Genomic DNA, 72089 nt, shown 5'->3' with positions numbered 1-72089 from the left:
TCAGTTAAGATTAAAAAAAAAGGTCTTGATCAAATCAAAGTTGCATTTTTCAAATACTTTTCAGTTTGCTTATGGGAAAAATTCAGAGGAGCTTCTGGAATGCAGAAAGGATTGTTTAACAAATTAATAGACAAGTTAATACCAGTCCTTTGTAAGAAAATCTCAATCAATGCCTGCTAAAAAAGAATGCTTTTTTGGTTTTCTCTTAATTGAAAAAAAACCCAGAACCTCCTCGTAATATTATAGGGCTTACAAGCCAAAGGAACTTCTCATCTAACTCTGCCCACCAGCATCTCTTGCCTCTTCTGCACCGTGAAGAGGCAAGAACAGATTTCCATGAAAAGAATTTTTAAGAACTCAGGCTTAGGTATGCAAAGATTCACAGCTGATAAGTAGTGCAGTTTTTCTGAACACTGGACACCTTCTAGAACATTTGAAGGTAATTTGATTTAGTAATCAAGTAATTGGCAAGGAACTTTAATTTAAGTTCTGTTCAGGCATTTCCAAAAGGGACGCTCACTAATACAAACTCATGCAGTGATTACCAGCTTTAATCTGCTGTTCCCCCAAAGGTGGTTTACACCCCTGTGCTGGAGCATGAAGGGAAGGGAACATCAGTCAAACCAAAGTCAAATCAAAGTCAATCTGTGCATCAGCAATGCTCTCTGCAGCTGCTCCTTATTCAGCTGCTGCTGCAGCACTTCACTCCTCACTGGGCAGTTAAGAGCTCCTCTCCTGACTGAGCTAAGAGCTCAATACCTTCCATGTTAGCCCAAAGGCTGGCAGTTTACGTGGGTAAGAAAAAGGATTAGGTACTGCATTTTTAAACTTCCATGGCTCCCATAATTTAATTGAAGCTTCATGGCACTAAGTGATGTTCCCCCTGCCCTTTTCTTTCAAACATTAGATCTCAGATTTACAAGAATTTTCATCTTTCATTATCCTAAAATGATGTTTTACTTCTGATTTATTTAAAATTTTGGATTGGTAGTGTAAAAGAGTTGTTACAATCCACTACTTGCTAGAATACTGTTGTCCTTGTTTTATCCTCTAAAAATAAAGTCAAAATAAATGCTACTAAAGAAGAGTTATTATTTGGTGCTGCTGGTTGTCTTGATAAAGTTACATACTTACACAGAGGAAGAACAGAGTAGCTCAGCAGGATATGACTGAATTGCTCTTAGATTAAATTTATTTAATTTAGTCATCAGGAAGCTCTTGAGCCTGAACCTTTGTGTTTTTATGAAAAAGATGAGATATTCTGTCTTCTTCTTGAGTGCCACGTGATAGAAACACAAAGGAATAAAAAGATTTCTGGTAAACAAAGGGAGGAAAGAAATCAATCCACTTTGGGCAGATTTTCAGCCTCATTACTGCTAAATCGTCGAATATTTCTTATATCTTCAACCTAGATAATGTTAACATCTGGTAACTTTTGCATTACTTATTCCTGGTTTTCAAAATAGCTGCAGCAAGTGAAAACAATTTTAAGGCGTCTGTAAACTCAGGAATCCAGTCTGGCATAGAGATACAGAGAGATTAGGAAAGCTGAAGCCACCTAGTTTCCACTATTTTTAAATTGCATTAATTGCTCCTTAGAGCAGAGAGAAGGGCTTGGATCTGCATTCTAAAGGAAAAGAAAACAGAGTGAAAGAGGAGAGTCAATCTTGGCGTGACTCTATCAGCCCATAAAGTGATATGAAACAGGATAATATGCCAATATAGCTTTGAAGTACAAGCAAAAAAAAAGCAATCCAAATATTTAGCTATTCATACAGTAAGGGGGAGGAGGAGGAGGCAGGAAAGACATTCTGCTCATAGGAGAAAGACTATGAAGAGATCTATGCTTTTGAGAAACAGCTGTGTGGTCTGATTTCATCTCTTATTCAAAGTAGAAATGGAAGTTTTCCTAAGTACGTGGAGAAAAAGTCATCCAGAGAACTATGTTTTATGGCATCCCAAAATGAGCTAGCACATTACATGCTACAGAAACACTCAATGACTTGTCATGGAATCCTCTGCTCCTTTGAAGTAACTACATGAATTGCTCTTTACTCTGTGGACAGTTTTGCAGTTGTCCTTTATTACTTAATATTAAAAATGTGATGGAAAACAATATTTGCAGCTGAGGGAAGCCCTTTTCAATGAAGTTCTGCTCTGCTCTTCTTTTTTGAGGGTATCTCTATGTGAAACACAGTTGGTTGCCCTCTCCTGTTGCTGGTATTGGGAGATTCATCTGCTAGGAGCATAAAACCTGCTGACAATCACTACGCAGCCTGAGCCACATGAGTTTCTCATTCACATCTGCCTCATGCCTCAGAGCCTGTATCAAAGCAGTGAAACATATAAAACAAAAAGATTCCCTGGATGAGATCTGTGAGCCAAAAGAAACTTCTGGGCAAAACTGAATCTGTGCTTGGAAAAAGTAAAAGACAAGGCTGCCTGAAGCTAGAGTTATTAAATTTGAGCAAATCTTGGCATTGCCATCACTAGTTTAACCTTTTAACAAGGAAAAAACCCAAACAAACCAACAAAACAAACAAGCAAACTAGCAAAAATAGTCTGGCCAGTTAAGAGCATAGCTTCTTTTACCAGTTAATGCAGAGAAAAGTATTTCAGGTGACTGGAAACTCTTCAAATGATTGCCCAGGTTGTGGCAATAGCAAAAAGAAAACCAAACTTTGGTGGAAAGGAGTGGATCTGTGGAATAGCAAATCAAGCAGGGCTGGGAGTAGTTCTCACAAGCACATGCTGAGTCTCTAGAGAGCCTCCCTGGGGTATGGTGGGCAGAGCTTCAGAGCCCCTTTTCTCCCAGTGCAATGTATTTTATGTCTTTTACATTTCAGATTTATGTCCAAGACACTTTACATTACTTCTTATTAACTACTTGAGTAGTAAATAGCCCAGAAAGAGGATGCAGATTCCACTGTCCTTAACAGATACTCAGGATGGGGGTAGTTGTAGCTCTGATTAGATGGAGAGGTGTTTGTTTCTAGCATCCTGAATGAATACATATAAATCTACTCAAGGTGTTCTTTGTATATAAAATGACTGGGGAAAAAAAAATCATAAAATAGTTCTGCAGTACTTTTATTTCTGGTTGAATTAAACCAGTTTTACAGTGTTTATTCATGCTTTTGTCACCAAACAGAGGTATCAGCTACTCATAGTCCTTGTTTTTTCTGATAGTTTTACTATAATTGCTGAACTTAAAAGAAGAGCTTTTCTCTTTGTAAGACCATACCTTGTGCATGAAAGATTCTGCCTTTAGTTACTTATCTGTCAGCAGCCTACATCAATTATGACTGCCAAGCCTGGAGTGAACAATGCTTAAATGTTTTCACTTGGCTACAGGTATCAGAAATGTTGTTCAATTAGTTAAACTGAGGGATTGCTTTAAAATATTTTTAAATAAAAATATTTATTTATTTATTTACTTTAGTAAAAGACAACCCATGTTTTAAAGACTGTTGTTCTGTACTGGGGGCTTAGATTTTGAGGAAGGTTTGGAATCTGACTATTTGTGAAACCCACAGCTCTTAAAAACTCATTTGCCACAAGGTGGCAAACTATGTCTGCAGGTCCAAATTGAAAACAGCGAGTAGAGGTGTCAAGACAACTCAGAAAATCTTTTATTTTTTGTGCTTGAGTAGCTAACAGTATCATATCAATACCTGGTGTATTGGTACCATGAGTGAGGAGGAGGAAATTTTGCTCTTAAGAAGCAAGACAGCATGCAGGGAGGGAAAGAGGCTTCACCATGCTGATGCTTTTAACTCACCACTTAACTCACAGAATAGGCATTTAAACCTTCCAGGTCTTCCTGAGACAGTACTCTAAATTTCATCAGGAAAAAAAATGAGTCCATGGAAGCAGCTGCTATTCCAATGAGTAAAAATTAACATAGTTATAGGGCTTGGCTTGGTGGAACTACGTTCTACACAGGGATCAAAATTTTTTATATCTAATGGGCATTTTGAATGATTTTCCATGGGGACTGGACTTGCATGACATACAAAAGCACAGAAGGAATATTTGTTGAAATCTCTTTTAAAAGAAATAAATAAACAAAAAGAGAATTCCATAGCTAAATGATCCTAAATATGCACGTTGCAAAGGTAAGTCTGAAGTTAAAAATTAATTTTATTTTTGTATGTGCATTAAATAGAATAGGTAGGAGGTAGTTGGTACTATTATTAGAGTATCAAGGAGAAAAAAAGCCCAAACAAAGGAACAATAAAATCAAACTTTTTTGTCCTTAACAAAAGGCTTTTGTAATAATAATGAATGTGTCATAAATGTAGAGTTTCTTCTGGAGAAATCTATAAGAAGGGGCAGATTTAATTTATGACTTTTTTTGCTTCATTGCAGCTGCATTAAGTATTTGTCTAGTGCTTGATGAGTTTCTGATTGTAACCATTTAGATTAACTCATGCAATTGCAAATAGCAATGCAGAGGAGCCACTGTTCTGAAACAAAGAGCAAATACAGTTTGAAGAAGTGTTTTTGATATTTTATCAAGGTAGAACTAAAATTCCTGAAGTGACCTGTTGGGTCTTTAAAGAGAACAAGCCAAAGCAAAAGGAAAAAAAAGAAAGAAAAAGGCGACAAATTTTCAGTGTATGGAAAGGAAAAAAAAATGTCCCTTTGAGCCCAAGTTGTAGGTGAGGGTTTTACAGTACTTCTTAAGTGGTGCTGAAGGAAAAGACTGAGATGATTATTCCTTCCCCTCCTGAGATTCTGCATTTTTTCCTATCAGGTCCAGTCATATAGTGAGCAAATGCTTTTCGGGCAATCCAGAATGAACACTTAGGGGACCAAGCCCTGAGCTAGCAGGAATTTGGTTGGGCTGCCCTCTCAATATGGAGTTAAGTGACAGACCTGTTCTAATGGCTCTACAAATGATCCATGCAGAAGGAGTCTTTAAATAGTTGCTGACAGTTAGTGGATCTTTCCTTCTCATTTTTGAGAATGCTAATGGGAAAAACAGAAGAAGGAAAAAAATGCTCATCTGTATCATTCCAGAGAGACTTTCTTTATCTGCCATGTCAAAGCTCCATAAAATGTACAGAACCTCACTGGCACTAAGGAGTTAATGTCTAGGCTTAAATCCAACTTTGGGTCTCCCAGACTTTTCTCTTAAAAGAAGATTGAAAACTTTAAAATAGTGAGCTCAGCAGTGGATTAGTGTCATCATGCTTTGATAAAAGTTCCCAGTCCTCCATGGAAAGACAAGCTGGATTTACCATATAAATGTATTTTTTGCAAGAAAGACTTTACCCTGTGACACATTTTCAGACTGAAATACCTAAAACTTTCACCTCGGCATCTGGAGTTTGGTGGCTAAAGGCAAAAGTTGTGTCCTAGTAGCTGACAGGTTCTGAGTTACTGCTCTGAGCAGCTGTGAGACACATCTGCACATGAGGACAGCTGAGTGCAGAAATCCTGCCCTGCTGGTGAGCAGCTCAGTGGTGGCAGCAGGCACAGATTGCTGAGACTGAGTGTAATTACAGTAAAGTTGATAAAGTCTGATAAAGGATGGAAACTCTACTCCGAGAGATCAGTGAGGCATCAACGCAGAGCATGGAGCACATGGCTGGAATGTGATTTCACCTGTAAATGTGAATTGCAGAGATCAAGCTGTCAGGTAGCACATAGGGGTGTTACAGGGAATGCAAAGTCCTGGTCAACTGCAGACTGAGGCTTTCCACTTGAATGGGCCTTGGATTTACACATCCAATGGTGTGACCTGGCTCTACATTCAGGAGGTTTACCTTGTGATCCACGTGCAGCAAGCAATGAGCAGCAGCTGTTGCCATTAACCTGTGAGAGAGCACACAGTGCAACAAATTCTGAATAATAAGGAGGTGGAAACAAAGAAGTGGGATTGTTCTGTTAGCAATGAGTTGCCAATCAATTTTTCAGAAGAGAAACACCAGCAGGGAAAGGTATAAAATCTGAGGAAAAGAGGTAGATTCAGATGATCATCAGCAATGCTGAGGATCAGTTGGTTTCAATGAACAGCAGAACTTAACATTTCTGTACTTTCTTGGTGCCAATATGACCAGCAGACACTCATCAGGTGACTGTACTGCTGTGTGTGAATATATTTTATATCCTGCCACATACCATCACCTATCCCAAGGCAAGCCATAGTTTTCCTCACAACAAACTTGTTCTAGCCTAAGCCTATATGCAGTAGTTAGTAAATAATTGTACTGTATCTCTGTGCCTGACTCTGCCCTCAAGCCTCCACACTTTACAAAAGAAGCCAAAATGAAAGTGATCCAAAGATTGGGATCTCTAAAAGTGATTTGTAAGCCCAGACATACATGAAAAATGGCAGTGATCTTGATTGAATTAAGCAGACAGATGTTTTGAGCCCTTGCTTCTTCTAAATCTTCAGGTTTACTTTTATTTTATTTCAGCTACTCTCTATTTGTTTCTTTTTGCTGCATATGTATATTTTGATAGGTATAAAATGACACATTTTCAATTTTATTTCTCCCTGATTGTCAGAGAGATTTTCTTGGACAGCCTGTGGAGTTTGTCTTTTTTGTACAAATATGAATGAATGTTTGAATATACCACTGCTGAATGCATTGTTTTCATGAAATCTGTTTAATTAAGAACTGCACCTCCCAGTCACACCACATTCATTAGTTTACTCTAGATTTACCCAATCAAGGGATAAGGGCTAATATGGACCAACATCACTGACAGTGAGGTTCAAACTGCAGTTATAAAATCCTTGGTGTTCCACCTTGTTCCAACTGGTTTTGTCATCTTCAGTTGTTATTGTTACCAAAAGGCATTAAGCTGAGGCTTCAAAATTTTTACAAGTTATTCTTTCATTTCAGCTGTCTTATGCCAAATAACTGTCCCAGAGCAAGCACATGTTGAAAGAGGAGAATGTGTGCTGGGAGGAAGATCTGCCTCATGTTAGGTTCATTGTGGGCAGAGACCCATCAATCAAACACAGCCCTTGAAAACCCCTTCAAAACAGATAAACTAAGTACCAGACACACCCAAGACCTGCACTTCCAGCTAAAAAATTATTTTCCTACATAGTATGAAATAATGTACATATCTGTAAAAAAAAAAGTTTGGAGTTGAATGTTAAGATTGAAACATTGAGAGAAATGAGAGATGTGATTTTGATCTTGTGTTGATTTGTAAGCAAGAATTTCCTATGGAACATTGCTAAATTCAAGTGCAAAGGTCAAACAGTGGAATGAATTCATATTTTCTGTTTATAACTGCAATTTAGCCAAGAAATACATTTATTAGAGCATATACTCTATAATTTCTAGCATAAAGAGGTCCATCTGACCCCAGTTACTAGAATACTTTTTTCTGTTTCTATTGTTTGTTTTTCTGTACAGTAATTTTCCCTGTGTATCTATAACATGGATGTGCTCTAAGTTGTGCTTCCATAGTAATAATAATATCCTGTTCTCACAGACAGTTTTCCCTTCTTAAAGCTACCCAGAGGAACTTAAAGAAGGCACCACTGTTGATATCCTTTTTGCATGGATGAAGAACTTTGCCTTTATGTATCTAGAAATATTTTTTCAGAAATATATCTTACACATATGAGCTGATTTTTTTTCTCTGCTCTTCACAATTGGTCTGCCAGTCCACTGATCAAAAGAATGTAACACCTTCTATTACAGCAACTCGTCCAGCTGGGCAGAAAATAGTCAATAGTTCAGAGAAATCTTTCTTTAGGTTGAATAAACCTGATGTTTGTGCAGACGAGTTTGTTTTGCATTTAGCAGAATTAATATACAAGAGTATAATTTATTGTAAATTCCTATACACAACTTCAGAAAGAATCAAAGCCTGGAGTGAAGTGTAAGTCAGTGCACAAGTAGACAACTTCTAAAATATCTTCAGATCTTTGGCTCCTGAATAACATTTAATGTCTGTGAAATATGGGTACCCAAGTCTCATTTTCAGAGCAGGCTGAGATCACTTAGGTTATTTTGCTGGGTAATATGTAGTAAAACTTGGAGTTACTTCCATATGCTCCAAGTCTGAATTTGATCCTTCACCTCAAAACTACTTGAAAATTCTTTCTTGGGGATGATTTTTAGGGAATAAGTGATTAATAAATCAAGATGTTAAGTACTACCAGCTCCTACAAAGGTTAGAAGTGCCTCAGTTCTGTACCTCCTAACCAAGAGTGTCAATTATTTCACGTCTAAGCTTCTGCTTTATTTCTGTGTTTTAAACAATACTGGACTTTTATTGCTTTTGGCGAGCACTGAACATGTCTTTGATATAACACAGTCCATAATTTTGCACACAAAAGGGATTTTGACACAAAAATTGTAATAGCTTTGGATCAGTCTTCAGGAAAACCAGAGGAGTATTAGGCTTTTATTTTTTGTTTTCTCTACCAATTATATATCTAAATTCTTCCATGAAGAATGTCTTGACAGGCGAGATAAGAAAGATTCATTCTCCCCACAGTGGTAGAAGATTATAAAATACCTTAGTAACAGAGTTTAAAACCACAGAAATATTTCCTTTGTTAACAGTTGATCCCCTTGTTTTCCCTTTCATTCACGAACTGATGATCTTCAAGAAACAGACATTTTTGAGAAATGCGGAAGAAAAATTAAGTCCTCTTGAAAATTCTGCAGAGCCAGCTGCTAACAAAGTTCAAGCATTGCAGGGTAGCCCATTCTGAGCTGTGGCCCAAGATTCACTGTTCTGTGGTCTGGAGGTCATGAACCAATTAGTGTTTAGGAGCTTTTTAAATAGTATTTTCAGTTAAGGGACCAGATAAGATAATGTGATGATGCATGGGAAAAAAAAACTTTGATTGAAAATCCATTGATTTAACATTTGGTTAACTGATCTATTCAAGCATGTCTAGATTACAAGAGCTTTATTTTATTACAACAGGGACTCTAGTAATTCCACTGCTCTGGAGTTAGTCTTATAAATAAGATCAAAAACCTATTCTGTTTATTATGATATAATTAAAATAAATAAAGAGAACTCTTATCCTAAAAAGTTTGAAATAGGAGATTAAAAAATATTATGGAGCAATATTGAAAAATATGTGTTTTGATGTTCAGATAAACCATGCACAACTAACTTGCATTTATTGAGGTCTGAGGTTGTATTCATGATTGGGCAGTGCACCCAGTAATCTTTTATGTGTCCTCATCAGGGAGCACTGGTTGGTGGCTGTAGTTAGGGACATATCTGTCCTTCAGCATATTTGTGATTCCAAATGAAACCAAAGGATATTATTGTGTAGATAGGAATTGTGAACCATTTAATATGTTCAGAAAATGTTGTTTCTATCCACTGCCCCAAACTAGGTGAGTGAAATAAGAGCAAAGGGGAAAACTAAACTGCAGAAAAAGCTGGCCTGCTTCTGAGGAAAGAAACAGGTCATCCCTCAGCAGAAGTGCTGGAGAGAGTGTTTTTGGAACTAATCTCATGTTGATCCTTGCTGTTATTGCTGCATCCTTCCCTTAAGCAAAGCTGAGGGTGCCCAAAAGCTGCTCACCAAAGAAGGGACTGATCAGCTGAGGACAGACAGGTCACAGATGGAATAGAGACATGGGGAAGGGTTGTATGAGGTTCCTCCTCCCCCAGGCAGCCTGAAGATATGTTCTGTTAGGTCTGTCACTTGTTCAAACATCCTGGGTAGCAGAAAAATGGTCAGATATTCTATCAGGTCAGAATTCCAGTGGGGGTGGAAATGTGTACCCACAGGGATCAGAGAGGTGTAGCTGGGCAGAGAGAGAAAGGATTTAAACCTGAAATGGGGTCAGCATGGAACAGCTGTCAAAAGAATGAACATATGTTCCAAAATTATTCCTGTTTCACTTATGCATGTTTAAAACAGAAATAAATATATTTTACAATATTTTATCTCAAGTGGTTTGCAGAGGGAAGTGGGAGAAAGGGCAGCCAATATTTTGTCCTTCAGATTCATATCAGATACATCAATTTAGGGATAAGAAGTCACATACTTTTATTGGTTTCATAACCTGTTGAAGCATGTGTCTAGTGACTTCCCTGCTTGAAGGACTTAGACACTTGTTTTGAGGTCACACAATCATTTACATCTTCTTTATGATTCGAGCCTGCAAATATTATGTTGCCATGGATGCTGGCCTTGATACTCCAGGAGCATTTCAGTACAATTTAAAAAAAAGTCATGAAAGATAAGTGTTTCTTTTATTTATTTTTTTTTTCTAAAAGTGGAGTCTGTGGCAGGTACAGACCGGGTCACTCAGCTGTATTCTCCAGCAACAGGAGCAGTGCTGTACTGCTGATACGAGGTGTAAATTCCATGGAGGTGTCACTCAGGACTAACATCTGGTTTTCAAAAGCTCAGGTCAGTAAAGGGAAACAAATTAACTATGCTAAGCCTCTGTTTAAAGGATTTAATATATCAGTAAAACAATAACAGAAAAAGATGCTGGAAAGAGAAACAGCAAACCACCTAGCTTTGTGTAAACAGAGGTATAAGGCTTAGATGCTGAAAAGACATTCAGAGCCACAGAGGACTTTTCAAAATCTTCATCTATATTTCAAAGATAGAAAAAGGTGAAGGGCCATATCCAAATTCCACTGAGGTCATTGGAAAGTCTTGTGTTTACTTTGATGAGGTTGGATCTAGCCTTAAAAATCAAGCTGGTTTCCTCATATTACATGACAAATGTTGCTCAAGAGAAAGGAAAAACACAGATAGACTGTGAGGTGTGTAGGCTGTGCTTGGCCAGCTGGCACAGAATACATTGCTGAGGATCATCCTGTGCAAACAGTTCATCTGGATGTCTGAAAATTATTGGATTTCCACTAGTCCACAAAAAATCAAAAGATATCTGAGGTACAGTTTGGGGCCAGTCAGGCTGATGCTCCTGGATCACTGTGATTCTTGTCCAAGGCATTAGAGAATTTGTCTTTTGAAATATTCTGGAAAATAAAGGCCTGTTCCTCCAGAGAGCATCCAAAACAAGAGTGATCTTTCTAACCTTCTGCATTTTCCCCAGAAGAATTCTGACCTAGAGCACATCCTCTGGCTCAGGGCTTAGCTAAGATGCTGAGATAGACTTCTGGAAAGCACTTATGGCTCCTCTGCCTACATTGATTATACAAGCATCCCAAAAAGTTATCCTTGGGTTCTGGAGGCTTCATATGCCAGCTGTTGCTGATGTTTGGCCCTCTTAAGTCTGGTATGACCTGGCTCTCCCTCTGCTGGGGAACTGCTTCCCCTCTCATCCCAGTTACTTATTCAGCTCCACCCGCTTCTGCACAACCTTTCCTTTTCCATGAGCCAAGCAATCCACTTCTCACTTCTGTTGAACATTACAGTCAATTTGCCACAGCAATTAGAGATTGCTTTTTGAGAAGAAAAAAGGAAAAACAATTTAAACCTATCTGCCCAGTATATTTAATAATAGTAATAGTAATAGTAATAGTAATAGTAATAGTAATAGTAATAGTAATAATAATAAATAACAACAATAATAACGACAATAACAATAATAATAATATTACATAACATCTTTCTTATTGCTGAGCCAACAATGAAAAAAGCCTGAAATTCTTTCACAGATGAAAGATGTAATGAAAAGTACATAATTTTCTCTTTTTTTAGGGTTGGGTTTTCCCTAGGTAATCTCCAGTTCATGGAAAATGGGTGTTTCTGTTTTCTAACACAAGCAGTTTGATGAGCAGAAGGACCATTACCATGGTTAGGAATAATGCACAGAAAAGCAGATTTTTGAAAAGGTTATAAAATGGATGAAGAGTCTCTGGTTAATAAGCAGGAGGAGTTCTAGCAGAGGAAATGGAGAAAATTTAATGAACAATGAATAGAGGAATAGTTAAAAATATGTTTAAGAGCTGAAAAGAAGGGTGGGGTTGGGTGAACTGGTGAGAGAAAAATCTTATGTTATCAGCCAACAAGAAAACTTTGAAGTTACCTTCAAAAGCTGTTTTCAATATTTCCTTTTTCTTATTATCAGCAAGTCTTGGTGGAAAAGAAACATGAACTTTTTAATTGGGAGAGAGTAAAACAGATAGCCTGATATCATTTGTACAAAGGATGACTGCAGTGCAATACTCTTACAGGCAACAGCAAGGCTAATGTCTTTAGGGCAGCTAAATCATGAAATGTTTATCTAACTTACAAGACCCCCACAACTATCATCATTTCTTTTTGTGATTTCTCTCTTACCATTCCTTTTCCTTAGATGTCCTGTTGATGTTTCAGGGTTGACTTTAATGTCCTCCCAAAGGAAATGGCTGAAAGGTCCAATATGGTTTCTTCCTTAGAAGCCAAGAATGTTTTAGCTCTTTCAACATTTTTTTGCATGGAAATAGGAATAAATGACACATGGAGACTGCTTCATATCACTGTTAACAATTTGACATTACTTTCCTGAAATACTTTATTTATATAAGAATGAAGTTTTAAATAAAGATACATCTCTTATAAAGGGTATTTATATGTGATATTCACTATTTGCCAACAGCTGTAGATTGTGAACCATGGAAAATATTTAGATCATTCTACTACAGCCATAGGTATTATTTGGTTTCTCTAAGCTTGCTTTGCATCTGATTGGCAAATTTCCAATGTTTCTGTTTTTAAAAGCAGAAGCCTAATAAAAAAATGTAAAGAACACTGGTTTAACTGCACTTCTTTCTGATGTTCTAGGGGCAGTTACACACTCTGGTGTTAAGACACAGCGGAGCAGATACACAAGAGAATGTTGGTGACAAAACAGGTAAGAAATTTGCTTTCCTGATCAATCCCTCAGCAGTCAGTAATACACCCAGGGGACAGGTTCACTACATGTGAATTTGATCAAGCTGCTGTTAAAGTTGGATCCTGGACAAACTGAACTGCCTGTTGAGTGAGCTGCTCGACATCAAAGAGGAGCTTGCACATTACCCTGTTTTCTCTGCTCTACCCAAACTCTTTGTTCTGAGCCACGGCCTTATTTACATGTATTCAAAACCAAATGGAAAATAAAGTTGCCAGCAACAAAACTGATGTGTCTTTCCACATTAAAATGTATAAAAATAGCTGCTTTATTTCTTTTCTGAAATCTTCTGCCCATGGTATTACATCTAAAAGTGCTAATTTCTTTTTACTTTTTTATTGTTTTTTTCTTTCCCTCTCATTTTGCCAGCAGAACATTGCATTGCTTGGACTTGGATAAAGACCATTCCAAGACAGCCTAGATCCCTGTCATGGTGCCACATTTTGCTAATAACTAGTTACTAATATTAACAGATGTGCTGGTCAGAGCACAGCATGCTGCAAATTACCTTCCAGAAGCAGAGCAAATCACTGCAACCTGAGTTTCATATATGTAAAAGTAAACATTTGCAAAGGTCTGAGATGGTTATTTTAGTCATGTTGCTCTCACTGTGGTGCTTCTAAAGAAGATCTGTTCTGAAAGGCCAGTGTTTTTACTGGCATTACAAAGAACCATCTTTCTAGAGCCCTAGTGTTGAGGTTCCTTGTGTTGTAGTAAATTTACCCTTTGCTTGACTTTTTGTCAAATTTGGGGACAACTTGTGATTTAGGAACTGGGGGGAGGCATGAGATGCTTTCACTAATTAACTGCTCCAGCCCTTCTCTTTGCTTGCCATGTCCTGAATGTGCACAAAACCATGTTCAGGTTTCAGAGCCAGTGAAGGCAGCAGCAATCTGCTTTTGTCTCTCCAAACCCTCAAGGTTGTGTTAAGCTGGTTCTGACCCTTTAACTGTCTGTGAGTGAAAGGAATTCTGTCTGTGGATAGGAAAGCTGGATTTTTATAATAACATTGAAATTAACTCTGAATGGCGTTCCTTTATATAGTTTTTGTGGTGATTTGTTAAGCTAAGGGCTCTTTTCTGATGGGAAATGTGCTTCATGGTCTGCTCTAAAATGTTGTGGTTATTTTAGTTATGCAGCACCACAGCCCACTCTTATAACACACTTCTAAATTTTAACAGTGGCTGTGCTGATGCCTAACAGCTTTGTATTTTTCATCCAGATCACTGTTGTTGGAGATTGCATAAGAACTAGAGAAAAGAATGTAAATATAAGGTAGAAACCTTTTGGAACGTTGCATTGGAATGACTTCTTGCACCTCAGGTACTCAAAATAATTTTCATTTATAAACACACCTTCATGGTACCCCACTACAGCCATCACCTTTTGTGTTTTGGGGGGATCAAAACTCAGTGACCTGGGAGTGGAATGATCAGAAGCAAAATGAAGAGTCAGGCTCAGCTGTGAGAAAAGGTAGAAGAATGTAAGACTGCCACTCAGCACACTGAAAGAACTTGGGTTCTTTAATTAATTTCTGTTCCTCCCTTTTCAGGGGATCAAAAAGCAATAGAAGTGTATGAGAAATATACAGGCAGACGATTTTACTTTAAGGATTGTTTCCTTGAGAATTCAGGTATGGATTATTGAAGGCATTCAACTGAATAATGAAAAATTATATTGTTTTTATACACATATATTTGTTTTTGAAATCTCTCTGGATGATTGGTCACACAAATGTATTTGGAAATTCAGTGAGTTCTTAATAGGTGAGTCCAAGTTTACAAGGGACTAAAGCTTGTAAGAAATGTAAAATTTGAAACTTTCTTTTTTATCTCTTGAGGGCACTTTTTTTCCTTTCTTTTTTTCTGTCGGAACTACATATAACTGCACAAAAATTAATTAGCTAAAAGGAATGCAATAATGTACTTTAATTTGAAATTCTCTTGCTTATTAATTGGAAAATTATTAAAAATCCCATGTACAGTCCTAGAGTAGTAATTAGATTTCAAAATTAGAAGACCAGTAGTTAAGTTAATAAAACCTAGCTAAATTAATAAATCCCTCTACTTATATCATGATGATCCTTGAACTCTTTTTGTATATGCATTTTCAGGACAACCTGCCATAGGGTGATTGTAGCTCCCTGTTTGCATCTTTGAAATGGCTGTGTCTGACTTACTGTGTACTTTAATGCTCTTAGAAATCAACCAGCACATGATGAAGTAGTTACTGTCACAGCCTGAAAATTAAATAGAGACAGAAATCAAGGAAATAGCCTTGCTTAAGCTGTAGGCTTTTAATATAATTGAGCTTTCTGGTATTCACAAGATATTTTATTATCTTGCAATATATTGGGTTATTACTGGCAAGCCACCAGTGCTCAGTCCTTCATTTGGACATGTTGAACATCAAATCCTTAATTGACTCAATCCAAAGACTGGATTTATAGCTGAAGTGAAAATGACTTCCTAAGTTTCCTGAGGCTAAATTCAGAGCAGCCAGATTTTGGTGCTTAGCAGCTGGTGCAGTGTGAGCAGCTCTGGGCTCCTCCAGTATATAAGAGAGAAATGCCTGGAGGCTTAGCACAGATCTTGGGTGAGCTGTTTCAAGGCTCAGGTCTGGACAAAGATCCCAACAGGACCACACACCTAAGAAAATAAGTCAAAAGAAACTGATTCTTTTCCACTGTTACTTTTAAGTAAATCCTTCAGGAGTTTTTCAGTGCAGTTTTAAATAGTTCAGGTCATTGTCCATCCAGCACGTTCCTTCAGATGGCTTTTTACAGTTGGATCAGGATTTTCCTAGATGTGGAAATAGCTGCTAGAAACAGTTTTCTGTGTACATTCTCTTTTATAGAGAGGTGTCAATAACCATACGTCACCATTCACTTCACATGGTTTATTCCACATGTAGAAATGTGTATACAGGAACCACTGTTTGGTCTCAGATAGAACAGCTTGAAGACAACTTCTACAGTTTCAGATTAGTATTCCCTTTGAGCAGGTTTTATTGTTCATGCCTGTACATGTGCATAAATACACACACACATATATTCATGTATAGACAGAATAAACTGTGGAATCCCTGATTTCTCTATGTTTTCTCTACATTGTACAGCTTCAGCCTTAGAATTCAGTTCAGCAACTGTTTATGAGAGTCCTGTGATTATACAAAGCAGTGGAAACATGCACTGAACTGTTTTTAAGGAAAAATAACTGAATTGTTCATAATGAGATGGAAAGAGAAATTAAACTTAAAAATTCCAGCTTGCTGAGATGTACTTGATGTTGTCTGAAGAGCTTATATTGAAATTATATATTCCTGTAGCTAATTAAAACTGTAGATGGGACTTCTGTTATATTTAGTAATACAGAAGGCTTCATTTTTTTATGCTTGCACGCTGGAATTTGGCTAAATAAGTGAAATGGCAGGATGACTAACTTAGGCTACAAGTCTGTGTGGCAGAAGAAATGGTGGCTGAATAGGTTCAGTTTAACAACTTAAAAGCTTTGGCCTCCATCTGGCATCTTTCCATTCTCAGAGCTATGTGTTGGCCTCTTACAATGTTTAGGTATAAAGCCAAATTGCTTTCCACCTGGGCTTTGGCAAGGTTACATCTTCACCTGGTGCTAAAGATGAAGTCCATGAAAAACACAAATCCATTTTCAAGTTCAGGATTCAAATCAGGGTAAAATACAAAGTTATTAAAAGTACAAAAATTAAAGTATTTTATGGACAATGAAATAATAGATTTTGCCCAAAGACCATGTACTCCCAGGATGGCAGGACTTGCTGGCTGTTTGTATTTTATTAATCATCAGTCTTATCATCAATGCATGTGTTTTCAATTCAATTTCAATCCAAGTCATTGATTCTCCTTGTCTTATTTAGGGTAAACTTTGCTCTTTCAAGTTTACTGATCAATCTGGATAAAAAATGCAGGTTTTTGTAAGTACATTCAAACAAATATTTTTCTCACTCAATGTTCTACACTTAGAAATAGTTTACATGACAATAATTGAAATAAAATAGAAGTCCTTGGTTGTTTTATGTTGCTTATTTCAAGATTGTTTGAATTGGATCTTCCATATGTGGCAGATTCTTTCATACATTGTGTGATTCAATTACATTTAATGGGAAAGTGGCACCATTTTAGGCACTGCAGGACAATTTGCTAATCTGCATGTGCTGCTCCAGAAGGCTACATATCTGTCAAAAGTTCTGTTCTATATCTGTTTTTCCTGTGGAAAGAAATATCTCCAGTACCATGGGATACTCCACTGGGTGTCTGGTAGCTGAATGGAGAATCCATTGCTCCAGATTAATTAATTCACTGATTAATTCATCTTGTGTGTTTTGTCCACGAAAAAGATCAGAGGCACTCAGAATAAGAATGTAGAGACATTTTTCTTAAGCCCAAAATATGATTTAAGAAGTCCAGCTTTGGCAAAAAAAAGGATTTTCCTCAATTGCTCTGCTTATATCTTCCTGCCCTCCTATGACAGTTTTTTAGAGAGGCCTTCCTCTGTCTACAAATAAATCAGCATAAAGACTTTCAGCAGATCCATTTAGGGGAATAAATAGAAGCTAGGTGCAGTTAAATTACCTGAATATGCCCCAAACAGAAGGAAGAGCATTTGACCCTGGTTTGTCAGTATTTCCTGTCCACAGTGGGTGTAGGGAAAGCTGTTTCCTTCAAATGACCAAACTGCTATCTGGATCCTGAACACTGTGTGTTACATCTTGGTACTTCAGTGTCCACAGCTAAAGTCTTTAGACTCCCTAAAGATTTTTGCTGAGCATATCCTCAGTATGAGGTTTTTGCCTCTAATTGAGGTCCTGCCATGACTCAAAGAGAGGCGGTGGAACACAATTACCCTGTTCTCTGCCTGCAGTGAGGTTTCTCCTCAGAGCACACTCAGCCTCTTTTTCCTCTCCCCTACCTGCACACCTGACATGGGTGAGGAAGAGGAGCTTTGCTTTTCCTCAGGAGCCTTGCACTGAAGCACACCCTGCTTGGCTTCAAAGACCTTCACTGCCCTGTATTTACCACATTCCAAAAAAGTGCCAGAATTTTCTGGGCTGGAAGCCCTCTAAATCCTTCTTGTGCTGGCTTTCATGTTTTTACATAAAGTGATTAAACATGCATTGGAGCAGAGCCTGGAGTCAGAGTTTTGGTCTTGTTTTACCTGTGTTCTTCAGAATCCTTGGCATGTTCTTCTCAGACTTTCTCTATTGTTCTCTCTTTCTTCTCCTTCATACAAAATCAGGCTGTGCAAAGTGGGTGATCTTTCATAGGAGAAACTGTAAAATTTATATTTTCGAACTAGGATCCTATTAAACATGTGGACTCAAGTCCCTGAAAAAAGATAGCTCTGAACAGACATTGGAAGAATCAGTTGCCCTTATGTTAAAATGAACCACAAAAAGCTTTCTGAAACTATGGGAGGCCACAATATCTGGATAATAGAAAGTTGGGATAATATAATTTTAAAGAACATATGAGGCATAAACCCAGAGGAAGACATAGCTGAAATGTGGGAAATCAAGTGCAGACATCTGCATGGTTTGGAAAGAGTTGCTGGAGTAAAGTTGGGCTTATTTATACTCAATACCATTGGGTGACTTCTTCCAGAGCCAAGAAGCTTCTGCACTGTCCTTAATATGCTTTAGGAGAGCTGAGGTTCCCTCACATGTCCTATTTGTGCTTTACAGTCCTTTTAACTCAGACCCAGCACAAGTCATTCTCTTGTGTGCTGAGGCTGGTCAGCAGTTTCTGGAGCAGAATAGTTACTGTGGGGAAGTTGTCCATGAAGTAATAAAGCTTATTTTATCTAATCTGGCTTTACATTGAGACAGCCTCTCTCTGCATCCAGGCCATGATTAATCCACCCACCCAGGCAGACTACACAGAACTGAAAGTTGATTGAAGCTGAGAAATAACAGAGAGTAAAGGGATGGTGTGGTTCACTTGAGAGAAATGTTTGTATGTGAAGAGTGGTGGACAGGATGGTGATGTTCACATTCTGGAGTCTGGGCTCTTGTGAAATGCTACATAAAATTATAGCTGTAGATTTTATCACTACTTATTTAGGATTCAATCTGCCTGTTCAAAAGGCAGATTCCCTGAAACATTGAACAATGTGACAATGAACAGTGAGCAGACTTCACTTCATGAGAGAATGCGCTGGAGACAAAGGAGCCATTCTATCTACCTCTAATTTTGGGAGGCAATGTGAAACAAAGAAAATGAGTTCTAAATCCTGCCCTAAATCCCAGCTCTCTCTTTGTTGAGTTGTGCTGTCATGCTTTGCATACTAAGGTTTTGTTTGGTGCAACCAAGTCAAGTCTTTTGTCTGATTATTCTTTCTTTTTTTTTCCAGGGCAAGAAAATAACTGTGGACATTAAGACAGTGGGCTTGTTGTGAAGCAGCAATTTTGCAGTAATGTATAAATTTTAAAAAGCTAATTCCTTCTCAGTAATTTCCAGCTCAGGATGTGTGTGGCAGTACTCCCAGGCACAAAGTTCATCTGTGGTTTCCTTAATAAAAATATGAACTGCTGTTTACGAAGAGAAACTTGAGGGAACTCCTAGGTTGTGAGGCTGCAAGAACCCAAACCTCTTTGAAATGCAGGGGGGGTGGGTGCCTAAATCCCTCAGGGTCTCTTGGTCTAAGAGGCACCCATATCCCAAGGATTAATCCCCTCTCCACATCCTGGCAGTGCAGACCCTGCCTGAGCAGAGTGGGATGGCCACATATCCCTGCTTGAAAGAGCATTTATTGCAGCCAGATAAGGAATATTCCTTTGGCCCTGGTTCAGATGGAATTGAAAATATGATTTTTCTTGGAAGAAAACTGAATCCCTTAACTGTTTTCTCCTGCCACCACAGCACAGCTACTGATTTACAGCAGCATGAGGTCTACTTTTCCATCTACATAATATTTGGAGAAAGCTTATGGCAACATAACGTGTAAATGAGTATAAGCAGAGTGTGTTTGCTTTTCCTTCCTGCTTGTCTGTACAAAGATGATCTTGACAGTATCTGTTTTGTGTTGAATGCTGCACACTAGGGGTTCTTTACACTGGTGTTTGCACTGCAGGTGACAGCTCCTATTTGCCTACTGGGAATAAAGATTACAGTTTGCACCATCTGGGAACAAGAAAACAGCAAATCCCATCTCCCCTGGAGTAAAGCAGGCACAAGAATTGGTGCCATCAGCACACTGGATGTTTACCAGGGAAACCAACTTTAAAACCTGAATGAATCTCCTGAAAAATAGTGCTGGGGAGATGCTGTGAATCAATGTGCTTGGGTAATTTAACCTTACCTCTTTCCTAGCTGGCACAGGATTTTTTTTCCTGGGCTGCTCTAAAGATTTGTCTGTGTTCCAGTAATGGCTTCCCAGAGCAAGGTGTGGGTCAGTATCTTGTCAAGCCAATTCTCTGATTTTGTATTTTCCCCAATCTACTGCTCATTTCGGTAATTACATGTGTTGCCCTGGGTGTCAGAGATAAGGGATACAGCAACACCAACAACAGAAAAAAATATTAATGAGCTTCAATATTAATGACTGTTCATTTATTCTGTTGTGAGGTTAGATTGATTGGTTGTTTTTCTCCCCAAAGCTCTGCTACCTTTCTGGTATTTACCCATTTATTTCCTTTCCATGCCAGTGGCCAGGGACTGACAACATGCTCTGCTGATCAGAGCAAACAGGTTCTGAATTTTTACATGTTTCCAATTTGAAGCATTCCTAACTTTGACAGGGCAAGAATTACAAGGGAGCCTTTCAACTACTTGTAATTTATTACTGCTTTTGTGAAAGAATTAAATGCATTAGCTACAAGCCCAGTCTTGCATTCAGTATAGCCCCAAACTTCTATCAGTTGTAATGTGCATTTTTGCAAACATTCTTTTCATGCAGTGTATCATAGAATCACAGAATACTTCTAGTGTGAAAGGATCCATAAGTATCATCAATTCTGACTCTTAACCCTGCACAGGACACCCCAAGAGTCACACCCTGTGCCTGAGAGCATTGTCCAAATGCTCCTTGAGATCTGCCAGGCTCAGTGCTGTGACCACTGCCCTGGGGAGCTTCTCCCAGTGCCCAGCCACCCTCTGGATGAAAGAACCTTTCCCTGATATCCAACCTAAACCTCCCCTGACAGAACACAATGTAATTTTATGTGTCCTTGGAACACCACTTAGATATTTCACCAGAATTCAATTTAATCATACACTTAGAGAATAAAACATGGCCATACACCAGAATGTTGTTATTCTTCACAGATACATTGAAATCTGGTGCAGCATATGTTTGTCTCCAGTGAAAGCCCTTCTGAAAGAAGCAAAAGCATGCAGGGATTTGGTACTAACATTATAGGTATTAAACCCTTTACCTCAACAAATCATGTCATTACATAAGCACATATCATTAATTAAGTGTATTTTACTGATGGAGAAGATTATTATTATTTTAGACTGTATCTAGATAATTTCTCCCACTCTCGCATGGTAAGATTTTTCTGCATGGAGTCTGTGTTCCCTCAGTATCCACTCATCTGTACATAACTTTGTTTGCTAGATTAAAAGACAAAATAAAACAAAACAAAAAAAAAACTAAGCAAACAAACAAAACCAAAATGAAATAATCAAAACCAACCAAACAAAAAGCCCCAACAAACCCAAACCACAGCACACAAACAAATAACTCCCATAAAATTATAATCACATTTCTCGGCTTTTTCTGTGTTTCAGTCTGCAGACGATTTTTGTTTCCTCAGACAAGGGAAGTCCCTTTTGCAGTTAGATTGTCATTCTCAGTCATATTTCTCATATTTCAACTTTCAATTACATTTCTGAATTTTTTCTGAGCTATTTTTAGTTTAAGATTTCTTCTTAGAGCAGAGACGCTCTAACAAGACACAATAACCCCAGAGCAGCAAGCATGACAAATAGAGAGGTAATGCAAGCTTTCCACTCACTTTCCTTGGTTTTTATTGTACTCTTTTTTGATAGGCATGAATCAGATTAAAATCATGATCAGCTATATATCTACAGTGCCAACTCTCCATTTTCGTGATCACTGCAGCCCAGGAAGCATTCAAATATTTAAAGTTCATTGCCGGCAGTTTTATTATTGGGTATGTACATTTTTATTGTTGGTAATAAAGACCTTGCTAATCAGTTTTCTTCATTACTCTTCATTTCCAATGATTTACTGTGTGAAGGTATTTAGGAGCTGGGTGTTTTCAAGACTATTGATAAAAATATTGGATAGCAATTTAGTCTGAACCATAAAAAATTATCTAGAAACACACCCACATGATAAACTCTCATTAAGAATGTGGAAACTGAACCACTAGCAAGGTTTTAATCCTCATAATATGTCATATGTTGATTTTATAATGTGCCTTTTTCATAGAATGTTGTGTGATAATGGTCAAATACCCTGTACAATGTATATTGCATCATTTACCTTTATCAGCAGGAATTTGTAATCTCACTGAAAGATACTTTGACAAGAATTGTTTTCATAAACTCACATTGTCTGACTTAAATGGCATTACCCTCCTTTAGATTCTGAGTAGTAAAGCCCTATATCAACTATGCTATTATTTTTCCCTGTGTTAATGTCAAGTTGTCAGGAATATAATTACCAGATTGTCCCACCCACCCATTTAAAATATTGGCACAACATTAACTTTTTCCAGTTCTTTGGAATACACCAATATGCCAAGACTCATGCAATCAAAATACTGTTATTGTTGTTAAAAGCAAAATAAACACCATTACCCAGAGAATTCCTAACTTTGGTCTTATAAAACTCTGAAACTTTATTTTAACCTAGCTACAAAATTCACCCTCCCAAACTGCCCTCTGTCTGCTGGTGTTGTCAGACTGGAAAGTGTGGTTTATACTACTTTTACCGATTTACACAGTTATTAAGAGTTTTTTAATGAACTATGTAATTAATTCTGCCAATTCACACCCAAGGCAAGTAGTCTTATATAGAGCTTTGCCCATAAAAACTATCACCACTTTTCTATGTTCATAAAAAATAATCTCAGATATTCCTAAAAATACTTTTAACATACCAGTTGGATCTAAGATGTATATTAGATACAACAAGTCTCACCACCCCCATCATTTTTCAACTAGATTATCTAAAGCCACTGGAAAAGCTATTCCCTTCTTGTCTGTGGAAAAATATGTTACCTTTCACAGAAAACCCTGCTTGACTTAAGAGAAGTGATGCACACTCAATTCTCATCAAAGAGCATGAAGCTGGCACATGATTATTGTGTGTAACTGGGAAAGCCTCATTAGTTTCCTTGACTAATGAGATAAAAAAGCAACAAAAAAAATAGGCTTTAGGTCTTATGTGGTACCAAGCACAAGACTTCAGTGGGCTGTAGCATTCCTCCAGGCTCTGTAGAAATGCAGTGTGCATGCAGCCCTGCCTGAGCTCATTGCCAGTGGCAGGGAGAAGTTATCTCACTGTAGTCAGCCTGTACCATGTTGGTGGGATGAGCTGCACCCCAGAACACTTGGAGCTCTCTCCTTGGGTGAACAGGAGCTTCTCTGTGCTGCACAAACACCTTGGGGATGGCTAGAGTTAGTTTGTAGGGGATTCCAGCATGGGTGGTTGTCCTGGTTTAGGGCAAATTTGGGAGAAAACTTCCAAAGGGGGCCCATCCAGGAAGCAAACCCACACGGCCCCTCCCCTCAGCTGGTTTGGGAAGGATTCCTCAGAGAGAAGTGGAAAGAACCTGTTTATTTAACAGGCACAGCACACCCAGCACACAAAATGTACAATACCGGATGACACCACTCTGTCACTGCTCTGAAAAAGATGACAAATTCAGAAAGTCTCTCTTGGGGGTGCTCGCTCTGTTCTCAGTCCCTCCAGGGCTGGGGCAGCTGCTGCCCAGAGTAGGCCCCGCTAGGCCACAGGGTGCAAACTCTCCGTGTTCCCAGGTCCCAGTCCAGAGCAGGCTGGAGTGGTTCAAAAACAGGGAAAGGAAAAACAGTCCAGGAAGAAATTTGGATTGTTTAGCTAAACTAGCTAATGAGCAGAAGCAAGAGCAAGAGCAAAGCGAAAAGCAAAGCAAAAAGCAAAAGCAGTACCATGTCTGTGTGTCCCACCAGCTGTGGGGGAGCAGCGGATAAGAAACTAAAACAAAACTTTCACTCTTCAGAGCCAGTCTTGAAGGCACAGAACATAATATCCAGCATAAACAGCACACACAAATAGGGATATAAGCATCATAACGTCACCCTAGGACAGGTGCCCAATTCCAACATCGTCAGACACTTCTTGGGTGAGCAGTGATCAGTGTATGATGCTTGTGATATAAAACAGGGATGTTGGCACTGTTACCACCAAATTTTTGTTTAGGAACAATGGTCCTATTCAGAACTTGCAAGGAATGCATTAAAGTACCTGTCCATTAATAACTTCCCAAATCAGACTACATTGAGGTTGTTTCTTTCTGTGGCTTCAGCAAAATTTCCTGAGAGGAAGAAGAAGCCACACAAATGAACTCAGAAACTCCAGTGCTTACATTTTCTGTGTGCTTACTTCAGAATTACCTCCATTCCCTTTTCTAAGGTTTGCATCACTCTCTGAGGGCTGTTCATGTGCAGTATACAACAATATCCTCTGGATTTTACGCTCATATTTAACAGCAGAGCAGTCAAAAATTAAATGCAGTTATGCACCAATAGGTATCTAATTTAGATTTGCCCCATATTCTTAAAAGTAGAATAGAATAACTTTGATGTACCAAATCAATTCTCAGAATAAATTTTTTATCATTTAGGGTTTTGTTGTTTTATTCAAAACCTTTTAAGACATGTAATGAACTTGAGACAGCTTTATTTCCTGAAGTGATACTGTGAAAATTAAGGTTTGCAAATACTTTCAGCCTCCTTGTTTCTTAAATGACATCAGTCTTACTTTAAAAAGAAACACGACTGCAAATGATCTCAAGTGGAAAATGAAATCAATGATTAAACTTTTCAAGTGAGTCTTATTCATTCAAAAAATATTTGGACAGTCTTTACTCACAAGCTTGCTTTGTTATTTTTTAAGCTATCTAAAAATCATGTTTGATTCCTGGTATGTTTATTCAATATAACAGACATATTTCTAGCCTCACCTGCCGACACTGGGTTTTTCTTTCTATTCACTTCAGATTTTGCTGTGAAAAAAAAGCTAATGACTTGTCTGTCTTCATTCATTTAAGGAATTTCTGTTAGTCAGCTCTGCTGAGGAAGGAAGTGTTTTCTAGTAATTGAGGACCGGATCTAAATCTAGCTGAAATGAAGAGTAGAGTTAGTTCAGGAATTTTTCAGTGGAATGTTTTCATCAGGAAATTCCAATTCATTAATGCTTTTCAAAGGACCGTGCTGGTTTTGATAAAAACTTCATTAGGAAAATCTTCTCATATGCAGTGCACAATTTTTGGTCAAAACCAGAAACAGACATGCTTGAATCCAAGCTACCAAGATGCCAGTGGCAAGAGCAAACACTCCTTTGCTAGAAACAGATTCAGATTCTTCTTTTGCAGTGGACAGGGCAGACATTTAAGCTTGAATTTCTCTCATCCTTCAGGAAGGCACAGGGGTCAGTGTCTCCTTGCTGCTCCTTACTTTCCTTCTAGTGTGAAGAGGATTACAGCCAACATCTCCAGCCTCTGTTAAGACAGAACCATGCTTTTTCCTTGCTCCAGAAGAGATAGTTTTTCCTCTGTATATGGCTCACATTTCAGTTTTGGTTCTCATTAGCAAATCCATGCTCTACCAGGTCTAGGTTTTGTCTAAATCTAGAGCTACTGCTGTGATTTTGCGTACTTGTATTTGGAAATATTTTTAATTTCATAATTTTCGGTATGTAGAATTGCATCAAAAAGAAAGAGCTTCCTTTAAAAGATTCTCTCTAGTGCATTGTCCTTTGGTGTATCCATCAATAGCTCATCATTTTTACACAGAGGTTTTAAGGATGAGACTTTGGAAAAACACCAAACAGAAGTTCACAGAGAGCAACTCAGCAATGGAAAAGCAATAGTTCATAGGAAGGAAATGTGAGAGAAACATCAAGAGTGGGAGGAAAAGAGCACAAAAAAGGAATATTCACATCAGAACTTATAGGTGAGTGTGTTAACAGGAGCATTTGCACTGTATAGGAAACAAATCTGAACATTATGAAATGTGCCAGAACAGGCAGGGATTTTCATGGCGTAAAAGTAGATTATTTTTCTGTTATTATCCTCATAAAAGTTTTACTTTCTAAATAAATTAGGAAATCAAACAAGTCAATTTCTAGTAAAGATTTCATGGTGCCATTCCTCCGTCCTTCTCTAGCTCCCTCTTACAGGATTGTCTTCACCCTGTAAATTTTCAGGCTTAGAAGTCATGTTTAAACATGCTCTCCACCACTTCACAAGTCTGCCTGTCAAAGGCTCCATTTTGCAGTTGACATCTGCCAGAAACTTCAGGTGTCCCCTGTGACTGATTTTATGGAAGTGCAGATGAGGGGGATTTGCTCACAAAGACTGGACACAAACCTTGGCATAGCTCAGAGCTCACTGGGAACACTGGGGCTTTGTTCAGAAGTTAAGCCTTACCCCTTTAAAACAGGGCTGTTGACTTTTCCTTTTCTTACATACATCTTTTCTGAAGTTCCTTCAAAGCAGCACAGAGACAGGAATTTGTATTTCTTTTTGTATTTTCTTCAAAGATCTCATTAACCTTATGAAGTTACAATGTTGAGTCTGCAACATAATGGTGAGATGCCTTGTAATTCTGCCTTACAATTAAGCCCTCACTCAACAGATTCTCCCAGCCCCCAAGGGCTGTGCTCAGGGAAATCTTAACAATCAGGAGAGTGAAGCAGGTCTCTGTGTGACATTAAAGTGGAGTGAAGGAGCTTAACATAAAGCCAAGGTAAAGCAAATAGATGAGAGGCTGGCAGCTGAATGAAGGGCTGAACCACTGGTTTTGGAGACCCTTAGGGCTTTCTTAGTTTGTTTTGAATCTCTGCTGATCAACTTTTTTCTGGCTTCTGTCTTTTCTGCTGTCTGATAAATGGCAGACAGTTTCAGATGAGCCAAGTCCACAGTGTTTAAGGTCAGGTTTAAATTCAATGTATTTACACCAAATTGTATCAGTCCAGCACAACAGCCCTACTGAACTTTCAGAAAGCAAATCCAAAATGTAGATAAAGCACTCAAACTTGCCAATTCTTTTACATTGAAGTTAAAATATGGTTTTCCTATTAGCAGAAATACCAATTTGTATGTTTGCAGGTGTAATTGCTTTTTAAACATACACAAAGATGCTTATAAAATTACTGGGCCTTGTAAATGCAACTATCCTTTTTTTTAAAAAAACCCTCCCTTTTAGGAGCTGCAGGCTTCCATGTTATCCAATATTATCTACTAAAAATTTAGAAGTTCTTTGTGTGCTTTTCATTTACAGTCCCACTGTAGTAAATGGAGGGGATTGTTCATCTCTACAGAGCAGTTGTTCACATTTCTGTATTGGTGGGATAAGTGTTTCTAAATGTGCCAATACTACTCTACTAACTTTTGCCAATTAACTTAAACAAAGTCTTAAGATGAATTCTGGTGAAACTGTGTCCTTATATACTGTGACCAATACAAGCAAATACTTTTACAGTATGAGCATCCCAAGAACCAGAGTTAAAGGCAGTTGGAGATGCTCCAAATTCTGTTACCTGAGCAAGTCTGAGCTTCCCCATTTTTATAATAATAGTACCATTGTTAACCCACAATTTCAATGTTACTGGAAATATGTATAAAACATTCACCAGTAACAAAAAATATACATGTGGGCTTAATATTTTACATACTTGTCTTACTGTAAGGTACAGTATATAAATATATAAATATATAAATGTCTGCAAAGACCACAGAAAATTTGAAATAGTAGCTCTGACTAGACTGCTTAAAGTAAAGAATCATGCCAAATCCAATGCAAAACATAAACTTAGAGTATCCCACCAAGGAAGAACCACCATGGTAAGAGTAATCATAGGCCCTTGGAATATCATGTTGATCTGTAAAAAACACATGAAGATGAAATAACACAATTTCCACTGCCTTATAATTAAAACCACTGATGCAGTCACCCCATCCAAATTTTGGGAAACATGAGAGGAGTTTTCTGGCTAAACTGTACCATTTTAATGCATTAATTTATCATCTCACATCCAGATTTTGCTGTAGTGATGCACATCAGGTAGTGTTGGATTAGCAGTGCTCTTTACACAGTTCCTATACCTGGCATAGGTAACAGGGAGCCTTTCCAAAAGATAATATGTCAAGACAAATTTGCCAGTTAAATTATCTGAAAAGGAAATGTACAGTCAGTAGCACTTGGCCTTTCTCATGCTAAATCCTTGACATAATCCCAAACACAATAAAACTGTCAGAATATTTCTTCTACTCACTTCTAATAGGACATTTATTAATTAAAACAAGCAATGTGTAATAGGATGCAGAACTTGCTCAAGTGTGCTCATGTATTGAATTTCAGAGATGAGAGTTCCTCCAGATTTCTGCTTTGCAGTCAAAAATTGGGTTTCTAAGTCTCAGATTATAGTGGGGGTGTATAGACTGACTTCTCCTTGTACTCCAGAAAATAACTGTACACCAAAGTCAGGTTCAGGTCTTCATTCCACTCTAATTTTTTCCAAAACTCAGGCCATCAATCATCCAGTTCTCTCTGGCTGCAGCAATGTCCCTGAGCCTTCCCAGCTCTCCAGAGGGGCCTCCTCTGTGAACCACTTGGTTAATGGTCACAAACTCTCCATTCTGTGAGAAAAGGTAACTTGGATCATACAACTAACCCTACCCAGATGAGTTCTTAGGTCATTGTGGGAATTAGAGAGGACTCTATAAATAAAATATTGGTACTGGATGATATTTAGAATACATTTTCCTTCTTCTAAAGAGAAGGGCAAGAAAGTGTTTGGCTCAAAAATCCTGAAATCTTCCCATCTCTTCTCTTTCCTTCCTCCTCTGAAAGAAGCTGTTGCCTTGGTCATTCATGGAGTCATGAATAATCTCATTTTACTGCAGATGTAGAGTTCTTCCCATTTGATTGCACAAGCCAGGAGGGATGTAAGTTCAAGTGTTGATTTCCTGAAGATCCTTTGTCCAATATTTTTTTGGCTTGGCGTGCAAAACCGTGAAATTCAGAAAGCTAATTGTTTCCTTTTGTCCTGTTTTTGTGTGTCCCTGGGTGAAACAGACCTAAATTTACTGTCACAATTTCTCTTAATATAGACTGATTCACAGTGCTTAATATTTGTCATTATTGGTCATTATACATTCAAACTATGTGGATTTCATTGAACAAAAAAAGGTATGTAATGGTAGAAGAACTTTCTTCATCTATAAAACAATGTACAGTATTCTTAGTGCTGAAATTCCTAAATAAATTATGTTTCATTTCATAATTAAAGTGGCTCCATTTTTTCTGTTGGTCAAATGCAGATGATAAAATAGTTTTTTGAATTTGAACCATAGTGTTTCACCATACAAGAAACTTAATGGTCAAGCAGATAATTATCTTAACTTCAGTGAAGTTTATTCATTACTAGAGGTGTTTCAAGTAACCAGATTCTATTAAATCCAGAAAGGAAAACCTCAGAAAAGCTGATGACCTCAGTAGAGTGAAGAGGCATTTCAGATTTATTTTCTCCTCCCTCAATAAATGTATTCACAGATGGCAGTATAAACTCATACAGGCTATTGCTACAGTAGGCAAAGAAAGACCTAAACTGAAATCCATTCCCTCACTAAACTAGTTAGTCTTTTTTGTATTTGCATTTGCAAATATCTTTTAAACCAAAGACAAAACTATTCCAGCTGAGATTAAAGCTACGGTGCAAGCATTTCACATTTTAACATTTCTTCTTACCCCCATAACCCAGTGTAGAGGAAAACTTATATATTTTAATTTTCCCCTCGATTCTTCACAAAGCATGAGTGAACATAACTGAGATTTAGGATGGCTTTATTTTTCGTGTTTCTTGGTTTTGAGCTTCAGCTTTTGCATCTTTCCTGAGCTTGAGCTTGTAATAAAAAAGGCAACACCAGAGGTATGTAAAGTGAAACATATTATGCTGTCTAATCTGTTGGTTTTCCCCGCTGTACCATGGCATCCTCCCTGTTTCTCTTCCTCTTTGGTGTTACAGTAAGGCTAGATCCAAAAACAGCTTGGATTTGCTCTCGGAATGGAATCCAGATTGCTGTGCTAGGTGCCAAGGTTTTCTTTGCAACACTAAGAATAAAGAAAAAGATTATGCTAAGCTTCAGAAAAGTAACCCAGCCAGTCCCCTGAGCAAACCTAGTTGATTGGGAGATCTAGGCAACAGGAAACATATTAGAAATACAAGCAGTATGTTGTCTGAAATATTACCTCTCTCTGGAGCTTAAGTGCATTACTCCCAACTTTTGTGGTTGCATATTTAGTAGTAAGCAAAATAAGCCACAAACCATTCAGTGATCCCAGGATTAGCTGGCATATGACATTTCAGCTAAACCCTCTTCCCCACCACAAAAGAGTAGCCACAACAATATGATCCATTCGCCTGTGCTGACTCCTGAGTCAAATCTGCGCATCGCTTTCAAGAGTGTTCCTTGGCCTGGGCCAAGAGTTCTGCTGCTCCTGTTGGGGATTTGGCTGTGTAAGGCACTGTGTGACAGCTCATGGGCACGTGCCTTGGCTTTGTCACATTCACTAATGCAGATAGAAATTGTAAGGTAGCTTCATTGCTTCCAAATAAAGGAGGAACAAACCCTGTGTCTTCTCTCTCAAATAATGTCTCTAATTGCTGTGCTTCTTTTTAAGGGGATTGAGAGCTCAGATTTTCTCACATCCTCTTTTTGAACTCTAGCTCTCTGAAGTGTGAGTATTAAACTCTGTGTTCTGTAGTTCCTGTATTGTACACACATGATAAGACATGTCAGCTCATGCTCTCTACTTTTCTGTGATAAGACCTTTGAAAATACCAGCTCATATCAGCCTGATTTTTCACAGGCTGAGCTGCAGCATTCTCATCTTCAAAGCTTAAAGTAATTGATCATCTCTCTTCCCTTCTATCTGAACTTAGTCTCATACTCCAATAAGTACCTCATGTCTTTAACTTTTTGCTTGTTCTAGGAAATTTCTATCCAAGAGTTATTTGCTCTCTGTTGTTTTTTTGACTGTATGATTGTTTTGACACTGAAGTTCAAGGAGGAAGGTTAGGCAAACATTAATTACTGTTATTATTACCATCCCCAAGGTAGCAATATAGAATATGTAGCATTTCTGTGTAACTTTTTATTTAAGTAGGAAAAAGATGAGCAACTCCAGGATGATAACTGTGAACAGAGTAACCCAACAAGAGGCTGGAAAGGCCACAGATCACCTGCACCTTTCTGCTTTGTTCTCTGTTGGTAATCCTAGATTTAGACATTGGGATGTTTTGTTACAAGCATGTAAATTAAGAGGATTAAGATTCTTTCAGTGTATGAAATCCTGAGACTCTACAACCATTATTTCATTCTGCATAAGTTGCAGGAACATGGAGGAGTTCACTTGATGAGAGATTCATAAGAGAATTGAACTGCAATGCAGGACTCTTGGCAAACTGATTCTTGTATCAGCATCCACAGTTGTGAGAACCCAGTTCCCAATAAACATATGGAGGAAATTTCACCAGTGACTGCATAACATCAAATATCTGGGCAAGGAGATAAAATAACCAAAGTTGTATAAAATTGTGAATAGCATGGAGAAGGCAACTTGGTTATTCACTGTTTTCCAGCACAAAAATGAGGGCACATCACATGAATTTAAGAAATTTGATAGAAACAAAAGGAGATGGTTTCCTGGCAGTGGGTAGTAGTTCAGCAAAATTCCTTGCCAAAGGATATTGTGTACACAAGAAGTTTATGTGGATTCAATAAAAAAAATTAGTCATATGCTTAGAAGAGACATCTGTTGGGGGTTACCAAACAGAAAACCACACCAGGCTCAGGAATTCTTATACTGAAAAGAGCTGAAAGATTTAAAAATATGATGAGGGGAGGATGCCACATTTTTGGCTGCCTGCTTCCTCTTCCCTGGAGTCTGCTTGCATACTCTGGGCCTTGGGTTTGGCTGTTTAGAAGTGCACCAGCCCACTGGGTGATGAAATATAAAAAATCTTCTCAAACCTTCTCCATTCAGCAGCATCCAGGCCAGGGAGGAGCTCTCTCTGCAGGTGCTGAACGTGGCACACTGCAGCTGGGAGGCCCTGAGATACCCAGAGCCCTGGTTAGTTGCACAGAGGGTTAGTCTGGGTGCTGCAGTTAGGAGAGGGCCTGGAACTGCTGGGTTTCTTCTTTTTCTGAGGTAGGATACAGGGGAAATTTGTACAGGGAGAGATCTGGGGAAATGATCTGCCATCAGCATCCCCCATCCAGCAGCTGGGATAGGTGTGGGATCCATTCTCCTGATTGAAAACTCATCATACTGTTCAGTTTAATTCATTTTCATGCCAGTTTTATTCTTCCCTTACTTGAAACTCACCAGAATGAAGTCCTAGGTTTACTCAGCAGGGAAACAAAGTAGTCTGTGCAAATTGTGTGCACAGTTCACTGCTGCTTATGGTAGTGAAGGTGTTGTTATAACCTCCAACACAGCCTGTATTGAGCATTTCAAGAGCACATCAGAGGAGGGATGGCTCCTGCACACTCAGGCCAGCCAATAACTATTCACATTAAGAGAAGAGCAATATCTTAGTCATCTCTCTTAAACTTGTTGCTGATGTAGGAAATATAAGCAAGGATCAGCTTCCAATATATGGACTATGCCAAGCCTAGATACTCAGTTCTAGTTGATGAAAGCAGGGAGGGGATACAGTTCTGTAAGGGCTGGATATGACATAACCCTAAACCCTTGTTTTACATCCTGCTCTTGGCCCCTCAGACTCCTAAAGTGTACTGCTGGAAATGAGAAAATTGGAGATGGACCTCCCATTTGAACTAGTGCAGCTGTACATGTGTTTTTTGACAGAACTTGGCATAGATACTGAAATTTAGGCTCCCTATTCCCAGTGCTTTCTCCAAAGCTAGAGACATCTTTGCACTTTCCCTCCTGCCCTCTGATTCTAAACTGAATGGCTCAGATGAGGTAGGCAAAGCAATTCCTGCTTCTTGCACCCATAGTAGCATTTGCACACAAGGTTCAAGTTGCTCAGTGGTGTCAGGGATAAAACAATTTCAGGCAGAAGTTTCAATGCCTAGAATCTTAATCCATTGAATTTAGTTGCCAAATATCTTCTGGCATCTTCAGAAGGAGGAGGTGGCTGCACAGGAGTTTTAAGAAAGCGCTGATTTGAGCCCCGCGGTTTCCATCACAGCAGACGAGAGCGTTCAGGGCTGTGCCTGACCCTGGGGATGACCTGTTCCTCTGCTCTGCAGGAAATCCCTTGACAAGCCGTACCAGCAAAGGGCTGGGACTGACCATGGCAGCCAAAAGGGAGGAGAGCTATAGAAAGGTGAGGCAGGGAGCACACTGCAACAGCTGAAGGGTCGCTGAGCATGAAGTGTGCTTTATGTCACTGTGTCAAAATTATCTCCCCATGGGAAGGCTGTCTCCTGACATATAGATGTTATTGCTGTGGAGGGGACTGCCTACTCTAAATCCTCAAGTGGGGGAGGTTAAAAGAGAATAGATCATATTGTAAGACTGAGGTTAATATAGAATAGATCATATTGTAAGGCTTCCTGTGCCAAGGGCAGCTTAGCGTATGTCTGGAGAATAAAAACTTTCAAAATAATTTATTTTCAAAGGTTTCCCCTCATCTATCCAGCAGATTGGATATATATATTTTTGCCTTGAGCTGCAGCTTCCCTGATTTTCCTGTGAATTGCATTTATATGTACTTTTCTAGTGTAGCAATTTTCCTAAGGATGAAGGTCCACCCCCATCAGACCCTCACTCTGGTAGGACAGAACTCTTGTAGTTAATTTGCAGTCTTTGGAATTGACCCAAGAAAGAATAAGTACACAAAAAAGCAGCCTCAATCTCTGGTATAATAGCAGGTCTGATGTGCACATACTGCTCCTCTTGTCTTGGAAATCCATAGGAATTTTCTAGTCTTTAATATGAGCAGCATAATTCAGAATACAATATATGTATCTCAGTGTATTTAGACTGATGGGCTCATGTTTTCCTATACTTTATAGTTTAGTTATATATAATTAATCCTGAGACATAATGCAACAAATCTCTGCTGTTTATGCTAACATTTTTACCTAGAACTTTGTGAAACTGAAATTGCATTCATTGGGATGAGCAGGGTTCAATTATATCATTAAAGATCTAGTATAGTCTATTTTGCAAGTAATTGTGTTACACACATTGAGATTCTCTTTTAATTTTGGTCATCAATTCTTCTTACACTATATACAGTTGTTTAATTAGGTCAAGAATGTGGATAGTGGATAACAATTTAAGGATATTTTCGTGATAAATTTCTTAAGTGGTTTACAGTTCAACCAGAGTAAAACTCAAAAAATAGACTGTGACTGAAATCATTCTTACTGATGGACAAAGTTTTGAAGCCAACATCTATACTTGATAAACTACAAAAATCTTAAGGTCCTTATTTACTTTATAGGATTGTATGTGGTGTACATATTAGGTTAGATGTTGTATGTACCTGTTTAAAAGCTATGAGAACATTTATAATGCCAAAAAAACATTTTATTTTTTGTAAGTTATAAATACAACAGAATGGAAACAAAATAATTGCAGACTATGGCATAAAAATCTAAAGAAATACCTGATGAAGCAATTAGAGATCTATTATGCCTTGACCAGACAGGGAGAGGAAAAGCACCTCTAGAGGTCATTTAAGTCCAAGTTCTCCACTGGTAGCAAAATGTACATGACATTTAGAGAAGTCTATGGAGCTCCAGCAAATAGTTTTTGTTTGTGTATCTGCAAAAGCCATCAGCAGCAGAACAGCATCAGGCAGCCTGAGGAGATTTACAGTCCTGGCTGCACAGGGAGGAGCAGGGCTGCTGGTGCATCCTGACAGGGCTGCAGAGCTGCAGCTCTCTGCTGTCCCAAGTCACAGCAGGTTCTGTCTGTGTGCAGGCACTGTGAAATGCAGAGAGAAGGCATTGCCTGATTTATTGAATGCATAGCTCATAGTCAGGATGGACTTCTCATGACAGTTACATGTGATTTAGGAGCTTAGGTTAATCTGGCCAGTCTGTGAATTTTGTAACAATGTGGACTGTGGTTTAAAATCCAAGGCAATTTTTGGCTGGTTTAGGTCCTTAACGTTACTAAGGAAAAAGTCTTTTTTGTGCCCCTATTTTTCACAGTGTATATCAGAATATCCATCTACCAGGAGGCAGTATCCTCAGTAATCTCAAGTGGTTTGTCCCCAATTAATTCATTTTCTCTAAGCTAACTTCACACCAGTTCAGAAGTTTGTCCACTGATTTTGCTCAAGAAGGACATAAACCAGACATGAACTAACAGTTCAAGAGAGTCCTTTAGACTGACATGTAAATAATGCATAATCAGAGAAAGAAAAAACTTCTTCCAATTACTGCCTTCTTTCTACTTCATACTTATGACATCCCTGTGATGTTTAAATATATGTTGATTTTATTAATTTGTGAGTAAAGACAGTCTCTTCCCAGACTTTTCATTAATGTTAATCCTTACAGTGTTCCCACATCAACAGCTCTTTATCAGAGTTTTATAGTACCCATGTCCCACTTTCTGTTCAGTATTTACTCTTTGAGATTATCTTTTTGCTCAGTGCCTCTGTTCCTGCTTTATGACTTGTTTACAAGGATCTCCTTAGCTACACACATGTTGATGTCAGCTTTTGGATGAACTTTTCAGGCAATCCTCCTGGGGCTGGAATCCACCCCACCTTTTTGCTGAATGGTGTCCTCCTTTGCAATCGCTGCCAACTCCTCACGTTTTAAAATTGTCATGGGTTGTGTTACAGCAGCTTAGAACTCAGTCCCAGAAATCATTCCTGCACCATTACTTGTGATGTAACCTACTGCTCTTGTATAAAAATGGCAATCATATCCTTGCTGTTGAAAGAAGCAGTAAAGTTAAAACAGCCCACAACACTAAATTATTAAAAGTAACCTAATCATTACTTTAGATCGGGTAAGGATTGTGTGTTTTACTTTTTTGTGATAAAATAGAAGAGGGAATCAGAAATCACTTTTATAAGCTGCAGACACAGGGTTTTCACTGCAGATAAGAAAGGGAATTTTTTTGCTTTGGCTGCACTCGCTAAACAAATCTTTCATTGAATCACAAGTTGTCCTTACATTTCTGTTGGGAAGACATGAAAACCAGGATGACAACATCTTATTTCTGAGACACTGAAGCACTCAGACCTCTATAGTGGATTTCTGAGAACACAGCAACCTGCAGAGAAATTCACAGACTCGCCTTGGATCCTGAAACACTTTGATTTTACTTTGCATACCTGGGTGTACAACCACTTGAAAGGCCCTGAGGTATCTTTCCCGATTTCCAAATGTCTCTCCAGGAGTACAAAATCCTATGCCATGTGCACTCTGTGAAGTCTCAGACAACTGAAACAGAACCACTGGTCTTCACAAACAGCGTGGTATAAAACACATTATGGTCTAGGGTCAGGAGTCAAAAAAACATTACACCTGGAATATTGTGAATTTAGACTCCCAACAGCACTCTGACCCGAGAACAGACAATGCTAAGATGATCTGTCATTATCAACAGCTCTCCCATGCTTTCTCTTAGCTGTAAAGATGGAAACCAGAGGATACTGAAGTTGAATGCTGAAAGCTCTACTGGCAAAGCTTTTAGACTCAGAATTTGACAGATCTTTGGTTTTTAAAACCTGTTTGCAAAATCCAAGGATTTTTTAAAAGGTTTATTTTCCCCTCAAGGAGTCTAAGCAATTGGTGCCAACAGGCCAGTTGTCAAGTCCCAGTATTATATATCTGTGTAGAGGGAAGTTAAATTAGTGGAAAAAATCAGAAGAAAGCATTTCAATGTTGAGATTTCTGAAGAGTTTGCATTTGCAATAAGGGGGAAGGGAAAAATCATTGGCTATTATTCATATCTGGTTCTGGTTTCTCAAATCTGGCTTAACTGGACCAATTCAAGGACATGCCACACAGCTATGGCTTTGTCAAAAAGGAGATTATTAACTGTTATGGACTCCAGAATAGGTAATGAATTAACTGTATGCCATTGACAATCTTTAATAATACAAAAAATAACAATAAAACTATTTTAAAATCAAGATGAATACATAGCATCCATTAATATAATCTCATTAACCCCATACAAAAAGGGCCCATGGAAATTTGAATGCTAATGATTCAGTGGACAATAGGGAGTTTGAACGAGATGGATTATAAGGACAAACTATCTAGAACATCTGCTAATTTACCAGTCTTAAAATAAACTTATGACAACAGCAACATGTGCAGTCAAATCTGCCAAGTATCAGTTATTTATGAAGTGTAGCTGAAGATTTTGTATAATTGCTTTACAAGAAATAGTATTTTTCCAAAACCATATCTGATGGAAGGATCAGACCATTTCGCCTCATACTCCAGTCCTTCACTCACTGGGCTCTTAGGGTGGTGGTAATAGGGTGATCAGTTGTGCAGTTACAATCATTTGTTCAGTGTTCTAAAGTAAAACTGTATTTTCCCCCAATCTACTCCATAACCACCTCCTCTGTGAGGCAGAACATTAAAATTTTCCTCAGTGTATTGTCTTCAGCAACTTCCAAAGGACGGGCTCTCACCTCTCACCTGCCTCTGGAATCTAAACATAAAAGAAAAAAAACAAAAACAAAAAAAATCCCAACCTTTTTGTTTGAGAATGGATGGTTGAACACCCGAACAAAATGTTCAAAGAATCTGTGGAGTCTCCATCCTTGCAGATCCTCACACCCAACCTGGGCACAGGACTGAGCAACCTGCTTTGGGCAAGGCAGGTGGGCAAGAGGCTCTCCAGAATTCCCATCCAATGTCAACCATCTCTGTCATTCTTTTATTCTCACTAGCAACAGATACTTGTTATCCTCTAAAGGCTGAAACGGAAAAACATTCTTCTCTTTGCTTCCAATATGACAGTAAAATGTTTTTCCAGTGATAAATGAGATTCACCAGTTTACACAGGAATGCCAGATTTTTGAAAAATGGGGCCTGCTGATATTTAGGCAGCTAAGTAGCTGCATTTTTAAAAGTGCTGAACTGGTCTCCCCAAAGGGCTATGAAAATCAGGCCAGTATTGGTTTTGCAGCCAGGAGTCCCAGGTGTATCAGGTGGTTCCTTCACTGTTGAACCCTCATTCAGTTTTACATAAAAAGGTTTACTGGTCCTGTCTCCCTGATAGCCTGAGAGTCGGGCAATCATCTGCATCACTGAAGTGAAACACTTTCTCAGCTTTCTCCAGGCAAAAAGCAAATGGGTAAAAATTAATCAGACTTTGAAAGCAGGGGGAGAAAAAAGGGGTCTGGATAAAGAATTAACATTCTGAAGTGGAATTTGAACTCTGAAAAACAAGTTTGTTAACTAGGGCCAGGTGACAAAATCCTTACTGGCTCTTCCCTGCAAGATGTCTTTGTTATATTGCTATAAATTTAAAATGCATTCTCCAATCTGGAGGGTTTTTTTGTTTTGTTGGCAGGACTGAGCAGCATTGTTCATTAATTGTGATCCAAAAAAATGGAGGTTCCTACAAATGCATTTTGTGAGATGAACTATAGGTGTTAGGATCCTGATCAAATTCTCTTCTTACCACCACTTTCTTTTGAAAAAAAAATACAAATGCCAGAAAGATATCAATCAGTGTTTATACCATACCTTAATGGTGAGAGCACTGTCTGTAACATTTGCAGAGCTGAGTTTCATTTCCTGTTCAGTCTGAAAGGGTCCAAATTCAGAAATTCTCCATCCTAGGGAAGTTCCTTAACTCTGTGGCTGAGCTGGGAACAGTCAAACACTTTTGCATCCCTCCTTTTAGTATTATGCTATTAAGCAAAGGCATGAAAGATTTATGAGCTCAGCAAGAAAAACACTAAAAGAAGTTTAGTCTTTCAGCTGAAAATGAAGAATTTTATTTTGTTTCCTGCCTTGGTCCCTGTTTAAACATTTTTCATTAAGCAGTTGTTAAATGGAATACAGAAACAGGAGCCCAAAGCATCCTGATGTTTTCCATTCAGCAGGGATGGATTCTTCTTTTAAAGCACTTCTTCTTTTAAAGGAGGAGGCCATGATTGCAAGGGCTAGTTTGCTTCCTAGCAAGCATGAAACATGGGTTCTGTTTTAACATTAGGGATTCAAAATTCCTTTCCAGAAGACTGCCTTACCCACAAAGACATATTAGGTATTTTAGAGGGAATAAGCATTGTTTTCCAGTTGGCCCAGCGTGCAATTCACAGGCCAAAACCAAGCACAAGCAAAATGGAAGTTACTTCATATTACAAACTGGGGGCTCAGAGAAGACCTCATTTCTAAACTCTTTCCCCCCTCCCATTCCAATCGTATTCTTTAATTTAAACTGCATAAACAGCTAACAGAGCAGGAAATTGAACTCAGATGGAAGTTGAAATCATCCGAGGTGAAAGAAACTGTGAAACCAGAAGGTCCTTTCTTTTGTTGGAAGGTTGCATGAATACTCATCTGTTATGGAACTGCTGGCATAAAGCTGGCATGGTACAATTTAAAAGAGCTGGGCCTGAGTTTTTGTTTACCCCAAAAAAATTTTCACAGAGCTGAGATTTGGAGTGAATGCAAGCAACTCCACCTAGCTCTGCAGACCACAGGTTAGATGGTGGCAGAGCACTCAGGTCCACAATTGTGATTGATGTTTTTGATAGGTTACTCCTGGGTATCTTTCCATTTCTTGTGTAGGTACCATTTTGCTGTAATAAGACACCTCATTCTCCCACCCCGTTCAGGGCACTGTGGTTTAGCTCTGGAGGGAGACACCCAGCACTGAGAGACAACATGGTGCCCAACTTTGAGGTGTTTCCTCAATTCACCAGTCCAGGCTCCAAACTACATTTGTTTTCTTGCCTGGAGGATGGCTCTAACCATACTTATTTGTGTATTTTTAATACATATGCATTTGTGTATTTTTAATACAATTCTTTGAAGATTTCTGGATGTTAACTTACAGCAAACCCATTTTTTAATCTCATAGTAAATCTCCTGGTCCTCATTAAAATGAATAACATACATTTATAGGGGTATAATTTATTTTGCATTAAATAATACAGCTACAGAAAGAGCTACAGCTGTAATACATCTTACAAGGTAAAGATCAACAAAAATGAATCTTATGTGTTGCACCATTAGCAAATCACTGATTCTTTCTCCAGGTGGAGGCAGGCATCTCAAGAGGGGAAAAATATTTCTAGAATGACAGTAAATTAGTTCAACAGTAAACATGCAGTAATGAATTCCTGGATTAGAAGAACATGGCAATTCTGCTGCAGAAATTAGCCAAGTTAGTTGGGAAAATTATTTGAATGCTGTCAGAAAATATCCCAAATGGCACCAGAATCTAATAAATGCAGTCACAGTTTTCAATCCTTTCTTCATTGCTCTGTGTGTGAAGTAGAAAAGGATTTGAAAGGAAATTGATGTCAAGAGAAGTGAGGGTGCCTTGAAAGCAGAGCTCCTCATGAACCTGACTGCATTCTCATGGTTCCCAGATGGTTATCTCCTCGCCCAGCTCAAACCAGCCCATCTAAGGCATATCGATGTATCACATGTAGTAATTAAAGCAAGCACAGCTTAGGGGAGATAAACTGAAAAACCCTGACAGCTCCTCAGCTGGTTTAAATCAGCACAGATCCATGATGTCAACAGGCTTTTGCCAATTTACACAAGCTGAGAATCATGTCCCGTGTGTCCGCATTTCATCCAAGCCCAGTTTGGACTCACTGCAGCTGAAGTGTGAGATGGAGAAGATGCTTCTGAAAAGCCTCTCTATTCCCTTCATCCCAGACCATCTTGGTTTCAGAGTGGCTCCTTGCCCCTAATTTAGGGGCAGCCCTGGCTGCTTGGGTACTCTTATGGTACTCTTATGCTGCAGTGCAGCAGCTTTCAGGTCAGTAGCACAGGAAGAGCATCACAAGGAGGAGACAGAGTGAGGAGGTGGAAAAGGTGAAAAGAAATGAAAGAACAATCAGGCAGTTATAGAAATAAAACAACAAGCCTTTGCCACTAAGTTTCCTGGACAAATCTGGTTGGCTTTAAACTATCACCCCATATTTTTCCAAGTCACTGACTAACTTCTGAGCCTTGGTGTTTCACATTCCAGCTGAGTCACCACAGGATTTTGTGCCCATCTGTTCATCCATTCATTCTCCTGATCTATTCCCACTGCAGCAGCACCAGAACAACTCTACAATTTATTCCTGTGCCTTTTTGGGTCTCCACACTCCATCACAATTTTTTTTCATTATTGAGAAAAACACAAAAAAAGCTAAACCCAAACCAAGATTTCTCAGCTGTTCCTTCCTTAATGGTGTCTGCTGTCTGGATTCACAAAATGTTTTTAATTAGTGATCACAGTCTCCTGATGTCAGAACAAACTATTTGATGCTTGTCAATTATTTTCCCTGCTTATAAGGAGCCTTTGTGGCCACAGACAGATCTATTTATTTCATAACGTTTTCCTTCCAAACAGTTCCATTTTCTACAGATCTTTCTCCATCTTTCATTCATTTTATTTTTTTCTTTCAGTTACCAGTATTAGTGGGATATGGTTGGGTCACTATTCTTCTGTGCCACCTTCATTTTTGTTTCCCACTGCGAATGACATAAAACAAATGGACCCAAAAATTATTGTGGAAAATGAAAGTTTATTTTTGCTTTTTAAATCATGCATATTTATTTTCTGAGATTCATGACAGTGAACAAGAGACTTAATCTGTGATCCATTTAAACTTGTTTCAGTGTTTCCAGTGAGAAACTTCTAAATAAAGAAATAAACCATCTGCTTTCTTCAGGAGAATTCTGAAAGAAAACAAGTAATTGTTACGATTTCTCCTTCATTAGAAATCAGTCTAGTTATGCTACTCTTGCTTGAATTTTATTTCAAAAAGTTAAATGAAATTCTGTATGTGCAATGGACTATTCATCCCACATACACAAATTAATGACAACTTTCATGTAGTTCTTGTAGTTGTCATTATTCTGTGAAAACTTATATTAACTTCCTATTCTTATCTTAAATTCTGTTATTTTATTATCAGAAACATTCATCTGTGTGACTGCCTTGAGAGACCAAAAACTGTCCATTGTTTATTAGCCAGGAATATTTGAGATCAGCAACTCTGCCTCCAATGGATGGAAACAATGCTGAGAGCTGGAAAGTGACACAAGGATTTACACCAAGCAGCAGAGCAGCCTGACACTTTTCTGCTGTGTTTACTGCCATCAGTGCAACATCCAGATCTCACACACAGTTTTCATTAAAGTTGATGGGAGATGTTTCAGTGCAGACAGACATGAGGGCATGTTTACCCCAATGTGTTTGACACATGCACAGCCCTGCACCAGCCCTGGCAGACACTCTCACGATATCTCACCAGGCTGTCTTTGAAATGAGTACATCTCTATAGACAGGGAATTTGCTGGATTTTGTCTTGGCTAAAAACCTGCTCCTCGGGTTGCTACTAGTGGCACACTTTCCTTCAAAACAGCTCCCTTGTTTATTTTGTTTCACTGGTTATGATACTCCTGGAGAAAAGAGACAGAGACAAAAGATGAAAAGTGAACCAAACATATGAAAACTTGAAAGCTAAATTTAGATTTTGATTCTATAAACATGACTCAAGGTTGTCGAAAAATTCAGAGAGGAAGGTTTGTCTTGTGTAAAATTCTTGACACTGTTTTCTACAGACTCACACATCTTTCAGAGCACACCTCTCATTTCAAAAGGGGTACAGGAACAATCTGTCTTTTGCATATACCTCCTACTATGGTTACCGTATTCTGACATTTCATACCCTGAATCTTTCTTGTTGTTGAGTGTGCCCCCTTCAAGTCAGTGGAGTTTGCCCTGGATAAGCATTAACAGAACATGACCATGAATTTACCTCTGTGTTTATTTCCTGAAAACATGCAATTAGAGACAGAAGAGACACTAAAGATACAGAAAATGAAAATACTTGGGATGCACTTTTTTCCCAATGGCTACATATTACATATTGAAATATGCTTGAACTATTTTACTGCTTTGCTCAGAGATGATATGCAGTGATAGTTTGCAAGGGGAGAGAACGTAGAAGGAAAGACCAAAGATATGGAGAAATAAAAATATTTCCAGGCTGGAGTTTCCTTATTTTTTTAGCCTCAGTCCTAAAAAAATATGTATTTTGGCTAGCAGGTTTTGCTTCAACCTACTTTGAGAGCAATCTTTAGCATGATCACAAGCAGCAAAATACAAGCTCTTACAATGCTACTGATGACACTGGTTTACATCCATGTTGAATCTGGCCTATGATTGTGCAATTCATGAAATAATAAATTGAAGTATAGTCACTAAACTAAATATCATTTTTAAGCCAGAAGAAGAAATGTAAAAATGTAAAAAAATCTAACATTGGGTTGAAAGCCTTAAATTAGCAACAGTTTTCCACTTTTAACAACTGGAAATGTCATATACAGTTCAACTCATATAATGTTAATATATATAAGCCATGCTAAGTACTTAATTCTGCTATGTATATAGGAGCACAATTCACAAGCATAATTTCCTTGTGAATTGATAGTGTTAAAATAGTTATTTATATCTGATTTAATGAATTTATGTAAATATACAAGCTTTTGTATAAGACAATTAGCAAGCACATATTACTTTGAAAATCCTGCAATGTGTATTTGTTCCTTAATAGATCTTTGCAAATAATCTCTCTCATACTTTAACCATGCCACCTTCTACTTTCCAGCATGTGCACTCTCTGTAAAGCAAAGCTGGGCTTTCTGTGGCAGTGCCTGCTTACCTAAATACTTCTGTGAGAAATACACCACAGGGAGAAATGCAGACATCTGGGGAAATGGGTGTCTTGTTTTGCATGCCTGGGGACTAAACCAGACATCCAGGTGTGTTACATTGCATAGTGCTGAGCAAGAGCTCCTGTGAAGGTCTGTAAATGTCACAGATCATATCCAAGATCAAACCTGGTCCCAAACTGTTAAGCTGTGCTTTCACCAACACCCCATACTCCATCCTTTGTATCTGTATATTTGGAGTTTTAGTAGGAATATATTTTTCCAAAAGACCAGATGGAATTTATTATGATTTGAACTATTAGAGCATTACAAAAATATGACCTTTACTTAGATGATGCAGCTTTCTTAACTCTTTGCACCACGAATTCTGTATTTCTGTATTTTAACAACACAATTATAACTAAAAGTTTTAATCTCAAAGAAAAAAAAAAAAGCATACATTGAAGTACCTGAGGTTTTCACATGCCTAAGACCTAGTTTTGACTCTCACTGCAGTGCCTCTCTGTCTTGGATAAAGCTGTTTGGTCACTTGATGTTTGAGTTGCTAAAGTTAAAAATTTACCATCTGACACTGAAGTGATGTTTGTTGACTTGATAGCATAAAAATAGGGTCATGTTGGAGACACAGAATCACAGAATCATTAAGGTTGGAAAACACCTCCAAGATCATTGAGTCCAATCATTAACCCAGCGCTGACAAGTCCACCACTCAAATTTGTCTGGGAGCACCACAGCTGCACATTTTGGAACACTACCAGGGACAGTGATTGCAGCACTATCCTGGGCAGCCTATTCCAGCGCCTAACCACTCCCAGTGAAGAAGGTTTTTCCTGATATCCAATCTAAACATTCCCAGGCACAACTTGAATCCATTTCCTCTTGTCTTTTCTCTTGTTACTTCAGAGAAGAGCCCAACCACCACCTGGCTACACCCTCCTTCAGAGAGTTGTAGAGAGAAACAAGGTCTCCCTTGAGCCTCCTTTTCTCCTGGCTAAACAACCCCAGTACACAGCTGGCCCAGTTCTTCACTCATTTGGGGTTTTCCTGCTAAAGGTTGGCTAAAGAGTATATGACATGGAAATGCAAATTCAGTGAGTTACCTCTGGAACAATCATGTTTCCCTGGGAAAGAATTAGGATAAATTAATAAAGTGATAAGTGATCCCCCTGTGTCACCCCTACTCCCAAACCCAACAGCAAAGTATCCAAAGGGTAAGCATTTCAGGCAGGGAAGAATTTTCAGTTCTTCCAGAAAAATACAATGATGTCATAATTGCAGTTGCTCAGAAGACATGGAGGCATTTAGTGTGAGTGAAGGAGAATGAGTCAGATCCTAAGCTGCTGTGCCATTGCACAGGATTGATTAGATTAGCTAATTAACAACACTTGGTGTTACACTCAAGAGACCAATAATCAGAATTGATTAAGGAACAGGCAGCTTTACATTCAAAATTGGTTTTCATTTCACCTAAACTTGATATAAATGGCCATAGATGAGTAAATCAGCTTAGGAGTAGCTCAGAATAAGAAACAATTTTAGAATGTCTCTTTTTCTTCTCTTCATTATCCAAAATGTCTGTGCACTTAACTTAAATCACATTTGTCTTTTAGACCACTGCAACAAAATTTAAAAAATTTTCACCCAACAATTTTAAATTTGTAAGAGGCCTATGAAATAGACTGGTAGCCTAAATTTAATGCCGATGAAAAAATGTCAATACTAGAAAAAAATAGCCCTGCAAGTCAAGAATGAGAAAAAAGGAGTAAAACTGCTTATGGTCTTTCCAAAACAGGCATTCCCAAAAATTATGCCATCGCAACTAAAGACAGTCTAAAATTTTATGTCAAACTTTACCAATTGTTTGAAGTAAGAGTAATATATTTAATTTAGTTTAAAATATTTTTCATGTTTAAGTTATTTTAAAAGCCTTTTTCCTTATTTTTTTTTTCATTTCCAAGCAAAATATTTTGTTATCTTGGAGTGGCATGATTTCACTGAGAGACCTTTGTAAAGAAGGATTCTGATATTTTAAATATTTTCCCCAATTGCCTCCAATTTCCACTTCCTTTCCAGCTTTCTCAGTCACGCCTTTTTCCCTTTTTCTTATTGTTGCTAAGGTGCAGAAAATAATGCCTTGCTTTAACAAATTTATCTATTTGAATTCAGCAGAAACTCCACATTTGGGGTGATCTTAATATCTTATTTAAAATAAAAGGTAAAAATGGTACCATGGAAAGTACCAAAGAAGAAAAACAGACAAATTGTCAATACACACATACACAGAGTGAAGACTCAACATTGTTGTTGTTACACAAATTTTTACTCTAATTTTTAATAGGAAATGGAAAACCTGTGCAGAGAAGGTGTTTTGCCTGAGAGCTCTGGTCTGGTTAGAAGAAAGGTCCCAGCTCTGGCATCCCTCAGCACAGGTTAGGGGCTTCTGCAATGACCTGAAATAGATAATTTAGAAGGGTTTTTTTGAGTTTCTGCACTGCTATCCATTACCCAGGCCTGTTTTAAAATAGATTTATGCATGTGTGCATTGCAAGCAGATTTCCAAATTAGATTACTTTTTTCCCCCTCTCTATGTTACTTGGAACAACTTGCCAGTGAAAGGAGTGTTTGTTAATTGCCTTAAAAAGGGTATTTCCTATTACCACCGTGCTCCTTCTGGAAAAAATATATTTAGCCTGATTTTGTCAGTGTCATACATGTTGGATCTTTTTAAAAACCTGATAACCAGATTACTTGAGAAACTGGAACTCTTCCAAGACAGCCGTTTCAAGTTTCTTGGTAAATAGTCTGTACATTGTATATATTTGCAAAATGTTCATTATTTACTTTATAAAGTCTTCTGATCTTCCATAAATCTCTGCTCACAGAGTAAATTTTAAGGCACTGTTTCCCACTTCTTGGGAGCTGGCCCCTTCATCTCTGCAATACCACACATGAAGTCACATGGAAAAGGTTCATGCGGGATGTCTTTGAAGTGGAGCCATTGGACATCAGATGGACCGGCTTTCCAAAGTGAGAAATACAAATTATGGCTGTTTATTGTCTCCATGAGAGAAATTCAGTACTCTGTTTAAAGTCTGTCCTGAGGTGAACACATGCTTGTCTCTATTGTCACTGAATGACACCTTTCCAATAATGTGAAAAAACTGGCAAAATGGTGAAATCCTGTTCTTCATGTGATTTGATTCTTATATGATTTGAAGCTTGCAGGATGAATTTTTGTCATTTTTGGTGGTGGCAGCTTTGGGGTGGTTTTTTGTTTTGTTTTGTTTTTTTTTTTTTGCTTGAGCTTTTTTTTGAGTTTTTTTAACTATGCTATCTGATTGGGACACTGTAAAGAGAAATGGTCCTGTACTTTAGTTGCTCTTGGTTCTCACTGAAAGCAGGCTGGTAGCTGCAGACAAACCAAGCCTGCTGTTCCTGCCTTCAGCCTGAGCAGAATGGGCAGATTGCAAACCAGCCTGGATCTGAAAGCTACCAAACTGTGTGCAGGCAATGCCAGCCTAGCAATCCCTGGACATGACGATTTGCCTGTTCCTTTGGCTGATTTCACAGCACAGACCTGTCCTGTAGTACTTGTCTCTGCAGGCAAGGATCACTTTACCATCCAAATGTCAATCCTCACCAAACTGTAGGGAGCTGTAATAGAATTATTGTTCTTCCATCAAGACATCATGATGTAGCTTGACAGTGTCTCTGTGGCAGAACAGGAAGCTGAAGCCAAATCTCCCATAGAGTCCTCAACTCTTGCCACATTATGGGGCATCAAGAGAAATTTCACTGAAGTAAAAGAAATTCTTTTTCTTCTAAATACCTAGAAGAGGCTGAAAAATGAGGTATGAGATCCTGACAATTCCCACTGTTCAGCAGGTATTTGCCCACTCTGAAGTGTCATTTGGACTTAAAACCAGCATACTTTAAATAGAGCACCCCTGTTCTGAAAGAACTGTGTTTTAAGCTTCTGATGCAAAACACCTCAAGGCTGGCATAAATTCAAAATCACACTTAGGTCCAGATCCAAATTTTGTGCTGTTCCTCAGTAAGCTAAGCCAAGGACCCCTCTCCTAACATCTGTGGATATTGGGGTATTTGAAATCCAACTCCAAATTCCAACTTAAGCCACGGTCTAATGTAAACAAAGTTAATGGCTTGTCAGCATGGGGCTGTAAAACAATGTGGGTACTGTCATAATATTGATGTAAGGAAACTTGAAATATATAGCCATTTTTCTGAATATAACAGTGGCTTTTGCTCTTAGGGAAAAGTCATTAAATTAGTATGTCCAGGTTATGTAGCAGCCAGAGAAAATATACAATTGTGGCAGCCAAGAAATTACATGGAAAAGAAATTGTGCCTTGACCCATTGACCGTAGTGCCAAACAGTGACTGCCATTTAGTGTTGTATCACCTGGGTTTTATACCCACATGCCACAGCTCACAGGCAACTGGGGCTGTGTGGAAACAGGAGAAACACGTGTGCGACCTGCCCCTCTCCAGGGATGGCTGAAGTATGAGCCAGGCAGAGAGGCTGAAAGAGTAAAGAAAACAAAAAATAGATACTGTGCTGGAATATATGATCTATTTTTGGTTCGTACCAATGAGGAGCTGTTGTCAGCAGTATATCATTGACTGATGATGAATCAAGGTCTGTTTTAAAGACTCAGGTGGAATTTCTCAGGTGACATACTACAAACCCAGTGTGTGATTATTGTTGTTCAAATATGGATATTCCTTGAGGATTACCTTCTAAAACAACATAAAATAATTTGAATTGATTTAATGATTCACAACTCTTGGGAAGGTCACTTTGCAGTGATCTGTAGATACTGTGAATATTGAAGTATATCAACCCATCTCTGTAATAAATTCTTTTAGCTTCTGAATTGATTTACTTCAGTATTCTTTTTTCTCAAAATTATCCATGAGTTTATAATACTGAAGTGCCAAAAAGGTATTTTATATGTAATAATCTTTATGCATCTTTAATGTGCCTTTTAATCTACAGGAATCACTGCATAATATATTTTTAGCGTGAAACTCTGGCCAAAGAACTTTTTTCCTGCACAGCAACAGCTATTCAGTGTAAAATGTGTGCTTGGACACATAATAATTTTCCTGCGTTTTTGTGAGGTGTGCTCTGAGACCATTCTCTGTCTGTACTGCTATTTTGATTTATACCAGTAAATATTCTCTCTATCGTTGTCTGTGTTACATTAAACTCAAAGTTGTACATGATGGGATGAGTTCAGATAAAGATTTGGACTGATTCTGGAGCTTTGGAGAGATAAAGCATTAATACTTTCCAAAACTTCAGCAATGATTTGGATTTGGGTAAGGGCCCATGTCTGATTATGTTTAAATATTTTGACATGCATGGTATTCTATTTTATGAGATAAAGAGATCATAAGAACTTCATTTGTGCTGTTAGTCTATACTGTGGAAACAAATGACATGTTTCACCCATATTGAAGAAATTCAGGATGAAAGATCACAGAGCAAATCATGTTAATGTATAACACATACAAGAAATACTACAATTAAGAATTTACAGATGTGACTCAAGGATAGGCACTAATTACATGAGAACTAATGTATTTAAACTCAAGCTTCCAAATTAGACACCAAGATGAGCTTTCAGCTTGTGTGAGCAAATATTGTGGTAACATATCACCGTGGTAGAAAACTGTATTTTTAGTAAGGTTGAAAGGAGTGGTGATAAATGTTGAGCAGTTTTTCTCCATTTCTCAAATCTGAGGCTGGACAGTCTATACTGACCCTATTTCTGCTGAACTGGGATTCTCTGAAGCCTCAGGTCTTGTTCAGTGTCGCCAGTTGTGTTTCTTTCTGGATGCTCACCCTGATGTGCAGCTTGATTTTTGTCCTGACACTGATTGAGCCAAGTACATAAGTGTCTAACCTGCCCTTTGGCTGCAGTCAGTTTTAAAGAAAATTCCCAATACTTTAAGTCCTTTGCAAAATTGTCCCATAGTGCTCCAAATCAAGCAAGTAGAAGTTCTGCAAGGCGAGGGAAAAGAAGGATTTAGCTAAGTCTACTGGTTTACCAACAGGCCAGAGGACACTGTGAACAAAATCTGACAAAATGAAAATTGATTTCAATTATTTCCCTTTCATTTGTTTTTATCCGGTTTATACAATTACCTTTACCAGCAGATAGATGAGTACCTAGTCTAGAACTTGGACCATAAGTGCAATGTCTTATAACATTTGACATTTAGCTTTCTGGCCACTCACTTGTTGACCAAAGTGCTCAGTCATTAAATTTAACACTCCATCTGATTTATTTCCCTGATGATGACCAAAGAGAAAATGTACTAAATATGAGATGATGTTAAAAGTAGTATTTTAGTTATTATATAAACCTCAATTTGATGTTTTTTTTAAATCCATGACTGTATTATAAACATTTTGCATGTAATCTTGAACAATATTTCATAGAGTCACAGAATGGTTTGGCTTGGAAGGCACCTTAGAGATCATTGAGTTCTAATCCCCTGTTTTGGGCAAGGATGCCATCTACCAGGTCAGTTTTCTCAGGGCCCCATTCAACCTGGCCTACACAGTTTACTGTAAATGTGGATTATCTCTGCATCACAATTGGTGTCACCCACCAGAAAACACAGGAAATACCAGACTACATTTAATCTATTTTCTTCAGCTTTGTCTGCTGATTGTGTCCAATATTTGGATTCTTGACAGGTTGATGGAATTGCTATCTTCTTTTGATGGAATTGCTATCTTCTTCCTTACCCTTTCCCTGCATTTCTCCTTTCTGATACTTAGAAACTGTCTTAAACAGCACAAAAGGACAGATGTAACAATTAGCCTTGAAAAAGACATTTCTTTGCTTACATGTAGGCATGTTCATCATCCAAAGTAACAAGGCTGAATTCTAACTCTAGCTGCTAAATTTCACTCTGCTTTTACAAATCATTAGTTTGTTGTAACATTGTTAATTGTTAGATATTCTTCAGCGTCATTAAATTATAACACATAAAGTTAGAGCACAGAATCATGTTTTATGTACACGTCTTTAAAATTAATGAATTATGAATAAACTCCCTAATTGCACTGAAGTACAGATGGAAGCAATCTTCATGAAATTATAAATAATCACCATGCTGCTGATTGCAACAAGTGGAGTTTAAGCTTGCCAAGCGGCCTTAGAAGTTTAATTAAATGTACTAAAAAAGCAATTTGATGCTTTAAAAGCCAAGCTGTTGCATGGCACTGAAGCAAATCAAAACTTCAGTTAGGTTTGCAAACCAATCTTTGCTGCTGACCTTAGAAATGCCAACATTCCCAGCTTAGAAATTTTATGCTTTGCAAGTTCAGTGCCTCGAATAAATATAAGACTTGACGTTTGGAAATATTATTTAGGTGAAGACATGCAGATAAGCAAGAATGATTTTCAGACACTATAAATTCACATGCCTAACAAGACTAGTAATTTTATATAGTATTGAGAGAAGAGATCCTCTGTACAGTACGAAAGAGTAAGATGTGCCAGATGTCATCAGGCAAGTTTAGAGTTTATGGAGTGTAGACAAATATAAAGGAGCTTATGTTTAAGGTTGTCCCTTGACCCTTTATGACCTCCTGGATCTGTGAATCTACACTCAGAATAACTAGAGCAAGAAGAAAATTTTGGCAGAATCTTGGCTCCATAGCTCTCCAGTGAACTATCAACCCTGCAGAGACATGTGAAACCTGGTACTCTGCTCCTGATAGACAATTTCTTCCTCAGTGTATTCTTCAAGTACAGCAGCTGAGCAATGCAAGGCAAATGTAGAGCTTGGCTCGGTAAGTAAAGCTCAGATCCCCAAAGGAATTTATTTTTATTCATTCTTGGATACTTGACTTGAAATGAAGCTGGAGTATAAATGCTGAAAAGTGCAATATGAATAAACTTTATGCCAATGTCTCCAAATCCCACATTTCCTTGGTGAATCTCTACTTGACTTCTGAGGTCTGTTTCTACTTCAGGTTTAGCTGGAAACAGCCCTAGCCTGAGAAGTTCAGAAATTATATCAGATTTGTTAGCACACATGTCTGGAGACTTTTCACAAAGACTCCAGTATCCTGTATGGGTTTTTCTTCTAGTATCCTGTATGGGTATCCTGAATGGGTTTTTGTTCTAGTCTGGAAGGTCACAAATATTTTTGGTAGGTGTTTATGCCTGTCCAGCAACTTTAGAGCATCTCAGATCAGCTTGAATCAACCAGCCAAGCAATATGATTCCTATGTGTTTGCTTTCTACCTAAACCTAATCAAGACTGATGCAAAAAGCTTCATCCCCATCTGAGCTTTTGACTGGCTGCCTGTGGCCCATTAAAGTGCATCTAATGCATAGAGAGATGATGGCTCTCACTAAATCCATCTGAGACAAACCCTAATGCGCTGACATTGGAGCAGTAAGTAATTGCAGAGGTGGCTTTTAGCATAATAATGTACCACTTAGACCACTTGCACAGGAAGTGAGGAAACTGGTTTCTCTTCCTTCCTCAGACAGAGGGGAGCAGACCCATATTTCCTCATTCCCAGGAGTGTGAATGACAGCCTGAGGGTTAATGGGGGAGGGCAGAGGCACCTCCTACCTCTCCAATGGGGAAATGGATACAAGATTTACTGTCCCCAAGAGTGAATTAGGAAAAAGAAATAAGCTCTAACTGTGTAATATGATGGTTAGGGCTTCTTAAGAACAGAGTCATGGGTTTTGTTTCTCCAGTTAAAGGCCTATTTTGTGTTTTCCAGTATATCTTAATTGAATAAAATTAGAAGGCAAAGTTCCATGTTGTCAATTGAATGTCCCTACCCAGATTGTCAATAGATTTTTTTTTTACTTTTGGCTTACACTAAACAGAAAGTGTAAAAATGTTTTTTTATAATGTTGCTAATTCAGAATGAGGAGGCTCTGGGGGAAACTTACCACTCCCTACAGTTATCTGAAAGGAGGTTGTAGCTAGATAGGAGTGAGTTGTTCTCTTCTCCCAGGTAACAAGTGGCAGGAGAAGAGAAAATGGCCTGAAGTTGCTCCAGGGAATGCTTAGATTGGATATTAAGAAAAATTTCTCAACTGCAGGATTGCTTAAGCATTGGAACAGGCTGCCCACGGATGTGGAGGAATTGCCATCTCTACATTTGTTCAAAAGGTGTCTGGATGTGGCACTTGGAGACATGGTTTAGTGGTGAATACAGCAGTTCTGGGTTAATGGCTGGATTTAATGATCTTTGAGATCTTTCCAACCTTAATGATTCCATGGTTTTATATTTTTTCTTCTGAAAAATATGTTAAATGTGTAGATCAGTTTGTTTTCAGGGAAATTGATTTGTAATGTATATTCAGGACTGCATCTTTACAACTGCAGCATGCCTTTCTACAGGAACATACAGAAATAGTTAAATTTTTAATTAGAAAGGTAACAGCATAGTTTGAAAACACTGTTGGTGTCCCCTGATACCTCCCCAGTTCACTCCAAAGTAGTGATCTGCATTTACAGGGGCAACCTCTGAAGCACAGGTTTAGGTTTTTGTGTTGTGCATTAGATCTGTAACTGGATGTCACACAGTCACACATCCAAAGAGCTTTTGGATGCAGCTCAAAAAATAAACGGGAAAGCAAGAAAGTCACAATTGCTTTAAAAGATCATATTTTCACATCTGCCTTGCAGGATATTTGGCAGTTTCTTTTCTCTGTAGAAGGGGCTACATAAAGAAAGTACAAAGTTCTTTTGATCTAAAAAGTCTCTGTGGGATTTAATAATTTATATCAGAATTTAACAGCCCAGAGGAACCCATTTTTATATACTGGAGTAATTTTGCTTTGCTTTTGTCAGATCAGCTCTACTTGAAACAGAGACTTGCTATTAATGGAACTGAACTATATTTCAATGTCTCAGATACTTTGGTGGCTTTCATTCTACCATATTTCACTCTGGTTCCAGTTCAGCTAAGATCTTAAATACATTTCTAAATCTAACTATTTCAATGGGACTGAATAACATATGTAGACATTTTATAAAAAATTGGGTCAGCTTATAAACTCTTCTTTATGATACTTTTAATGACAAGGAATATGTTGAGACAGATCCTTTTTGTTTCATTTTCTTCAGTAACTTACTCTACTGATTGAATATGAAATAAGGCCCAAATATGAGGGCTGGAAGAAAAAATCTTGCTATTTTCTTCTGCACAGAGCCATAGTAACAGGAATCACACATATCTGACCCAACCAATATAGTAGATGCCCTCATTTAAGATAGGCATCTACATTTTCTTTAGTATTGGTGGGCAGAAATACTTGTGTTTACAGTTCATTTCACTTCTCCCTCACACAGATGCCTGAAACAACCCAAAATTCTGTACTCCAGAAGTGTCTGTTGCTCGTATCAGACTATGAAGATGACTTTCACATGGGCATTTGCACAGCAGATATCTGAGTTTGATGCATGAGGTGACATTCATCCCATGGGACATTTAGAGTAGAGGGGAGAAGGCCTCTCAGACCAAGGTCCTCCTCACCTCCCATCTTCTCCCTGAGGCTGGGCAGCAGCAGACACATAGGCAAACAGAATAGGAGCAAACACATGGACAAAAATGACTTGGTCTAACAAATTTTCCAGTAATCAGTGGTTTTAGAACTTCATGATCCAGATTTCGTTCTGGCAAATCATGTTTAGTAACACCAGTTGATTTACTCTCCATTAGTTTGCTTCTTTTTACATCCATGTGTATTTTTTACCTCCATGAAATCTTGTGGTTATGAGCTCTATAATGTAATTACATGTTGTGTGGAAAAAAATACTCTGCTTTGGTGTATAACTCACTCCTTAATGCTTTCATTATATGTCTGCTGATCCTTGTGCTATGAGGTGGAGTGAATATTCACTCTGTTCACGTTCTGCACAGAGTTTATGACTTAAAGCCCTCTGTCATTTCACCCTATCAGTCATCTTTTTCCCAAGCCTAAGAATCCTAATGTATTTGCTATTTTCTCATATGGAAAACATTCAGATCTAGGCATTAGTGATGCAAACAGGATTTTCAAAATCAGAATTTAAATGGCTTTAGTATAAAGAAAGTCAACAATGACAGGGGAACTAGACTTCATTAGAACAAGTCCTCACCCTAACAGTGTGATATGCAATAAACCCCACACAAATATTGAATGCCTATTAATCATCATGGAGTCCATTATATCAAATTTTGTGTGGTTATTGTGCATGAATTATTTATAAAGCAAATTGAAGCTGTTTATTGTTTTAGCTATTAGAAAAACAAAATCCTTCAGAAGAAAAAACCTGGACACACTTGGTTACTTCTTTTGTCTCCATTTTTATATATGAGACCCTTCAAGTTGGAATGCAGGGCATGCTAACTCTTCATGTCTCTATTAACAGTTACAAATCAGGCAATATCTTATGCCCATTTGGTTGCCTCCATCATTATGGGAAGATTGCATTTTGACATGAATTGGTGGATTCAGTCCAATTCCTAATTGAAAGAGTCATTACCCCACAGTGACAGGACAGAGCAAAGAATTGAACATGCATGAAGGTATTTCATCTCCCTTAAGATATTTTTGTGACTCTACATCCAGTGGTGCAGCCAAACTTGTGTTCTGGGTTTGTTCCTGCTATTTATTACAAGTATTAGTGCACCCCCTAGAAGCTCCCATGAAAAATGGAGTCCCATTGCGAATAACGCACTGATTTCCAACACATTTTATGCACACATCATTCAATAAGAAGTGTGTCTCCCAAAGCAAAACAAAACAATGTGTTTTGCATGATTCACTATGCTTTGCTGCAAGAAATACAAAATAATTGAGCAAGACTGTAGTAACTCTCCAATATTTGTTATGGTTTTTAGCTGTGCTCAGCAGAATAAAGTGACCCTGGTTCACAACTCCCAAACTGTATTTGCAAAGGTGAAATTACACATTGAAAGGTTTCTGCAGAGGACATAACTCTGAGGGCTGACATTTTAAATCTGTAAAGTTCATGGAAAAATGAACACCCTTTTCTCTGTGGTGTGTGACACGTTTGAGTCACCACGACTTCGCTCTCAGTGGTTGTGCTGGAGAACAATATATTCACAAATTGTCACCCACATTCACCATTTCAATTTGTGTGGTGTTTAAAGCCCTGCACTTGTCAGCTGTATAAAGAGGGGAAGAACACTATTCCCTTCAGTAAGGAGTTCATTATACAGGCAAGAGCTGGGAAGAAGCAGGTGAGGGCTCAGATGAACAGACTGACAGGCCAGCTGTGCTCTCCATGCACTGGCAAGAAAATCCCTGTCAGGGAATGCTTCAGCTTTACTTTGGTGTTCAGTGCTTCAGCAGAGCAGCATTCTGCTGAGCTGCTCTGTCTCGTATTGGAGCAATCTTCACCCATGCCTCTGCAGTCAGCAGGAGAGCAATTACCAGCTCCATGGCCATATAAAGGCCACAGGAGTAATCTGTGACAGACTTGATGACAGCTGGGGAAATACTCCTGAGAACTGTAATTGTAAGGGCTAACTGCAGACCCAGATAGCTCTCAGCTGATGATCAGGAATAGCCACAGAGTCAATGGCTACTCAAGCTTCAAAGATAAGAACATGCTCTGATTTAAGAGCCTATTTCTGTGGGCAAGGCTGTGAACTCTTTACTGCTGTTGAAGACATCCATCAGCCCTTTGACATTAGCAGGATTAATTCCTGGTTACGAGAGCAGCAATCTGGCTCAGTGACACTGATACATTTCTGCTTGTGTGTTGTCATATTTTTTCCAAGCATGCACAGGAAAGAAACCCAAACATGGGCAATGCTGGTTGCATAGAAATTCCCTCTACAAGGATGTGTAAGAATGGAACATGGTTCTAAGGACTTGCCTCTCCAGGGTCATTGAAATCAGCTTATTTCAGCCCAGATGCTTTTCTGTGTCCTGGCCCTAGCGCTGTTGTCTGATGTGGCTCCCATGTATCAGTTTGTTACAAAGAATCATAATGAACTGGAAGAATCTGTCTATATCCTTGGGAAGGAAAATCAGTCAATGTATATTATAGAAAAGGTCACCTTTATGCATGTTGTATTTCCGTCCTTAGTTACACAAGGATTGGCCTGCTTCTGTGGTGCCAACATGAGTGTGTCACAGAAAATGAGTGTATTCTCATAGCCAAACTTTTCACCCAGTTCAGTCTGGACAATCACTCAATTCAATAAGGACATCCCTTTGGTGACAGTGTAAAAATTGATCTTTGTGTTTTGTAGGCTCATCTGGAGTTCCACCTGCAACAGGGAGATAATCAAAGTATCCAAAGTCTGGCATTGACTAAGAAGTTCAGCAATGGTCATTCAAAGATTTGTCCAGTAGAAACCAGACTGTTTTCAGGTCTCCTCTGAGATTAGATGGCAATGGTTAAGAGACAACAAAACTTGGGCTTAGTTTAAATATATAGTATTCCTTTAGCTACTCTGGCCTCTTTCTCTGCAGTGCCATAAGCAGAGCAGTCACAAGTCAGCAGTGAGACAGTCCTGGCTACCCATGATAAAGTCATTCATAAAAATGGAATTCCAAACTGAAAAATCAATTTTCAAGCTGGTTGCTGGAACACATCCTTTCAGTTCAAAATTTTTACATCCATTCCACTCATAAGAAAATTAATAAGCTTGTTGTCTGTTTGTCAGACTAGGAAGACTAAAGAAGAGAGAGTTCCCACAATAATGCCTGTAATTGCAATTCATGGATTAAACTGCTAATGCTCTGCAAAGAGGCAACAGGAACTGGTCTAATTTTAGCTCATTTTCTTCTCCAAATTTCAGAGTGGCTACTTTTGAAAGAAATATGCAACCTTTTGCCTCTGACTGCTATAACTAATAACCATATATTTTGTTTATGTGTTAGAGAGTGAGATAAGGCATTGTGGATCAGAAAAAACAAATTTTCTGTAATTTGAGCTGAAGTCCATCACTGGAAACCACAACAGTTCATCCTGATTAGAAAGTGACCTAGAGGAAGGCCTAAGAAATGCCAACCAATGTGTTACTTCCATGTAGGGTTTGTGCACACTCTGTGTATGGAATATAAGAAGGCAATGAAATGCATTCACATTTTCATATGCCATGAAATAAAGGCTGTATTACTCTGTAGCATTACACAAGCATGGTGTCATGAGATGAAGCAGAAAAATCTCCCAGGCCTGTTTCTTCAGTAATACTTGTGTTTTTGTTGAGTCCCCAAGGTTTCTGGCTTATCAGATGCAGACAAAGTGAAAAGAAACAGCACCAGTGAAAACTGCTATAGATCCATACATCGCGTGATGCAGAGTGGAATGAGACTGAAATGTGTTCTTTAATAATGAATACTAAAGTCAACATTTATAATAGTAACAGGAGATACTGAGTTTTCTTTTCATTTGAAGGTCAAGAGTTAATGTCATATCTCAGCTAGGGAGCTCAGACACACAGTGCCCCATTTATTACCACTGCAGTGTGTCAGTCGGACGCCAGCAGACAATGTCAGCATCTGGCACAGTTTCATGAGGAATGAAGGTTTTACAAAGACATGATCACTTCTGTGTTAAAGTCTGATGATATGATTTCTTAGGTAAACTGCAACTTCTCCAACAGTAGATGTTTTCTGGCTGAGACTTCTGCTGTGAATGACAATATACTTTTTGCCTTGTTTCCATTTCTCCTTTTAGCTATGGAAAGGAGCAGAGTTGGAAAATGCTGTCCTTTGTAGCATATTCTGAGGCAAGGCTCTTGTTTGTGTCCTGAACCCAACATATTCCAAGTCAATAAGGTAATAAGCCAAATCCAGTTGTTCATCTCTACACTTGTGTGCATGTGTTTATATGCAAAGATTGACATTTGATCATGAGTTTTTGCCAAACACAGACTTATAGTGTCAACACCAGTTGGAGAAATAAGCAGGGAAGTGTGCAGGGAGCCACATGCAGACTACTGTATATACAACACCAGTCCTGGAGGTAAAAACAGGACCTTAAACTAAACAACAGGCTCCCCTGACTGTCCCTCCCTTTTTGTTTTCAGTACCATTGGCACAAAATCCGTGTTTTCATCCAATACTAATGTGAAAATCTGAGTATCTCAGTTTATATTAAGCCTCAGTTGACCAAGTCATCATTTTCATACTCAGTGGTAAATATTGACTTGCATGTTGTGCTCTTTAATATTCCCTGTTTTTTCCTGCAGAAATAATGGATTAACAAGAATCCTTGTTACCCAAATGGCTGTTACTCAAAATGCCTTTGAAATGATAACAAATCTTACACAGAGGTAATTTCAGATGATTTTCTAACACACTGATGTAAGAAAATACAGAAGGAAAATCAAATCTCCACTTATGTCTTGTAAACCACTGCTGAACATCTATTCAGCGCATTCAGATGCTTGGCTGTGGTTGCTAAACACACACAAGTTTTTACACATCCTACTCAAAGACTTGAAATACCACCTAGAAGATGTGAAAGAGTTTGAAAATTCACTATATGTACCCAATTTAAGACTTTTCCGAACTCTCCATTGACTGAACAAGGTACAGAAGGTCAACAATGAGGCATCCCAGTAGACATTTAATTTTGTGGTAGCCTTCAGAGATTCTATTGTGAATAGAAAACTTTTCACCTGTTCACACTCTCAAGAGAGGCATCTTTTCTCTCCTCCAAGGTAAGGAAACAGAGAACTGCACAGACAGCAGCTTGCTGAGGGTATCTGTTCCTGTTCTGTTGCGTGACTGCTGGTGGGGAGGAGACCACCCTCTTTTTTCTGAGTGTCACAGAACACAGCTTGAGTTCTGTGAGCTGGGGCCAAAGTTTTCTTTCTTTTCTTTTTTTCTCTCCCTGCTCCCCTCCTTCCTTCCCCCCACATGGTGTCTGCTTTCAAGATTGCTTCAATAGCCAGCATTTTAACATACAGAGATGGATTTCCACAAAATTAATTTCAGGGCTTGGATAGGAACTGATTATGAATCTTTGTAGTCCTGCAGATGAAGTCATTAAGAAAGAACTCAGAGTGGAATGCAGCCAAGGTTCTTAGCAAGAGCATGGCAGTGGTTGCACAACAGAATATGGGAAGAGTAAGAAAAATGACACAACATAATCATTTCATATCATTCATTAGTTTCTCTAAACAATGAAAGAACACAGTGGCACATGTTAAATCAAAACAGGCCTCTAAAAAAAGTAGCAAAACTACACGTGTGATCCAGCAGGATTTTGAGGTGAAAGATATTTGGATGAAAATCTTGATTGTCACAAATCTGTTTGAAATACATCCATAATATTGTAGTGATTTCTGTGGTATTTTAAGGAACCATTTAAATTTCTTCATGTGTAGTAATTTAATAGAGTAAATAGAATTATAAAAACTGCATCATTGGATACAAACAACTTAGAAGTTATATATTTAATTGTAAAATATCATATTTTTATTAGATATTTTCTTCACCTTTTTTTTCTCTTGAAAGGAGAGGGAAATAGCAGTAGAAAAAGGAGAGTGATAAGGTCCTCACTTAAGTTTTACTTTATGCACAGTTTTTATGGTGCTCAGTTAACAACAGTACCCACAGCATTCTCATTAGCATTATTTATGCCATCTCAGTTGTTACAAGATTAGGTTTATTCTAAAGACCTGTAGTTTATTTTTCAAAACAGTATTTAATCTTCAGAAAAAGCCTTTATCAGTTACAAAAAAAAAAAAAACAAAACAAAAAGAAACAACTAAAAAACCACAAATAAACAAACATATCTGTCTAGTTTTTTAATCCCAAGCACTTTAAGCTGAACACAAAATATAGAAAATATTTGGACAAGACTCATGTTTAGGATGTATTAATTTTATTCTCTTTTCTGTAACTCAGCTGTCCAGTGTGTAAGACTAGCACTCAGAATCTGGAAAAGAAAGGCTCAGTTTCCTCCTCTGTCTGATCTATACCAGGGATTTCCAACACATCCCTAGAGAGGACTCTTCACCATTGAAAATGGGATGTCTTGAAGGATTCATGATCTGCAGTTCCTGCAACCCTGAGGATAACTAGTTGAGACATAAAAATGATCTGATAAACAGCTGAGACAATTCTCCCTTTGAAGTTTGTTCTCTCTACAGATGGATGTGTTGTTGAAAGAAGTATTTCTCCTTTTCCTCTAGTGCTCTGTCTGTATGCCCCCTGTTCTGGCTGTGTGATCCAAGCAGGTGACTACAATCCTCCTTTGGGATATTTAGGAGTTTTGTATAAAGTCAAACTGCTTCAAAAATAATAATGGGAGAGCATCAGGCAATATTTCATAGAATCATAGAGAGTTAAGGGGAAGAAATGGACCTTAAAGATCATCTAGTCCCAGCCTGCCTGCTATAGGCAAGGACAGCTCCCTCTAGACCAGGGAGGCCTTATCCAACCTGGATTTCATTATCCATTTCTTTGCATTACCCATTTCTCATGGAAGGGTGTAATTTCTGTTGCAGGTTACAGCTACACATCCCAGTGGAGTGTTACCCAGAGAAATTATTTTTCTCAAAACCAAATAGAGATATTACAACAGACTTATACCAAAGCTATCAGACTCTGCTACTTAGTTGGAGCAGATTTATGCTGACTTCCTGGGCTGGCTTCAAGGCATGTCCCTTTGCTCAGGTGTCTGTGAATTACAGCCCTATCAGAGTTGCTGAAATGGCCTTAGAGAACTCAAATAGAAATGGATTTGCCTCTTGACACAGCACTGATAGTGGCATCAATTCATGTGAACTGTAGGCCTCTGAGATCTGGATTTCTGTGTTAATTTTCCTATGCTCTATTTATATTCAGTGAAGAGAAACAAATTCTCATGGCCTAATTTATCTCATCTACTGAAATATTTCAGATGGATTGCTAAGATATTCCTTTTTCTGACCAGTTACTGCAAAGAGAGCATCTGTTCAGCAGCACATGCCTATACTCTATTTAGGTGAGAAGAATCTCACCTTAGTTGTCTGTCACTTGCCTCACTCTTCTTGCATACCAAGAACACATCATTATACTGGTCCTGAATGCTCCAGGCAGAATTCACTGACGCACTGGGGATTGAATAGCACAGAGGAATTTCATAGATGTGAAAGAGTTAAAATGACATTATGAGGTTGATATTGCGAGCTGATAAAGCAAAAAAAAAAAAAAAAAGAAAAAAGAAAAAAAAAGAGCAAAATTGCAGAGAGAGAGAAGGTTCATATGTGCTGACATGCCTGTCCTGGCACAGTTTAGCTTAATCCACCCTACTTGCTTTTTTCACCCTATTCTTCAATCCTCCCTTCCAGGAACAGATTTAGGTATCCCTTTATCTCTGTGAGACTGTACTTCAGTTACCTTCACCAGTAACTTATTCCATATGTCTCCCTCTCTAAGAGAGAAGCAACCCTGCCCAAGTCCCTGTTTGCTCATTCTTACCTAATATTTCAATTTAGCCCCCTAGTTTTCCCCTTTAAGTAGTAATAACAAAAGCCCACCCTTTGAGGTTGCTTTATAGTTTCACTCCCTTTCTTAATACTGAAAGTTTCAACCGCACCATCTCCCAGATTTTCTTGGTCATGGAGAATAGCACCACTTCCCACAGATTTTTTTTCTCAATTTACATACGCATATATATATGTAAAAAAACCCAGAACTGTTAAAAATAAAATTGAACATTTCCTCTTTTTATTTTTTTCTTTATCACATAGCAAGAACTTGGTCCTGAAAATGTCTTTAATCAGGTGACTAATCCAATTAATCCAATATAGCAGACAACATCTGAGTTCCTAAATGCTAACTTGGATGAACATAGTCTCATATCAGGTAGTCATAACACACGTGGGCTTCTCCAAGTCATGCCACCAGGAATAGGTGGAGCAGTATATTATAAGCAGAACCAGCAGAAAGGAGAAAGAAAAGATCTGAAAAGCTCTGACATTTCTTCTTGGAAGGAAGATATATTTTAAACATTTTTCTGTTAAAACTGGTGCTAATGGTAAAAAATCAGATTTTCTTATCTAGAGAAATATAGTGAAATAATAGAGCACTGAGGTGCCAGAGTAAGCCTTCCTTTTTTTCTTTTACAAAGATAATATAATTGTTTTTATATACCTTCAAAGAGGATTAAGGTTGAAGAGATAAAAATGGAAAAATGGAGAGGAAAAAGACACTTTTTACTGCCTGATTCTCTTCTGTCTTACATTGAGCTCTGGTTTACACTGGCAGCTGTCCAGTGGCTTGCTGCTGATTTATACCTTCATTGGTGAACTTCAAGCTCTGAGAACAGGCTGCTGTTATAGTTAATACACTAGACACAGATTAAAACAATTTGACTTTAATTCCTGGGGTTGCCAAACTGTCCTAAAAAAAGAGCCTAAGAAAGATGTTTCTGGAAGCAGATCCATGATTTCGGAGCTTCCTAAGCATTTTGCTGAGTTGCTTAGGTACTCTGTCTGATCAGTTTTCCTTGAAAAAGGGTTCTTGGCTGTATTCATGAAGAGATTTATAGGTCTGCATCTTTAGATTCAAAAATGAAAATTGAGTTTTTCATGGACCGTCTTTTCAACTGCTTCTCAATTTGTGAGCACTGTAAGTCCATTTCCTTCTTTTTGTCATGTCATTTTGCAATCACCTTCAGGTCTCCCTAAGAATCTGCCTCAACTTCATTTGTGCTCTCATCTCTCCCATGTTCAAGTGCACACACAAAAACCTCCTGCCCAATCCACTTGGTGTTGCTCAATATACTTGGAACATGAGATTCTGCAAAAAGCATTGATGAAGATTTTGCATTCCCAGGTTCTGCTATTAATACATAGCTCAGGGGTTAGGACATATAAGGAAAGTAGAAAGGCTGCCTTTCTTTTTAGCTGTAAGGAATTTGAACTTAACTTGCCCCATGATTTTTTCAGTAGAAACTGCTCCACTTTATGCAGAAAAATTAAATATTAACTGGGCCCAAGACAGTGACCTAGTTTATGTCTAGCTCTTGCTCTACAAACTAGTTAATGTAAACCAAGGAATTATTAACTAGAAAAAGAAATGGAACCCAGAGCTATTTTTGTTCAGGTGAATTCTATAGCTGTTAAAAAGAATTGTTTTCTTTTGTTATGACCTAATTTGTGCTTGAATATTCCATGCAAAATACAATACTTTCTTTCACAGGAAAGAAAGACATCTTGTAATATCTGGGTCACGTCAATTATTCTTCTAGAGAGTAATACAATGGATTTGGATTACTATAGGTATTGCAAAAGAATAGATTAATTATTAATTTCAGGGGAAAAAAAAACAACTCTCAGAGTCACACATTAAATAGGGGATGGGGAGGGTGCGTTTTCTACAACCCTACGAACTCATTTTTCTGTGGCTGTACTTTGAAAGACAAAATGTGAATAAGACCCAGATTCTCCAATGAAAATTTGGTGCTTTTCATTCCCAAGAAGGAGACATTAGGGACCAGGGTAAGAGTGTAATGTCTTGGAGGAGTTTTATTGTTTCATACAGGCCACAATAAGTAACCACAAACTAGGGGATTCAGATAACAGAGCATGTTAAAGGTGTTTAAGTACAAAAGGTGGTATATTTTCCATGTATGACCTTCCAGTGGAATTCACAGCCTCTGAAACAGTAACATCAGCTTCCCACACAACAAGGAGCAAAAAATAAGCACCTGAAAACAGAACTCAGAAAAGCCAGAACTTTGAGTGAATAAGTGCCTATAGTCAGGATGGAAACCCTTAGGAGAAGATAAGGATTACTTAAGTAGTAAATCCTTCCATTCAAAAAGAAAACAAACCACTTTCCCTTCATAATAAATAACTCATCACACCGAGTGCTCTGACATTAGATTAGATAGCTCAAATTCAAATCTGACTTAAGGGATTTGAACCTACAGAACATACCTTCACTGTCTAAATCTTCAAACAATGAAACTCACTGAGCTGTAGCTCTTGTTGAAACTTGACTAAAAATAACATCTGAGAGAGAGGGGAAAATAACTGTACTGCAGGTGACTGCCACATTTTCTTGAGGGACAGATTTAATTCTCCAATTTAGTACATACTTGAGTACTTCACAAGAGGTGAAAATAGTTCAGAAAAAAACTGATTATTGCCTGAGATGATATTCTAGACCAAGGGACAGGACATCTCTGAGAGGTGAGAGTGGACTGGAAGCCTTGTGCAGCAGTTTGTGACAGGGGTGCACAACTCATGCCCTGCCTGAACCACGGGCAGAACAATGCAGATGTGGCATGGAGCAGGCTCAGCACACCCCAAGGCATCCACCCTTAGGAACTAAAGGACTAATGCAGAGGGGAATTAATTGCCTTCAGGAGTTACTTACTTCCATTTCACTGTGGAGAAACCAGGGACATGGAGTTGAGGGATTCTGTGATTCTGAGCATCCTAGAAAATGTCTTCCTTAAGCTCTCTGCATCTTATAAAATAAGGATGATGCTTTGTCCTACTTTTGTCTCTTCCAGTTTAAGTAATTTATACCCTGTACTACCCAGCAGTAGTCTTGTGACATTTCCCAAGCTTGAGGCATGTGAAAACTATTTGTTATTGTAATAAAAATAATAACAATAGGATCATCTCGAATCAGTGCTTCTCTCCATTTCTGACTGATTTAGGCTGCCTGTGAGGCCTAAATCATATAATTAACAAATTTTCTATCAGAGCTTTTACCTATTTTGGCAACAGCTGTTAAAACGTGATTATAACCTGTGAGCTGGTTTTGTTATAAAATGCTTGTATAATGTTTTTATAGAAAAAATCTTAGTTTACTTTTGGTGATTTCACTGTGCTGTGATTTATGTTTAACACCTCTGTTTTCCATTGTCAGCAAGAGCCAGTACTTCCAAGTGTTCATTTTACTGATCAGAATTTTATGAACAGTACAGAAAGCTAGCAGCAAGCTGGTGTTCATTACTAGAAGTATAGAATTTTAAGATTAAATTTATAGTTTAATAACTCACTGATATTTTCACCAAGAATGTGTTCACTGTTGGATACCCAGCTGTTTTTTTAAATTTAGGCCAGCCATCAGAAATTAATGCTTGCTTCTTCTGAACTTAATCTGATTTATAAACTACAGAGGATACACACACACACACATGTCCACACTCTATCATCTTACACAAAGTGCAAATGATATGTGACATGACATTGCATAGCCTGTTGCTTTAACTCAATGCTGTCAAACAATATTGAAGTAAGAGTTTAAAGCAATGGCTTACAGGAATTCCAGTAATACATACAATGTTTTGTTTCTTCTGCTTCTGAATTCAGTTTCAAGCTTTTCTCAGTGATGGAGAAGAATTACAAGGATGTTCCATACCACTAAATGAATAATTGACAGCAATGTTTTCTCACTGACATGATACATTTGAGCTATGTAATGCAATACTTCGTGCTCCAAGACACATATACTCATACCTGCATACATAAATATAAATATAAACACACATAAATATAAACATGTACATGTATGTCTACTTTTGAACCTGTTAAACAGCTCCACACAAGGAAACAGTCCTATAAATATATACGTTCTATTGAGAATAAGCAAAGGTGACTGTGCTGAACCCAATACAGCTGTATCAGGTGACACTAAATAAAAACTTGGCCCAATACCAAATGACACTAAATAAAAATTTGGCCCAAATCTTCTCAGCTAGACCTACACAATGTAGTAGTCTTTTTTATTGTGTCAGCAGCTAGGTTTCAACTCATGTAAATAATTATTAGTTGTACCATTACCATGATTAAAACCTTAGTGTTGAATGCTATTTAAGTCTTGTAAACCTGAGGTGACAAAAAGCAATAACTACTCATATTTCTCTTTAAATGAATTTTCTTTATAATGAAGTAGGATGGATTGAATCAGTGTTAAAGTAATGGAAGTGAACAGTATCAATAGAATAATCAGGGTAGGAACAGCTGGGCTTTTAAGAACATTTGTTAAATTGCTGAGGAGATTGGTCTAACTCCATAAAAGGCAAAACCAAATTTTCCTTTCATAATATATTTTAAAAGTCATATTAGAAGGAAAAATTATATGACTTTAAATAAACACCAGTTTTGTAATGAGATTTTAGAATAGAATTTAGCAACCAAATGAATTTCTGGGGAAAAAAAGGACAAGTTTGCACATAAAAAAATTACTCATAACCCACCATTGCCTTGCTTTCATTCTCAAATACATTAATTTTTTGAGGCTAGAAACAATTCTCTTTTTTTGGTCTGAAAAAATATTTTATAGCCAGGATTTTTCCTACTCAGCTGCTGATTCCTTTAAAATTGTTTTCCTTCTTCTACAGTCTGTAGTTTTAAGGATTTCAAGAGACATCTCATTTAATATATGAGAAGACAGCATTTTCAGAGGCTTCCCTACAGGAAATTCCCTAGACGCTAATCTTAATTGAAACTTGTCCGTGTTTTTGATTTGACAGAAATTCTGAGAGGGTTTGATTCCAGGCTGAGTGAAGAACTATTTACTGGCAGAGCCACATGGCCAGGGACCTGGGCACAGTCAGTGTCATTTGAAGATCAATTTACTTCAATTTACATAATTCAGATCCATGGTGTTTGGCCAAGCAATGACATTAAGATTTGTAAGCAAGGAGGGAAAGGCTCAATAATTAGTGTTGTTAATGACCTATCTGGAGAAGGCTTTAAGCACCAACAGGATCAGGATCTGGTGTTCATGGATGTTCTTGGGGGACCACCAGAGGACCCTGCCAGCAGCTGTGTCTCAGTGTTCATCAGTGTGGCTCCCTGGAGCTGATAGCAGTGCTTGACTCACATCACACACAGGTGTGAATAACTACTGGAAAGGAACGTGAGCCAGTGAGTTTCAAGTTGTATTTCTCCAACTCTCAAGCTGGAATCCACAAACATATGTTTCCCAACCAGGATTGCACTCTTTTAGAACTTAAGACTCAACATGTTTCCATTAATTCCAGTCAATGTGTTTTAGACTTTTCCTTCATTTGTCTGGAAAGCATCCAATGCATGACATGATTTCTCTTTCCTCTCTATCAGTTATTCTTATGCTAAGTGGAGATATGAAAAACACAGAAATGTTCCTAATATCACTTACTCATTTGCACAGTCTTCTACCCTCCCACGCTGCCTGCTGTGCTCAAAATCCCTTGTCTTCAGTTACATACTTAGTTAAATAGGTTTCCTTTAATCTTAAACTATTTCAAATGTAAATCTTGAAGGGCATGATATTGCACCCATTGAAGTAGTTCCAATGTGTAGAGATGGCCCAACTATAAAGAAATATCACCAAGGGAACTCTGATGCAGTGGGGAAGATTGAACAAAAGGCTGGATAAAGATGACAGTATTTCATGAGTGACTGTGTTCAAATGTAGATGGCAATGTTGTACTGTTTCTGTCACTGGTGGATCTTGGAAAGTCAGCCCTTATGAGACCAGAAACTTGACTTTACCATCATGTCCTTTTTTGTCAGAATAACCAACAATGAAATTATTTTTACAATTTTCAGGAGGCCATAAACAATACACTATGAATCTCTTGCCTCAAGTATCCTCACAAAGCTTTCTGTGAAGATTCCCCACTGCCTTATACCTGGTGTAATGGGACTCTGTGGTTTGTGTTCACAAAAATTATGAACACGGAGAGTAAATGAGTGGGGCTGTTAGATCAGGAGAACCATCCCAGTAAATATTTCCTGGTAGATTGTTGTAAACCAAAATACATGGCAATCCCCAGACCTTAGAGCTGTCAGTGGTTATGGCTGAGGAATGTCTTTAAACTGAAAGAGGGCAGGTTCAGATTGGATATTGGGGTGGTGAGACACCAGAACAGGCTGTCCAGGTAAGCTGTCCCATCCCTGAAAGTGTTCAAGGCAGCTGCAATGGGGCTTTGAGAAACCTGGTCTAGAAGATGGCCCTGCCCATGGCAGGGTGCTTGGAGCTAGAGGAATTTCATCCCTTCCTACCCAATCTTAAAATAAAGTAATGTCTGTCATGAAAAATTATATTTTCTGAAGAACAGACACTGCTGCTCACAGCTTGAAAAATGCAGTTTTCTACATTTCTAATCCTTTCAGTAGCTAGAGCTACTTACAAGAATTCCATTGTAATAGTAATATTTCAGATACTTAACTTGGTTTTAATTTTTAATCTTGTGAAACATTTTCACATATTTTCCGACCTAAAATGATAAATGCCTGAAGGAATCACTTGGCTGTATTTCTTAACTAGTAATCCATAAATATGTTTAACAAGAACAGTAAGTAACAGGAATTATTCATATCCTTTTACTCCTGCTCTTTACCTAGCATAACTCCATCCAGAGTGAAAAGCAAGATTTTGAACCATTGATTCATGGTTGATGGATTTACACTCTGAATTTTGTTATGCTATGGTGGATTTGGAAATGGAAACCTTGCAAGCAAGATAATCTCATATCAATGTTGGTATTCTCATATACCTCTTTCCCACACCTTTGATGGTGTTGTTTTCAGCTAATGGCATGCAATAAATATTTTGTGAAACACAGAACATTTCTGAGGTTTTATTAAGGGATATTTAAAAAATATACAGCTCTACAGCATTTCCTGAAGGATTGAACCTTGATTCTCTTTAATGAGCAAGTAATTCTTATCACAAACCTGAAATGTGTTACTTTAAATTTTCCAGTAGTTATAAAACACCTTTTTTTCCAGACACTTGCTTTACAGCACTACTGCAAAAAGAACCCCATGTATTTGCAAACGGAAAACTGGGAAACCAGCATTTTTAGCTATCAAAACCGGCATAAAAAACATCTGAACTGAAAAAAAAATTGAGCATTAATTCCCATATAACTATGTACGCCTAAAAAAATTAACTATTCAAAAATATATTTTAGATTTTAAAAAAATGCAAATTCTTGTTTGTGGGATAACAAATTAATTATTCTAATCATAGGATGTAGAGATAAATCTAAATGTTAGAGTTATTTTAGGCCAGAAGAAACCTCTAGAGTTATCTGATCCAACTGCTTTCTCAAGAAAGGTTGTTGAATATCTCAAGGTCCAGTCTGTACATCATCCTTGCTTATACAAGCTGTAGTGTAAGAGGAAGCAAGAAGAATTTCATCATATGTAATTTGCACCTAATTAAATTAGCCTTGTGTTTTGGATCACCAGCTTATAGAAAGACAGCCTGTAGTTCAGACATCCTTAGGATGATAAAATATTCATTTCCTTGGGGCTCTCTGTAACCACACCAATAAGCCTCCAACAACACTGGCTTTGATGCATTTTGGAAAAAATAAATAAAACTGTGACAGAAAATTAGTAATGGGGAAAAAAATCCTAAAAATAACCCACAACAACAAATTTGCAAAATCAAAGCATAGCTATAAGTAAAGCTTTGAACTAAACTGCAACCATTGTGGCATTTCAAAACCTGGTGTGAAAACCATGCTGCAAAGAGTGTAAACTTCCAGTTGAGAAATGTAATTCTCATCCAGGAATTCCTAATGGTGAACTAATACTGAGATGAAAGGCTGGGATCAGCAGAAGCCTGGGTTGTGTTGCTGCCTTTACTGTGGCTGTTCCCATATGAAGTTGCTGTAAACCATGGTGTGTTTTTGCTGTGCTGTGCATAAGGCTTTGTTGTTTCAGATCAAGGTGATTCTTGTAAATTTCTTCTTACATATTTTCCTTTATTTTCTGCAGAAGTAAATCTGTACTGCCACTGTCAACACAGCCATAATCTCAGTGATTACTTGCTGGCTATTTCATGTTCTTCTGTTAAGTGATAAAGCAACACCCACTAAGTATGAGATTATTCAAACCACAAAGCTGTTATGATTAGTTATTAGAAACAGAATTGTTTTAATAAGACATCTTTATCTGAGTCTTTTTGTAGTGCCATAAGAACAGAAACAAATATACTGTAGACAACCAAATGATAATTTTATTTAGAAATTTTCTTTTTAAATGGTAAGTTTCACAGGGAATTCATATAATGAACTGATCTGTATGTTTTAAACAAGAAATATAATCTTACTGGAATATGTTTCAGGATTCTTGGGTTCATGAGCCTATAAGGAAAAGGCAAATGGTATGCAAATTAAAGGAATTTTAAAAAGGAATTTGAGAAAGACCTCTCAGGTCTGAAGTCTTTCCCAAAAGAGGTAAAATATCAGCAAAACCAATGCAGATAAGTTAACTTACAGCAGTAGAAAATCTGGTCAGGATTTTTTCCTATCAGAATTCCAGTAACTTTGTAAAGATCATATTGCTCTGTTCTCCTGGAATTAAGTGGAAAATGTTGTGACATCTAGAAAAACTTCTTGGAGAGATTTTCTGTATTTCCTGGGTTTGGATAGGCTGTGAAGCTCATAAAAACCCTCCCTCTGAGCCAAATGTAGTAAATTTAGAAATATAAACATAGAGCTGATATTCATTTTCTTCATCCTCAATGAAAAAGTTTCAGCTCAATTGACTCTGGGTTCTGATTCATTTCGTTATACTGAAAATGTCATCTGTCCATCTGCCCTGCACATATTCCTGAAATGTATATTGTAAGCTATGTATTTGTAGAAAAGATTGAAGAAGTTCAGGTTTAGCAAATAATTAAATCACTCAAAAACTGGCCTGTGATCACAAGAGTTACCTCATTAACTTGGGCCCCAGCTTAAAGATCTTGACTGAAATTGTTAGCTTGCTAAAGCCAGTGGGATTTCTGCCATTGTTTTTCATAGCTTTGAGATTTCAAATATCCTTTGAATACATCTGGCAAAATATTCTACCAGAAACCATTTTTATTGGGATGAAATTCTCAATTCTTTTTCAGGATATGATCATGATTACCTTTTGCTTGGGGTTGAGACTGTCTTTGGAATAAATGTTCAGAATTTCCTTCCATTGCTTCTCATAGGTGACATGATTGATTTTCTCACTGGCTGCTCTCCATGCATTAAATTAATTGAATTACAATAGAACAATTGGAAATAAAGCCCAGTATTTTCCAAGAACCTAAGGAAAGCAGTATTTAACCTTTCTTGAAGTCAATAGCAATTTTACACTTAATTCCTTTAGGCTTTTTTTATTATTCCATGCCTCCAGTTAATACAGAAGTAAAGTTTTCTGGCCTTCTTTATAAAAAAATATTCTATGCATCCCAGAGTACATAC

Source organism: Zonotrichia leucophrys, chromosome 1A (genome assembly GCF_028769735.1).
Source record: "Zonotrichia leucophrys gambelii isolate GWCS_2022_RI chromosome 1A, RI_Zleu_2.0, whole genome shotgun sequence".
Lineage (NCBI taxonomy): Eukaryota > Metazoa > Chordata > Aves > Passeriformes > Passerellidae > Zonotrichia > Zonotrichia leucophrys.
This window is presented reverse-complemented; position numbering follows the sequence as displayed.